At 51.8% G+C, this 69,307-nt stretch overlaps 1 protein-coding gene and 3 long non-coding RNA genes across 5 annotated transcripts; all 4 read left to right on the top strand.

Moving 5' to 3' along the window:
- Nucleotides 1–10,775: 10,775 nt before the first annotated feature.
- LOC130266313 (uncharacterized) lies at nt 10,776–12,065 on the top strand. Its single transcript, XR_008842819.1, has 3 exons — nt 10,776–11,018; nt 11,112–11,247; nt 11,850–12,065. It is a non-coding gene; the product is annotated as an uncharacterized LOC130266313 (long non-coding RNA).
- Nucleotides 12,066–17,195: 5,130 nt separating this feature from the next.
- Nucleotides 17,196–19,942, top strand: LOC130266314 (uncharacterized). The gene is made up of 4 exons (XR_008842820.1): nt 17,196–17,291; nt 17,955–18,087; nt 18,991–19,126; nt 19,727–19,942. It is a non-coding gene; the product is annotated as an uncharacterized LOC130266314 (long non-coding RNA).
- A 4,692-nt stretch (nt 19,943–24,634) lies between these two features.
- Nucleotides 24,635–42,002, top strand: LOC130266312 (E3 ubiquitin-protein ligase NEDD4-like). The gene is made up of 6 exons (XM_056515625.1): nt 24,635–24,670; nt 38,286–38,356; nt 38,460–38,555; nt 41,016–41,075; nt 41,513–41,599; nt 41,862–42,002. Exons 2-6 carry the CDS (start codon nt 38,312–38,314, stop codon nt 42,000–42,002), a joined length of 429 nt encoding a protein of 142 aa, XP_056371600.1. The 5' UTR covers nt 24,635–24,670; nt 38,286–38,311.
- A 16,510-nt stretch (nt 42,003–58,512) lies between these two features.
- LOC130266315 (uncharacterized) lies at nt 58,513–61,588 on the top strand. 2 transcript variants are annotated; one of them, XR_008842822.1, is made up of 4 exons: nt 58,513–58,779; nt 59,912–60,029; nt 60,371–60,496; nt 61,132–61,588. It is a non-coding gene; the product is annotated as an uncharacterized LOC130266315 (long non-coding RNA). The 2 variants fall into 2 exon arrangements; XR_008842821.1 differs by lacking the exon at nt 58,513–58,779 and having other exon boundaries at nt 59,826–60,029.
- Nucleotides 61,589–69,307: the final 7,719 nt, after the last annotated feature.

Below are 69,307 nucleotides of genomic sequence, written 5' to 3'. Positions count from 1 at the left end.
TGTCCATGGAGTGTATCTGTAATTAAATTGGTACCTGTACTTGCCTTTGTACACCTTGCTGTCTTTTGCTGTGAATAAAAACATTCATTCAATAAAGTTAAGTCGCCCCTAGTCAAGATACCCCACGTCTTCCCCTTGGCTCCTGTCTTTCTTTTTCATATTTGCTGTAGCATTAACTCTATTTCTTTTTCTCTCTATTTCTTTTCTTTTTCTCTGGATTTCTTTTTCTCTCTATTTCTGTCTGACTCTATTTCTCTTTCCCTGTTTCTAGTAGTCTCTAACTCTGGTTTTTTTCTTTTTCACTCTTTCTTTTTTTTTTCTCTCTAACCTTTTTCTAACTTTCTTTTCCTTTCTAGCTGTACAATTTAAAAAACAGCAATACAAATTTTCAGGCTCCTTGCAAGTAAAAAAAAAAAAAACAAAACACCAAAAAACCTTATGTTATTATTTAAATAAAATTATTTACACCTCAGGAGCCTGAAATTTTCTACTGCTGCACCAGACATACATATTTTTTCTCCTTTTTCATATATGCCAGGTAGGGCCCCTCATTAATACTCCAGATGGCAGTGACTAATAATTACCTTGATTGAACATTACATGCCTACTCTGGAGTACTAATGAAAGTAGTTATTAGTTAGTTGGGCAGTTAATTCAATATTTAGCTAACTAGCCAATTTCTCGGTGCACCACCACGCCTGTCACTCACCCAAGCCCAGCCCGTCACAACCCCAGCCCCGGTCCCTCGACACGTGGGGGCCCCAGGGTGTCACCTGCACATCACGGCATCTCCTGTGCCCGAGCGCCTCCGGAGGGACCCTGAGGCCATCCCCAGCGCTGATCCCGTCCCTCCCGAGGGACCCTGAGGGCCATCCCCAGCGCTGATCCTGTCCTTCCCGAGGGACCCTGAGGCCATCCCCAGCGCTGATCCCGTCCCTCCCGAGGGACCCTGAGGCCATCCCCAGCGCTGACCCGTCCTTCCCGAGGGACCCTGAGGCCATCCCCAGCGCTGACCCTGTCCCTCCCGTGTCCGTCCCCCTGGGACGCTCCCCCAGCCCCGCCCCTGCCCCGCGCCCCAGCCCCGCCCCTGCCCCGCGCCCCAGCCCTGGCTGCGCACCCGCCGCTAACGCCGCCTTGTGGGCACAGCGCGGTACTGCAGCCGCTGCCGAGCACTGCCAGAGCGCCGGCTCGGGGGTGGCTGCAGTACCGCGCTCTGCCCACAAGGCGGCAGCACTGCCGCCCTTCCCACGCTCGCAGCCGCGGCCGCTCTCGCAGCCCGAACTCGGCGTCACCCTCCCCTCTATTCACACACACCCCCCGCTCCCCGCTCCATCCGGGCAGCGCCGGCGGGGACGCCGCTGCAATCCGGATCTCCGGCGAGGAGAACAGCATTGCTGCCCTGCCGGGTTGAGAAATCCGATTCCTTGCAGAGATTGAGGGGACAGGGAGCTGATCCTCAGGCTGGCTTTTGGCAGCGGCAATTGGGTGAGATGGGGAGAGGGGATATTCCCCCGGATCCGTTAAAGCCAGCTCTGCTGGGTTTGGGTATCTCTCTCCAAAAACTGATCCCGCTGAAGGGGGCTTGAGGAAGCAGCGGGATGCCCTGGGGGCTGTGCTGGAACCCCCAGCCCCGGTGAGGAATGCTGGGCAGTGCCGGCTCCGAGGGGACCCGGAACAGGGAGCAGCCCCGCTTCGGCCCCGGGAGAGGGGGCGGGCCGCGAGCGATGGCCCCGCCCCAGCCCGGGCAGGACGAGGCGCCGGGGAGGGAGCGGGCGGGGCCGGGCGGGGATTGAGGGGCGGGGCCGGGCCCGACTCAGGTGCGCGGGGCCCCAGTGCGGCTGCGCGGGCCGGGGCCTATTTCTATGCGGCCGATCCGCTGCCGGCCCGTTCCATTCGGGAACACTCGTGCTGGGATGCGGCGGGATCCTCGTCGGAGCGCTGTGCCAGGGACAGCTCCCGGTTCTGCGCGAATCCTGGGGCGCTCAGGTAGGACCAGGGTCGGGTCTAGGTTTTGGCGGTATTGGCTGGGGGTTCCAGGCGGTGCCGCCTCTCCCCGGGCAGGCAGGGTGCGGGTAGCGGGGCCGGGATCGGGATCGCCGCAGGCAGCAGCAGCAGCCGCCCCGGACGGGCGCTGGGGCTGAGCCCGGCGCTGCCGCTCCCATTCCGTTCCGGCGGCCGCGGCACTCTGGACACGGTCCCGCTGTGGCCGCGGGGAGCCGGGGCTCTGCCGGTAACCGCGCCCGGAAGAACGGCGGCGGGATCTCCCCGTGCAGACGCTGCATCGCGGCTGGAGCCGGCCGGGGCGCGGGGAGCGCCGTGCCAGCCCTGGGAGCCCCAAATCCCGGCGCTCCCGGTGCCCCCGTCCCGCAGAGGCCCCGTAGCCCTGAGCGCGGAGCAGCGCCCGGCTCCCCGTTCCCGTGCGCGCACAGCCCCGGGGCTGCTGCCCGCGCACCCCTGCGGAACGAGCGGGGCTGGGGCGCGGGACGAGCCGCTCGGCGGGGCCGGGCACGGTTCTGCTCGGGCTGTTTCTCATTCACCTGCCAGATGGGATGCTCCCCCTCTCCCTTGCTTTGCAACTCCAAGAAGCTCTGCAATGGCAAAGCCTCTTTTATTAAAATTCGGCTGCGGCTTTTCCTCTTTGCTTCCAGGACACAGGATATACTGGGATTGAGAGGGTTCCTAAAATCCGACTCTCGAGGACACGGCCCGTGGGAGAATTGAACTTACAACCTTGGCACTACCTGGACTGTGCTCCGACTGACTGAGCCCTCTGCATCACAGGTATGAAACTCCCAAGGATGGGAATCCTTGGCTCCAGCAAGCTGCACAGAGGCCTCAGTGCCTCCCACTCACTGCCAGCAATACTCCTTGGTGTTTCTGTGTGTCCCAGCTGCGAGGGGCAGGAGGAGGCCAGGAGTCCCCGAAAGGCGTCCGGCACCTCTTGTCCATGGGCCCTCGGGGCAGGGGCTGTGCCTGCAGCGTCCTGCCCGTGCCGAGCGCACGGCCCGGGATGGGCGCTGGGTACCCAGCCGGCGCTGGCACGGACACGGCTCAAGGGCTGCCCATGGCTCCCGGGCCAGGGGCTGCTCTGAGCAGGCTCCTGGAGACGCTGCAGCCTGGATACAGGCCACTGACAGCCCAAAAGCAGCCCAAGGAGCAGCTGGCGTGTCCTGGTGATGGTGGCACTGGCTGCGTGCAGAGGGGCTCAGACAGCAATTCCTGGTTCCAGCCTCCCAGAGCTCCCAGGCAGCTGCCAGGTATGTCCTGTCCACCCCAATTGCCTTCCCTTCCCTTCCCTTCCTGCCTGAGGCCTCGTTCAGCAGCAGCAGCACTAAAGCCAAGGCAATCTTGCCTCACAGCTATTAAATGCCAACCGACAGCCTGCAGAGATGCCTTCAAATCAAAGGTTCAGGTGGGATGAAGTTTTGTTTGGACGAAGGTGGGAGTTTCCAGGGAGCCAGCTGGAAGTGCAGAAGGGATGGAAAGCTTTCCCAGGTGGGTCCCACTGGAGGTGTGCTGGAGGCAGGGATGTGCACCCTTTGCTGAAGGAAAAGAACTTGCAGAGGCCACTGCTGAGGCCCTGAAAGGAGCTGAGCTGCTGCAGGGAGAGATGTCCTCCCGTGGGCACGGGGAGCTGCCTTGGCACGGGACGGGAGTGCCCCTGGCCCTGCCTTCTCCTGCTTGAAAATATCACCTGGAGCCCCGGCTCAGGGGGGCTAAATCAGCTGGACTCCGGGCAGCTCTGTCAGCTGCCCCCCAGGGACATGGGTGGGGCTGGGGGATGAGGGCTTTAAATAGCCAATTCTTTGGAACAGATGCCTGTCCCTGTCCCGATGCTGCTGAGCTTCCTTGGACGCTCTGCCCGTTCCTGGCACAGCTGGCGTTCAAGGGGCAGCTCTGCACGGGAATATCCACCCTCCGTGAGGCACTGTGAGGGTATGGCAGCAGGAACTGAGCAGGGAATTGGGGGCTGTGGGATAATTCACGGGAACTAGAAAGCTGACAGTGGGCCCTGAGTCTGGGCGCTGCACAGAGAACAATCTTTGTGCTGCCCTGTCACCATTTTCTTCTCGTTCTTTTTTTTTTTTTTTTTTTTTTTTTTTTTCTTTCAGGTGCTGGACTTGCCTCTGTGGATGTGCGCTGAGCTCTCACTGCAGGGGACTGTGAGGCCTGACTGGCTGTGAGTTTGTGTTCTTCTCACAGGAGAATCAGAAATGATCATTAATTAGACCACAGAAATCTTTTCTGAAACCTTTCCCCTTTCCTGCCCTTTGCTGGTAAGTCTTTTCTTTCTGCCTTTAACTCTACAGCTGTTCCCTGATGTCATTGCCCCGGTCTCACTTCTGTGCAGCTCCTAGCTGGGGAAAACTGGGATAACTTAGAGGGGACAGAGGTGAAACTTTTAGCTGGATTTTTCTAAAATTTTCTAATGATACTGAAATTATTTCCAATTGCCCCAGTGAGGAGAACACCAACTTGCAGGCATCAAAAGCTCCAAACTCGTTTAATTGAGGTAGGTCCAAGGAAAAATCCAGCCATGCCAGGCTGAGGCTGGAGCCTGCTCATAATTCATTATTGGTGTCTGCTGCAGTCTAGGAATAGCTCTCTCATTTGTCACTTGCTTGATCTGCTTTTATATCCCTGATTCAAATGGAGTTAGGCAAACTTCATGTTTGCTATTAGGCTATGAAGAAGCCTATTGTAACCAGCAAATGCTTTTCTTAGATGGAAATGTGCATGCAAAATACAAAGAGCTTTGATACTGAGATTTTTTTTCCCCCCCCCCCGAGGTTCAAGTATTTTATCATTTTAATAGCATTCCATTTTCCTGTTGCACTCATTTTTAGAGTGCATCTTTTGTATTAGCTCTGAGTAGCATAATTCCTTCCAAATTCCTGTGGCACTATTACCATAACTATGCAATTAGCTACAGCTGGATGTAGCAGAGGTGAACACTAAATAGTTTTGTTGGCAGGAGGCCCAGTGTCTTTTAACCCAGACACCTTCTTTACTGATGCCTGGTTTGTTACTCTGCTTTAGGGAGTATGGGGAACTTCAGATACAAAGAAGAGAATTTAAAAGTTATAATTGTACAAGTTTGTTATGCAAAAAGGTGCTGAAGGTGCTGTGGATCTGTTTTGGATTGTTATTTGTGTTTTGTTAGGTTTTTTGTTTTGTTCTGTGGTTTTTTGTTTTTTTGTTTTTTTTTTTTTTTTTTTTTTTTTTTTTTGTGTGTGTGTGTGTTGGGTTTTTTTTTTTTTCCCACCTATCTTTTCCCTAGCTTGAAGAAACTTGAAGAAGGAATTTGGATATATAAAAACAAGCTGAGAAGAGCATCAGTGTGTTCACTGGCAGCACGGGCTGGGATGAGGGCTGAGCAGGACCCAAGCTGCAGCACATCATCCATTCAGCTTTCACCTCATGTTTTATCACGGCCTTTATGAGACAGATGTGAATCGATGAGTCCCAGGCCGAGCCGTGCCCGTGCCCCGTTCTGTTGGAGCTGGTGCTTTCCTGACACATTCACCAGCCACACTCTGTAATAAATACTCCTGGGTCTGCTGCTGTTCCTCTTCCTGCTTTATATTCAATTTTCCACCCCTTCTCTCCTCTCTGTCCGCTGTGTCTTTTGTGTTCCTTTCTTGGCCTGTGTGCTCCCCATCCCATTCCCTTTCACTGCTTCACTCTCTCTTGTTCTTCTTTTTCTTTTTTGAAATGAATACTCAATATTTATGTAATATCTCTTACTCAATCCCTCTCCCTGTTCTGTCCTACTTTTTGCCTCTGTCTCACTTGCTGCCTGCATCTTTATTTCTCCTTCTTCCTCTCCTTGTCCCTCTGTCCTGCACCGTGACTGTGTTTCTTTGTCCCTGTCACTGTCCCTTTGCCTGTACCTGTGTGCACCTGCTGCCCAGTGCTCCTCCCTGACCGTCCCCTCTCTTGGTGAGCCTCTGTCCTGCTGGCCGTGCCTCTCTGTCTCCGTCCCTGTGCTGCTCCTTGGCCGCGTTTGCCCGCCCTGGCACGTGCCGCGGTCGATTCCTCTGCGGGTTCTTGTTTCCCTCTTTGTATCCCTCAGTCATTGCTGCGTGTTTGGCACCGTGTTTCATTCTGCGTCCTTCTCCGTGCCTCGCTCGTGTTCCTGTTTTACTCTGTGTGGCTCTGTGGAGCTCCCCGTGCCGGTGGTTCCCATGGGTGTGTCCCATTTGCTGTCCCTGTTCTTTTTTAATCCCTCTCTGTGTGCGGCCCATTCACCATCCCAGGTGTTTTTTGGTTTTTTTTCCATTTCATCCTGCGCCTTGATCTTAGTTTTCTTGCTGTGTCCTCTCTGCCGGCGCTCCCTCTTCTGCCCCTTGTTGCCTGTGTCTGCGGGGCTGAGAAGGAACTTCAGCCCTTCTGGGGGCTGTCCCCCACTTCCTTGCGTGAGCAGAGTCCCTTTTTGGGGGGATGGACCGTGGGAAGGGTTCGAATAAAGTGCCGTGCTCCTGCCCGAGGCAGTTGTAGTTGTTGTGTGCCTTCTTTGGGGGTGAGGAAAAAAGGCTGAGGGGGACAGGGGGTGGAGACTCGGGGGCTCCCGTGTCCTTTGGGGCACCCCAAGGTCCCGAGGAGAGGGAGCCACGCTGCGGTGAAGGGGCAGGGGAGTGGGGAATGGGGGGGTGGTGCCGGGTGCCGTCCCCCAGAGGGACCCAAGAGTGCCAGAACATTCACAGGGAGGGCTGGGTGTAGAAGGCAGGAAAATATAAATATAAAAAATACCTAACTACAGCTTAAATAAATGTTTTATTTGGTTAGAGAAGGGTTTTTTAATAGATAATCTAAATATAAAATAAAAATAATAGAAAAATAAAAATATATTTATATAAATATAAAATATATACAAATAGAAGTAACAACTTTATATTAAATATATAAATAATGCAAATATATAGTGTATGAATATAAATTATATATATGAGATTAGAAATACGCAAATAATATAGTTTAAAATAAATGGTCTTTTTTGTTTTATTTGGTAAAGGCAGGTTTTTTTATAATTAATACAAGCAAAATAAATACACAAATATACAATAAGTTTATAAAGACATAAAAGTAGAAGTATTTGTGCATACATGAATATATGGAAGTAAATACATAACTATATAGATCAATATAAATGTAGGATATAAATAATATATACTTCTGGTATAATATATTTATAATATAGATACATTGATTGCAGACATAAAAATGAAAAATATAAATAGAAACATTTAAATATAGTTTAAAATAAAGGGGTTTTTTGTTTGTATTTGGGTAAAGGTGGGGCTTTTAAATAAAATTAGAAACATACACATATATAATATATAAAGATATATGCATAAAATAGAAATGAATTTTAACAATATAAATATTATGTGTACAATAAATAATAAAAATAATATTGTGTATATGTTATAATGCAACCTTAATTGAAAATATAAAATGTGTATAGATTGTGAATGTGAATATAAATTAAATATTAATAGATTTTTATTTAAAGGGGTTTTTTTATTATTTGCTTTTAGTTTTGGTCGGGGTGTTTTGGGGGCATTCTTTTCGGAGGATTTTTTGAAGGGATGGGACTCGTTGCTTTTTGCCTTCGCTTCTCTCTCTGTCCCCAAAGCGCCGCAGCCCCGGGCTGAGCTCGGCGCAGTGCTGCCGCCTTGTGGGCACAGCGCGGTACTGCAGCCAGCCCAGAGCCGGCAATGGCAGTGCTGCCGCCTTGTGGACACAGCGCGGTACTGCAGCCAGCCCCGAGCCGGCCCCTGGCAGTGCTGCCGCCTTGTGGGCACAGCGCGGTACTGCAGCCAGCCCCGAGGCGGCAATGGTAGTGCTGCCGCCTTGTGGGCACAGCGCGGTACTGCTGCCAGCCCCGAGCCGGCCCCTGGCAGCGCTGCCGCCTTGTGGGCACAGCGCGGTACTGCAGCCGCCGCCGCTCCGGCGCCCTGGCAGCGCTGCCGTCCTGTGGGCACAGCGCGGTGCTGCGCCGGGACGCTGCCCTGTAGGACTGCCGCCACGCTGCGGAAGTGGCCTCTGCCAGTACTAGAGATGGCGGCCGAGAAGGGCGGAAGTGACGTCTTGCCACTCTCAAGATGGCGGTTTGGCCGGCACTCGTTTGACCTTCTATATATGGCGGCAGTTCCGGGTACCACAACAAAGATGGCAGCCGGGCCGGAAGTGGCCTCTGCCAGTACTAGAGATGGCGGCCGAGAAGGGCGGAAGTGACGTCTTGCCACTCTCAAGATGGCGGCTCGGCCGGCACTCGCCTGACCTTCTACATATGGCGGCAGAAAGGGCGGGAAAATCAAGGACCCCAGTCTGTTTTGTGGGCTGCCTGCCCGCGACGCCGACACCGATCCCCGCGGCGCGATTTTCTGCCGCGTTTCCGAGAGTGCGGACACGGGCTGTGGGCTCAGCGGCGCCGCGGGCGCGCGGGAAACGGGCAGGCGCAGACAGGCGGCTGCGGGCAGACGCCTTTCTCTGCCGGGGTCCTGTACTGCCGGGGGCGGTACCGAAGGCGGTCCCGGGGGCGGTACCAAGGGCGGAACCAGGGGCGGTACCAAGGGCGGCACCGACGGCGGCAGCGACGGCGGTACCGGGGGCGGTACCCACGGCGGTACCGGGGGCGGTACCGGGCGGGGATCCAGGTGCCGGGCCGTGAGGTGATCCAGGGGCGGGGCCGGGCCCGGCACAGGTGCGCGGGGTCTCGGTGCGGCTGCGCGGGGCGTGGCCGAGGTGATTGAACTCTAGGTAATTGGCTCGGCCGCCATTTGCTCAGGCTGAGCTTGCTTCGGACGGTGGCTGCGTTGGAGCTCCGCGCACAGGGACAGGTTGGATTTCTGCTTTCCCTCCTCTCAAACCCTCTCCCCCTCCTCCTCGTGTTCCCCTTCTTTTTCTCCCTTTCCCGCCTTTCTCTCTCCTCCTCAAACCGACTCTTTCCCTCCCCTTTCGGCCTCTCCTCCTGTTTCTCTCTCTACCTTTCCTCCCTCCTCCCCGTGTTCCTTTTCTTTTCTTTCTCCCCCCAACCTGTCCCCCCCATTCTCCCTCTCCTGTCCCTACCCCGCTCCCCTCTCCTGGGTCCCCTCCTGGGTCCCCCGGCCTTTCCCTCCCCGTCCCGCTTCCCTCCGCAGCCCGAGTCCTCCCTGTCCCTCTCATCCCTGTGTCCCTGCTCTCCGTCCCTTCTCCCCTGGCTGTTTCTCGCTGTTCCCTCCCTCTGCCCCCGGCGGGGTTCCCCCCATCCGCCCCCCATACCTATACACACCCTACCCTACCCTGTTCTATTCCTTTCTCCTCCTGCTCCTGCTTCTACCCTTCCTTCCCCCCAACCCTGGGCCCCCCGTTCCCTCTCCCTGCTCCCGTTCCCCTCATTCAATCCTCCCCTCCTTCCTCCACCCTCCCATTCCCTTCCCACCACGCCTGTCCCTGTTCCCTCTCCCTGCTCCCGTTTCCCCCCCCCCCCCCCCCCCCCCCCAATTCCTCCTCCCCTCCTTCCTCCACTCTCCCATTCCCCCCCCCCAGCGCCCCTTCCCCTGTCCCCGCTGCCCCGCACACCCCGGCACCCCCCGCCCTCGGTCCTTGGTCACCCACCCCGACCGCCTCGTCTGCCCCCCATTCCCATCCTCCGTGCCCGCTTTTCCTCTTTCCCCCGCCCCGCGTGGTTCGGGGCTCTGCCGCATAATAAAGGCCGGAGAGCCCGAGCGGCTGGACCCGGCCGGGCGCGGGGGCCGCCGTGCCAGCCCTGGAGCCCCAAATCCCGGCGCTCCCGGTGCCCCCGTCCCGCGGAGGCCCCGCAGCCCTGAGCGCGGAGCAGCGCCCGGCTCCCCGTTCCCGTGCGCGCACAGCCCCGGGGCTGCTGCCCGCGCACCCCTGCGGAACGAGCGGGGCTGGGGCGCTCGCCGGGCACGGTTCTGCTCGGGCTGCTTCTCCATCACCTGCCGGCTGGCATGCTCCCCCTCTCCCTTGCTTTGCAAACTCCAAAAAGCTCTGCAATGGCAAAACCTCTTTTATTAAAACTCGGCTGCGGCTTTTCCTCTTTGCTTCCAGGTCACAGGATATACTGGGATTGAGAGGGTTCCTGAAATCCGACTCTCGAGGACACGGACTCTCGAGGACACGGCCCGTGGGAGAATTGAACTCACAACCTTGGTACTACCTGGGCTGTGCTCCGACTGACTGAGCCCTCTGCATCTCAGGTATGAAACTCCCAAGGATGGGAATCCTTGGCTCCAGCAAGGAAACTGCAGCTCGTTCTATTCTGCTAAAGCTGCTTTACACACCAGCCCCTGCCACGGCCTGTAGGGTAGAACTGGCTGGCAGCTGGCATGACAGCACCGCATCTTCCCATCCCCTGATTTTCCTGCCCTTTCCAGGATTTACCCAGCAGCTGTACATTTGCTCTTGCCATGTCTCTTTGTAGGGAGAAGTGAGCAGGACAGGTTCTGAGGCTTCCCTTGCTGCGTGACCTGAGTTCCTCTGGAGAGTGGCAGGTGGCATTTCCTGCAGGTGAGTGTTGCCCAAATGAAGCAGCTGCTGAAGCTGGGGCTGGTTTTGTGGCCCAGAGCTGCACAGAGGCCTCAGTGCCTCCCACTCACTGCCAGCAATGCTCCTTGTTGTTTCTGTGTGTCCCAGCTGCGGGGAACGGGGGGCAGGAGGAGGCCAGGAGTCCCCGAAAGGCATCCAGCACCTCTTGTCCTTGGGCCTTCGGGGCAAGGGCTGTGCCTGCAGTGTGCTGCCCGTGCCAAGCACACGGCCCGGGATGGGCGCTGGGTGCCCGGCCGGCGCTGGCACGGACACGGCTCAAGGGCTGCCCGTGGCTCCCGGGCCAGGGGCTGCTCTGAGCAGGCTCCTGGAGACGCTTCAGCCTGGATACAGGCCACTGACAGCCCAAAAGCAGCCCAAGGAGCAGCTGGCGTGTCCTGGTGATGGTGGCACTGGCTGCGTGCAGAGGGGCTCAGACAGCAATTCCTGGTTCCAGCCTCCCAGAGCTCCCAGGCAGCTGCCAGGTATGTCCTGTCCACCCCAATTCCCTTCCCTTCCTGCCTGAGGCCTTCGTTCAGCAGCAGCAGCACTAAAGCCAAGGCAATCTTGCCTCACAGCTATTAAATGCCAACCGACAGCCTGCAGAGATGCCTTCAAATCAAAGGTTCAGGTGGGATGAAGTTTTGTTTGGACGAAGGTGGGAGTTTCCAGGGAGCCAGCTGGAAGTGCAGAAGGGATGGAAAGCTTTCCCAGGTGGGTCCCACTGGAGGTGTGCTGGAGGCAGGGATGTGCACCCTTTGCTGAGGGAAAAGAACTTGCAGAGGCCACTGCTGAGGCCCTGAAAGGAGCTGAGCTGCTGCAGGGAGAGATGTCCTCCCGTGGGCACGGGGAGCTGCCTTGGCACGGGACGGGAGTGCCCCTGGCCCTGCCTTCTCCTGCTTGAAAATATCACCTGGAGCCCCGGCTCAGGGGGGCTAAATCAGCTGGACTCCGGGCAGCTCTGTCAGCTGCCCCCCAGGGACATGGGTGGGGCTGGGGGATGAGGGCTTTAAATAGCCAATTCTTTGGAACAGATGCCTGTCCCTGTCCCGATGCTGCTGAGCTTCCTTGGACGCTCTGCCCGTTCCTGGCACAGCTGGCGTTCAAGGGGCAGCTCTGCACGGGAATATCCACCCTCCGTGAGGCACTGTGAGGGTATGGCAGCAGGAACTGAGCAGGGAATTGGGGGCTGTGGGATAATTCACGGGAACTAGAAAGCTGACAGTGGGCCCCGAGTCTGGGCGCTGCACAGAGAACAATCTTTGTGCTGCCCTGTCACCTTTTCTTCTTTTTTTTTTTTTTTTTTTTTCTTTCAGGTGCTGGACTTGCCTCTGTGGATGTGTGCTGAGCTCTCACTACAGGGGACTGTGAGGCCTGACTGGCTGTGAGTTTGTGTTCTTCTCACAGGAGAATCAGAAATGATCATTAATTAGACCACAGAAATCTTTTCTGAAACCTTTCCCCTTTCCTGCCCTTTGCTGGTAAGTCTTTTCTTTCTGCCTTTAACTCTACAGCTGTTCCCTGATGTCATTGCCCCAGTCTCACTTCTGTGCAGCTCCTAGCTGGGGAAAGCTCATAATAGAGCTGGTAACAAGTAAGCACTTGTTTCTACACTTCTTTTTCCAAAACTTTCACCAGAACTTAATTTCACTAGTTAGGAAGCGTGGTGAGGGGTGCAGGAGGAGCAGGAATAGGGGAGGGAAGCCTTGAGCACTGCAGGCTACAAAGATCTGCGTTTATCAATTTGATTTAGTCCTGCTGTGTTAAGGATACATAAATAGGCAAAATCCAAGGCACAGGGTGAAGTTCCTGTGACAATGCTACTAGTGTGTTTATCTTGAATTACTCAGTGTGCCCCATTTCCCTTTAATAAGTGCTCTGATACCCCTGTAGAAACAAACACAACATGGGTGGGACAGTGCACCTCACAACTCCACAAAGAGTGGCACCTCTACCTCGTATGGCAATGCCATTTTAGTACAGCCCAACTGTCTCACAGCAGAGGGCTGAAGGCCCCTGGGAAAACAATTCTGGCACGCCCCTGAGCCCTTCCCCGGCTCTGTGGGGTGCCCCTGAGCCCTTCCCCGGCTCTGTGTGCCCCAGCTGCCCTGTCACCTCACCCCATGGGCACACTGCTCCCTGCAGCACACACACACTGCTGCCTTCCTGGCAGCTCCCAGGCACCTACCAGCCACGTGTTGGACGGGATCAGGAGGGAAAACAGCCCTTCTGCAGCCATTTTCTGGGCAGCTGGCAGTGATTCACGCACAAGGGGCATGGATACCATCAGTGGGTTCCCCTCAAAGTCTGTCCACATCCAGCAGCACATGGTAGGTATTCACCATCTGCATCAGTGACACGCACAGGGAGTTAGGGAGGAGAACTCCTTAGTTCAGCAGGAAGCAGCAGGGCAGGAGAGGGGAGAGGGGCTCGCTGGGATGGGATGGATGGGAAGTCACAGTGAGCCTGGCAAATGGCCCCTGCAGTGTGCAGGGAGAGGCTGTGCAAGGAGAATGGCAAAGTGTAACTCAGAATGGCAATTATTAGTAGAGTTTTGGTTGGAAAGGGCATGAAAAATACCCTCACCTGGACAAGAGTTATTTCACTCTGTGATGTATTGACAGGAGTGCCCAAATCCCAGCTGGAGTAACCCTTGTGATGCCATCAGCATTGGGAATGTCTGGCTCTGAGAGTTCTCTATGTGGCAGGAGGTCCCAACTTCAGGGAAATAGTGGGGCCCTTGGAAAGGCAGGAGAGGGAATCCTCAAAGGCCTGAGAGCCTGGTTTCTGACAGAGAACTGTAGTGGTGGGAAGACTCAAAGTTCTGAAACTTTTGAAGGTGTTGAGACTTTTGAAAATACTCTTCAAAAAGAATGAATTTGTTATCCATGTGCACTTGGGATCAGGCAGAGAATCCTGAGCTGCAGTTCCAGGTGGAGTGGTTCATGCCAGACCCTTGTAGCCCTGGAACAGCATTTTTGATGTGAAGTCCCTGTAAGACTCTGAGAAGAAACTTAGACTGAGATTTGTTGGTGTCGCTGCACGCTCTGAGGGTAGAGAGGGCCAAGAGCTGACACACTGTCAGTCATTTCCAGCTGTGTTACCTGTGATTTCACACAGAACTGGCACTGTGATTTGTGGCTGCTGGTGTCAAGGTGACCAAGAAGTCTGTAGAAGGGGATTCCAGTGGAGGGGTTGGAAAGGCAAAGGGCTGTGCTGGGTGCCCCCACCTTGGCAGCAGCTCTGGGGTCTCAGGCTGGCAGCCCTCCTCAGCTTTTCCAAAAGGGATAAATCACTTTAATGTGTGAAGGGAAATAAAGTAGTATTTTACTGTTAAATTAACTTATAGATCAAATGTCTTGCAATGTGCTCGCAGTCCTTCAGAATTTTCTCCAGGTAACATTTGCTGAAGGACACCTTTCAGATCCCAGTCCCCCTTAAAGCAGCTTGGGATGCTCAAACTTAGAGGGCTTTTCCAGTTGTAGGAACAAGGAAAATGCAGTCTGACTGCTGCTGCCCAGCTCCTGACGCAGAGGAGTGTCCTGTAGCAGCAGAGGGTGGCAGCCCAGGGTGACCAGCACCTTGCCATTGCAGGTGGCACCCGGGTGGGTCTGGAGCGTTGTCTTCTGGTTGCAACCCCGTTGTTTTGTTGTGATCTCGCGTTCAGGATCCTGGGAGGAGCAGCTGTCTGGAGGCAGGGAAGGGCAGTCCCAGCATGGTCCTGTAGAAGCTTTCCTTGTCATCCTCCTGGTGCTCCTCAGAGCTGTAGATGGAAAGAAGTGGGCTGTGCTGTGCCACTGCCAGCATCTCCACTGCCCCTTGCTGGGTGATTCTCTTGCACCAAAGCAGGACAGTTCTGCCCCCTTCACCTTCTCATTAAATCAGAGTCTAGGAAAAATGTTACTCCCTCCAGATTTAGAAGTGTGATACCTCAGCTGTCTGTGCAGAATTTCCAAACAGTAACTTGGGGTGTCATTGCCAAAAACTTTGGGTTCCTTTACCCACCAGGCCGTGTCTCCAATCCCAGCCCACGTTCCAATGAACGTGTCACTCACTCCTGCAGACGTTGCCATCAAAGCAGTGCAGATTCCCTGGGTTCTGGGGTGCTTCTGTGTTTTTGAGTGGATGTTTTCAGCTTAACAGTGTGTTGGGGCTGGGGAGGGTGGAGAGACACAAGCCTTTGCTAACCCTGACAGAGCTGAGCAGTGCTAGGGAGAGAAAAACCAAGAGAAATTCACGGTGTGGTAGCAGAGAAGCCGTGGGATCATTTCTTTTGTTATTTGCAGATAAGAAAATGACCCAGTGGGAAGAGCCCAGGCTGCAGAACCCAGCCATCATCACAGGCCCAGTAAGTAGAGCTGCGGGATCCTGCAGGAAATGCCTGACTGGGGCACAGCTGAAGGAGCAGCAGCCCCTGCCTGCTCCTGGGCTCAGGGGTGGGCAGCCTGGGAAGCAGGAGCTCTCTGCCCACATCTAAGGCAGAGGAAGCTGGGGATGTCACAGCAGGCTCTGGGCAGCCTCCCTGCTTGCTCAGGGTTTGGGGATGCCTAAGGGGAAGTGCCCCTGTTTGCCTTACCTGGGTCATTCCTGGCAGTAGCGTTTCACTGGGCTGGCACATTGTTCTATTTATTTGAGGATCTCTGGACCATAAAGAGCTGTTTGCACTTGGGAGGAGAGAGGTGGGCCCATGTGGATTCAAAGTGGGGAAAAAAAGGCTCTGTGTGTAAATTCACCTTTAGCAGCGTGTCCATGGAGTGTATCTGTAATTAAATTGGTACCTGTACTTGCCTTTGTACACCTTGCTGTCTTTTGCTGTGAATAAAAACATTCATTCAATAAAGTTAAGTCGCCCCTAGTCAAGATACCCCACGTCTTCCCCTTGGCTCCTGTCTTTCTTTTTCATATTTGCTGTAGCATTAACTCTATTTCTTTTTCTCTCTATTTCTTTTCTTTTCTCTGGATTTCTTTTTCTCTCTATTTCTGTCTGACTCTATTTCTCTTTCCCTGTTTCTAGTAGTCTCTAACTCTGGTTTTTTTTCTTTTTCACTCTTTCTTTTTTTTTTCTCTCTAACCTTTTTCTAACTTTCTTTTCCTTTCTAGCTGTACAATTTAAAAAACAGCAGTACAAATTTTCAGGCTCCTTGCAAGTAAAAAACAAAAAAACCAAAACACCAAAAAAACCTTATGTTATTATTTAAATAAAATTATTTACACCTCAGGAGCCTGAAATTTTCTACTGCTGCACCAGACATACATATTTTTTCTCCTTTTTCATATATGCCAGGTAGGGCCCCTCATTAATACTCCAGATGGCAGTGACTAATAATTACCTTGATTGAACATTACATGCCTACTCTGGAGTACTAATGAAAGTAGTTATTAGTTAGTTGGGCAGTTAATTCAATATTTAGCTAACTAGCCAATTTCTCGGTGCACCACCACGCCTGTCACTCACCCAAAGATCCACTTCTCACACAAGCCCAGCCCGTCACAACCCCAGCCCCGGTCCCTCGACACGTGGGGGCCCCAGGGTGTCACCTGCACATCACGGCATCTCCTGTGCCCGAGCGCCTCCGGAGGGACCCTGAGGCCATCCCCAGCGCTGATCCCGTCCCTCCCGAGGGACCCTGAGGCCATCCCCAGCGCTGAGCCCGTCCCTCCCGAGGGACCCTGAGGCCATCCCCAGCGCTGACCCGTCCTTCCCGAGGGACCCTGAGGCCATCCCCAGCGCTGATCCTGTCCCTCCCGAGGGACCCTGAGGCCATCCCCAGCGCTGACCCGTCCTTCCCGAGGGACCCTGAGGCCATCCCCAGTGCTGATCCTGTCCCTCCCGTGTCCGTCCCCCTGGGACGCTCCCCCAGCCCCGCCCCAGCCCCGCGCCCCAGCCCTGGCTGCGCACCCGCCTCTAACGCCGCCTTGTGGGCACAGCGCGGTACTGCAGCCGCTGCCGAGCACTGCCGGAGCGCCGGCTCGGGGGTGGCTGCAGTACCGCGCTCTGCCCACAAGGCGGCAGCACTGCCGCCCTTCCCACGCTCGCAGCCGCGGCCGCTCTCGCAGCCCGAACTCGGCGTCACCCTCCCCTCTATTCACACACACCCCCCGCTCCCCGCTCCATCCGGGCAGCGCCGGCGGGGACGCCGCTGCAATCCGGATCTCCGGCGAGGAGAACAGCATTGCTGCCCTGCCGGATTGAGAAATCCGATTCCTTGCAGAGATTGAGGGGACAGGGAGCTGATCCTCAGGCTGGCTTTTGGCAGCGGCAATTGGGTGAGATGGGGAGAGGGGATATTCCCCCGGATCCGTTAAAGCCAGCTCTGCTGGGTTTGGGTATCTCTCTCCAAAAACTGATCCCGCTGAAGGGGGCTTGAGGAAGCAGCGGGATGCCCTGGGGGCTGTGCTGGAACCCCCAGCCCCGGTGAGGAATGCTGGGCAGTGCGGGCTCCGAGGGGACCCGGAACAGGGAACAGCCCCGCTTCGGCCCCGGGAGAGGGGGCGGGCCGCGAGCGATGGCCCCGCCCCAGCCCGGGCAGGACGAGGCGCCGGGGAGGGAGCGGGCGGGGATTGAGGGGCGGGGCCGGGCCCGACTCAGGTGCGCGGGGCCCCAGTGCGGCTGCGCGGGCCGGGGCCTATTTCTATGCGGCCGATCCGCTGCCGGCCCGTTCCATTCGGGAACACTCGTGCTGGGATGCGGCGGGATCCTCGTCGGAGCGCTGTGCCAGGGACAGCTCCCGGTTCTGCGCGAATCCTGGGGCGCTCAGGTAGGACCAGGGTCGGGTCTAGGTTTTGGCGGTATTGGCTGGGGGTTCCAGGCGGTGCCGCCTCTCGCCGGGCAGGCAGGGTGCGGGTAGCGGGGCCGGGATCGGGATCGCCGCAGGCAGCAGCAGCAGCCGCCCCGGACGGGCGCTGGGGCTGAGCCCGGCGCTGCCGCTCCCATTCCGTTCCGGCGGCCGCGGCACTCTGGACACGGTCCCGCTGTGGGCGCGGGGAGCCGGGGCTCTGCCGGTAACCGCGCCCGGAAGAACGGCGGCGGGATCTCCCCGTGCAGACGCTGCATCGCGGCTGGAGCCGGCCGGGGCGCGGGGAGCGCCGTGCCAGCCCTGGGAGCCCCAAATCCCGCCGCTCCCGGTGCCCCCGTCCCGCAGAGGCCCCGTAGCCCTGAGCGCGGAGCAGCGCCCGGCTCCCCGTTCCCGTGCGCGCACAGCCCCGGGGCTGCTGCCCGCGCACCCCTGCGGAACGAGCGGGGCTGGGGCGCGGGACGAGCCGCTCGGCGGGGCCGGGCACGGTTCTGCTCGGGCTGCTTCTCCATCACCTGCCGGCTGGCATGCTCCCCCTCTCCCTTGCTTTGCAAACTCCAAAAAGCTCTGCAATGGCAAAACCTCTTTTATTAAAATTCGGCTGCGGCTTTTCCTCTTTGCTTCCAGGTCACAGGATATACTGGGATTGAGAGGGTTCCTGAAATCCGACTCTCGAGGACACGGCCCGTGGGAGAATTGAACTCACAACCTTGGTACTACCTGGGCTGTGCTCCGACTGACTGAGCCCTCTGCATCTCAGGTATGAAACTCCCAAGGATGGGAATCCTTGGCTCCAGCAAGGAAACTGCAGCTCGTTCTATTCTGCTAAAGCTGCTTTACACACCAGCCCCTGCCACGGCTGTAGGGTAGAACTGGCTGGCAGCTGGCATGACAGCACCGCATCTTCCCATCCCCTGATTTTCCTGCCCTTTCCAGGATTTACCCGGCAGCTGTACATTTGCTCTTGCCATGTCTCTTTGTAGGGAGAAGTGAGCAGGACAGGTTCTGAGGCTTCCCTTGCTGCGTGACCTGAGTTCCTCTGGAGAGTGGCAGGTGGCATTTCCTGCAGGTGAGCCCAAATGAAGCAGCTGCTGAAGCTGGGGCTGGTTTTGTGGCCCAGAGCTGCACAGAGGCCTCAGTGCCTCCCACTCACTGCCAGCAATGCTCCTTGTTGTTTCTGTGTGTCCCAGCTGCGGGGAACGGGGGGCAGGAGGAGGCCAGGAGTCCCCGAAAGGCATCCAGCACCTCTTGTCCATGGGCCCTCGGGGCAGGGGCTGTGCCTGCAGCGTCCTGCCCGTGCCGAGCGCACGGCCCGGGATGGGCGCTGGGTGCCCGGCCGGCGCTGGCACGGACACGGCTCAAGGGCTGCCCGTGGCTCCCGGGCCAGGGGCTGCTCTGAGCAGGCTCCTGGAGACGCTTCAGCCTGGATACAGGCCACTGACAGCCCAAAAGCAGCCCAAGGAGCAGCTGGCGTGTCCTGGTGATGGTGGCACTGGCTGCGTGCAGAGGGGCTCAGACAGCAATTCCTGGTTCCAGCCTCCCAGAGCTCCCAGGCAGCTGCCAGGTATGTCCTGTCCACCCCAATTCCTTCCCTTCCCTTCCTGCCTGAGGCCTCGTTCAGCAGCAGCAGCAGCACTAAAGCCAAGGCAATCTTGCCTCACAGCTATTAAATGCCAACCGACAGCCTGCAGAGATGCCTTCAAATCAAAGGTTCAGGTGGGATGAAGTTTTGTTTGGACGAAGGTGGGAGTTTCCAGGGAGCCAGCTGGAAGTGCAGAAGGGATGGAAAGCTTTCCCAGGTGGGTCCCACTGGAGGTGTGCTGGAGGCAGGGATGTGCACCCTTTGCTGAGGGAAAAGAACTTGCAGAGGCCACTGCTGAGGCCCTGAAAGGAGCTGAGCTGCTGCAGGGAGAGATGTCCTCCCGTGGGCACGGGGAGCTGCCTTGGCACGGGACGGGAGTGCCCCTGGCCCTGCCTTCTCCTGCTTGAAAATATCACCTGGAGCCCCGGCTCAGGGGGGCTAAATCAGCTGGACTCCGGGCAGCTCTGTCAGCTGCCCCCCAGGGACATGGGTGGGGCTGGGGGATGAGGGCTTTAAATAGCCAATTCTTTGGAACAGATGCCTGTCCCTGTCCCGATGCTGCTGAGCTTCCTTGGACGCTCTGCCCGTTCCTGGCACAGCTGGCGTTCAAGGGGCAGCTCTGCACGGGAATATCCACCCTCCGTGAGGCACTGTGAGGGTATGGCAGCAGGAACTGAGCAGGGAATTGGGGGCTGTGGGATAATTCACGGGAACTAGAAAGCTGACAGTGGGCCCCGAGTCTGGGCGCTGCACAGAGAACAATCTTTGTGCTGCCCTGTCACCTTTTCTTCTGTTTTTTTTTTTTTTTTTCTTTCAGGTGCTGGACTTGCCTCTGTGGATGTGTGCTGAGCTCTCACTACAGGGGACTGTGAGGCCTGACTGGCTGTGAGTTTGTGTTCTTCTCACAGGAGAATCAGAAATGATCATTAATTAGACCACAGAAATCTTTTCTGAAACCTTTCCCCTTTCCTGCCCTTTGCTGGTAAGTCTTTTCTTTCTGCCTTTAACTCTACAGCTGTTCCCTGATGTCATTGCCCCAGTCTCACTTCTGTGCAGCTCCTAGCTGGGGAAAGCTCATAATAGAGCTGGTAACAAGTAAGCACTTGTTTCTACACTTCTTTTTCCAAAACTTTCACCAGAACTTAATTTCACTAGTTAGGAAGCATGGTGAGGGGTGCAGGAGGAGCAGGAATAGGGGAGGGAAGCCTTGAGCACTGCAGGCTACAAAGATCTGCGTTTATCAATTTGATTTAGTCCTGCTGTGTTAAGGATACATAAATAGGCAAAATCCAAGGCACAGGGTGAAGTTCCTGTGACAATGCTACTAGTGTGTTTATCGTGAATTACTCAGTGTGCCCCATTTCCCTTTAATAAGTGCTCTGATACCCCTGTAGAAACAAACACAACATGGGTGGGACAGTGCACCTCACAACTCCACAAAGAGTGGCACCTCTACCTCGTATGGCAATGCCATTTTAGTACAGCCCAACTGTCTCACAGCAGAGGGCTGAAGGCCCCTGGGAAAACAATTCTGGCACGCCCCTGAGCCCTTCCCCGGCTCTGTGGGGTGCCCCTGAGCCCTTCCCCGGCTCTGTGTGCCCCAGCTGCCCTGTCACCTCACCCCATGGGCACACTGCTCCCTGCAGCACACACACACTGCTGCCTTCCTGGCAGCTCCCAGGCACCTACCAGCCACGTGTTGGACGGGATCAGGAGGGAAAACAGCCCTTCTGCAGCCATTTTCTGGGCAGCTGGCAGTGATTCACGCACAAGGGGCATGGATACCATCAGTGGGTTCCCCTCAAAGTCTGTCCACATCCAGCAGCACATGGTAGTATTCACCATCTGCATCAGTGACACGCACAGGGAGTTAGGGAGGAGAACTCCTTAGTTCAGCAGGAAGCAGCAGGGCAGGAGAGGGGAGAGGGGCTCGCTGGGATGGGATGGGAAGTCACAGTGAGCCTGGCAAATGGCCCCTGCAGTGTGCAGGGAGAGGCTGTGCAAGGAGAATGGCAAAGTGTAACTCAGAATGGCAATTATTAGTAGAGTTTTGGTTGGAAAGGGCATGAAAAATACCCTCACCTGGACAAGAGTTATTTCACTCTGTGATGTATTGACAGGAGTGCCCAAATCCCAGCTGGAGTAACCCTTGTGATGCCATCAGCATTGGGAATGTCTGGCTCTGAGAGTTCTCTATGTGGCAGGAGGTCCCAACTTCAGGGAAATAGTGGGGCCCTTGGAAAGGCAGGAGAGGGAATCCTCAAAGGCCTGAGAGCCTGGTTTCTGACAGAGAACTGTAGTGGTGGGAAGACTCAAAGTTCTGAAACTTTTGAAGGTGTTGAGACTTTTGAAAATACTCTTCAAAAAGAATGAATTTGTTATCCATGTGCACTTGGGATCAGGCAGAGAATCCTGAGCTGCAGTTCCCGGTGGAGTGGTTCATGCCAGACCCTTGTAGCCCTGGAACAGCATTTTTGATGTGAAGTCCCTGTAAGACTCTGAGAAGAAACTTAGACTGAGATTTGTTGGTGTCGCTGCACGCTCTGAGGGTAGAGAGGGCCAAGAGCTGACACACTGTCAGTCATTTCCAGCTGTGTTACCTGTGATTTCACACAGAACTGGCACTGTGGTTTGTGGCTGCTGGTGTCAAGGTGACCAAGAAGTCTGTAGAAGGGGATTCCAGTGGAGGGGTTGGAAAGGCAAAGGGCTGTGCTGGGTGCCCCCACCTTGGCAGCAGCTCTGGGGTCTCAGGCTGGCAGCCCTCCTCAGCTTTTCCAAAAGGGATAAATCACTTTAATGTGTGAAGGGAAATAAAGTAGTATTTTACTGTTAAATTAACTTATAGATCAAATGTCTTGCAATGTGCTCGCAGTCCTTCAGAATTTTCTCCAGGTAACATTTGCTGAAGGACACCTTTCAGATCCCAGTCCCCCTTAAAGCAGCTTGGGATGCTCAAACTTAGAGGGCTTTTCCAGTTGTAGGAACAAGGAAAATGCAGTCTGACTGCTGCTGCCCAGCTCCTGACGCAGAGGAGTGTCTGTAGCAGCAGAGGGTGGCAGCCCAGGGTGACCAGCACCTTGCCATTGCAGGTGGCACCCGGGTGGGTCTGGAGCGTTGTCTTCTGGTTGCAACCCCATTGTTTTGTTGTGATCTCGCGTTCAGGATCCTGGGAGGAGCAGCTGTCTGGAGGCAGGGAAGGGCAGTCCCAGCATGGTCCTGTAGAAGCTTTCCTTGTCATCCTCCTGGTGCTCCTCAGAGCTGTAGATGGAAAGAAGTGGGCTGTGCTGTGCCACTGCCAGCATCTCCACTGCCCCTTGCTGGGTGATTCTCTTGCACCAAAGCAGGACAGTTCTGCCCCCTTCACCTTCTCATTAAATCAGAGTCTAGGAAAAATGTTACTCCCTCCAGATTTAGAAGTGTGATACCTCAGCTGTCTGTGCAGAATTTCCAAACAGTAACTTGGGGTGTCATTGCCAAAAACTTTGGGTTCCTTTACCCACCAGGCCGTGTCTCCAATCCCAGCCCACGTTCCAATGAACGTGTCACTCACTCCTGCAGATGTTGCCATCAAAGCAGTGCAGATTCCCTGGGTTCTGGGGTGCTTCTGTGTTTTTGAGTGGATGTTTTCAGCTTAACAGTGTGTTGGGGCTGGGGAGGGTGGAGAGACACAAGCCTTTGCTAACCCTGACAGAGCTGAGCAGTGCTAGGGAGAGAAAAACCAAGAGAAATTCACGGTGTGGTAGCAGAGAAGCCGTGGGATCATTTCTTTTGTTATTTGCAGATAAGAAAATGACCCAGTGGGAAGAGCCCAGGCTGCAGAACCCAGCCATCATCACAGGCCCAGTAAGTAGAGCTGCGGGATCCTGCAGGAAATGCCTGACTGGGGCACAGCTGAAGGAGCAGCAGCCCCTGCCTGCTCCTGGGCTCAGGGGTGGGCAGCCTGGGAAGCAGGAGCTCTCTGCCCACATCTAAGGCAGAGGAAGCTGGGGATGTCACAGCAGGCTCTGGGCAGCCTCCCTGCTTGCTCAGGGTTTGGGGATGCCTAAGGGGAAGTGCCCCTGTTTGCCTTACCTGGGTCATTCCTGGCAGTAGCGTTTCACTGGGCTGGCACATTGTTCTATTTATTTGAGGATCTCTGGACCATAAAGAGCTGTTTGCACTTGGGAGGAGAGAGGTGGGCCCATGTGGATTCAAAGTGGGGAAAAAAAGGCTCTGTGTGTAAATTCACCTTTAGCAGCGTGTCCATGGAGTGTATCTGTAATTAAATTGGTACCTGTACTTGCCTTTGTACACCTTGCTGTCTTTTGCTGTGAATAAAAACATTCATTCAATAAAGTTAAGTCGCCCCTAGTCAAGATACCCCACGTCTTCCCCTTGGCTCCTGTCTTTCTTTTTCATATTTGCTGTAGCATTAACTCTATTTCTTTTTCTCTCTATTTCTTTTCTTTTTCTCTGGATTTCTTTTTCTCTCTATTTCTGTCTGACTCTATTTCTCTTTCCCTGTTTCTAGTAGTCTCTAACTCTGGTTTTTTTCTTTTTCACTCTTTCTTTTTTTTTTCTCTCTAACCTTTTTCTAACTTTCTTTTCCTTTCTAGCTGTACAATTTAAAAAACAGCAGTACAAATTTTCAGGCTCCTTGCAAGTAAAAAACAAAAAAACCAAAACACCAAAAAACCTTATGTTATTATTTAAATAAAATTATTTACACCTCAGGAGCCTGAAATTTTCTACTGCTGCACCAGACATACATATTTTTTCTCCTTTTTCATATATGCCAGGTAGGGCCCCTCATTAATACTCCAGATGGCAGTGACTAATAATTACCTTGATTGAACATTACATGCCTACTCTGGAGTACTAATGAAAGTAGTTATTAGTTAGTTGGGCAGTTAATTCAATATTTAGCTAACTAGCCAATTTCTCGGTGCACCACCACGCCTGTCACTCACCCAAAGATCCACTTCTCACACAAGCCCAGCCCGTCACAACCCCAGCCCCGGTCCCTCGACACGTGGGGGCCCCAGGGTGTCACCTGCACATCACGGCATCTCCTGTGCCCGAGCGCCTCCGGAGGGACCCTGAGGCCATCCCCAGCGCTGATCCCGTCCCTCCCGAGGGACCCTGAGGCCATCCCCAGCGCTGAGCCCGTCCCTCCCGAGGGACCCTGAGGCCATCCCCAGCGCTGACCCGTCCTTCCCGAGGGACCCTGAGGCCATCCCCAGCGCTGATCCTGTCCCTCCCGAGGGACCCTGAGGCCATCCCCAGCGCTGACCCGTCCTTCCCGAGGGACCCTGAGGCCATCCCCAGTGCTGATCCTGTCCCTCCCGTGTCCGTCCCCCTGGGACGCTCCCCCAGCCCCGCCCCAGCCCCGCGCCCCAGCCCTGGCTGCGCACCCGCCTCTAACGCCGCCTTGTGGGCACAGCGCGGTACTGCAGCCGCTGCCGAGCACTGCCGGAGCGCCGGCTCGGGGGTGGCTGCAGTACCGCGCTCTGCCCACAAGGCGGCAGCACTGCCGCCCTTCCCACGCTCGCAGCCGCGGCCGCTCTCGCAGCCCGAACTCGGCGTCACCCTCCCCTCTATTCACACACACCCCCCGCTCCCCGCTCCATCCGGGCAGCGCCGGCGGGGACGCCGCTGCAATCCGGATCTCCGGCGAGGAGAACAGCATTGCTGCCCTGCCGGATTGAGAAATCCGATTCCTTGCAGAGATTGAGGGGACAGGGAGCTGATCCTCAGGCTGGCTTTTGGCAGCGGCAATTGGGTGAGATGGGGAGAGGGGATATTCCCCCGGATCCGTTAAAGCCAGCTTCTGCTGGGTTTGGGTATCTCTCTCCAAAAACTGATCCCGCTGAAGGGGGCTTGAGGAAGCAGCGGGATGCCCTGGGGGCTGTGCTGGAACCCCCAGCCCCGGTGAGGAATGCTGGGCAGTGCCGGCTCCGAGGGGACCCGGAACAGGGAACAGGCCCGGCCCCGGGAGAGGGGGCGGGCCACGAGCGATGGCCCCGCCCCAGCCCGGGCAGGACGAGGCGCCGGGGAGGGAGCGGGCGGGGATTGAGGGGCGGGGCCGGGCCCGACTCAGGTGCGCGGGGCCCCAGTGCGGCTGCGCGGGCCGGGGCCTATTTCTATGCGGCCGATCCGCTGCCCGGCCCGTTCCATTCGGGAACACTCGTGCTGGGATGCGGCGGGATCCTCGTCGGAGCGCTGTGCCAGGGACAGCTCCCGGTTCTGCGCGAATCCTGGGGCGCTCAGGTAGGACCAGGGTCGGGTCTAGGTTTTGGCGGTATTGGCTGGGGGTTCCAGGCGGTGCCGCCTCTCCCCGGGCAGGCAGGGTGCGGGTAGCGGGGCCGGGATCGGGATCGCCGCAGGCAGCAGCAGCAGCCGCCCCGGACGGGCGCTGGGGCTGAGCCCGGCGCTGCCGCTCCCATTCCGTTCCGGCGGCCGCGGCACTCTGGACACGGTCCCGCTGTGGCCGCGGGGAGCCGGGGCTCTGCCGGTAACCGCGCCCGGAAGAACGGCGGCGGGATCTCCCCGTGTAGACGCTGCATCGCGGCTGGACCCGGCCGGGGCGCGGGGAGCGCCGTGCCAGCCCTGGAGCCCCAAATCCCGGCGCTCCCGGTGCCCCCGTCCCGCAGAGGCCCCGCAGCCCTGAGCGCGGAGCAGCGCCCGGCTCCCCGTTCCCGTGCGCGCACAGCCCCGGGGCTGCTGCCCGCGCACCCCTGCGGAACGAGCGGGGCTGGGGCGCGGGAGGAGCCGCTCGGCGGGGCCGGGCACGGTTCTGCTCGGGCTGCTTTCTCCATTCACCTGCCAGATGGCATGCTCCCCCTCTCCCTTGCTTTGCAAACTCCAAGAAGCTCTGCAATGGCAAAGCCTCTTTTATTAAAATTCGGCTGCGGCTTTTCCTCTTTGCTTCCAGGTCACAGGATATACTGGGATTGAGAGGGTTCCTGAAAATCCGACTCTCGAGGACACGGCCCGTGGGAGAATTGAACTTCACAACCTTGGTGCTACCTGGGCTGTGCTCCGACTGACTGAGCCCTCTGCATCTCAGGTATGAAACTCCCAAGGATGGGAATCCTTGGCTCCAGCAAGGAAACTGCAGCTCGTTCTATTCTGCTAAAGCTGCTTTACACACCAGCCCCTGCCACGGCTGTAGGGTAGAACTGGCTGGCAGCTGGCATGACAGCACCGCATCTTCCCATCCCCTGATTTTCCTGCCCTTTCCAGGATTTACCCAGCAGCTGTACATTTGCTCTTGCCATGTCTCTTTGTAGGGAGAAGTGAGCAGGACAGGTTCTGAGGCTTCCCTTGCTGCGTGACCTGAGTTCCTCTGGAGAGTGGCAGGTGGCATTTCCTGCAGGTGAGTGTTGCCCAAATGAAGCAGCTGCTGAAGCTGGGGCTGGTTTTGTGGCCCAGAGCTGCACAGAGGCCTCAGTGCCTCCCACTCACTGCTCCTTGTTGTTTCTGTGTGTCCCAGCTGCGGGGAACGGGGGGCAGGAGTCCCCGAAAGGCATCCAGCACCTCTTGTCCTTGGGCCTTCGGGGCAAGGGCTGTGCCTGCAGTGTGCTGCCCGTGCCAAGCACACGGCCCGGGATGGGCGCTGGGTGCCCGGCCGGCGCTGGCACGGACACGGCTCAAGGGCTGCCCGTGGCTCCCGGGCCAGGGGCTGCTCTGAGCAGGCTCCTGGAGACGCTTCAGCCTGGATACAGGCCACTGACAGCCCAAAAGCAGCCCAAGGAGCAGCTGGCGTGTCCTGGTGATGGTGGCACTGGCTGCGTGCAGAGGGGCTCAGACAGCAATTCCTGGTTCCAGCCTCCCAGAGCTCCCAGGCAGCTGCCAGGTATGTCCTGTCCACCCCAATTGCCTTCCCTTCCCTTCCTGCCTGAGGCCTCGTTCAGCAGCAGCAGCACTAAAGCCAAGGCAGTCTTCCCTCACAGCTATTAAATGCCAACCGACAGCCTGCAGAGATGCCTTCAAATCAAAGGTTCAGGTGGGATGAAGTTTTGTTTGGACGAAGGTGGGAGTTTCCAGGGAGCCAGCTGGAAGTGCAGAAGGGATGGAAAGCTTTCCCAGGTGGGTCCCACTGGAGGTGTGCTGGAGGCAGGGATGTGCACCCTTTGCTGAGGGAAAAGAACTTGCAGAGGCTCTGAAAGGAGCTGAGCTGCTGCAGGGAGAGATGTCCTCCCGTGGGCACGGGGAGCTGCCTTGGCACGGGACGGGAGTGCCCCTGGCCCTGCCTTCTCCTGCTTGAAAATATCACCTGGAGCCCCGGCTCAGGGGGGCTAAATCAGCTGGACTCCGGGCAGCTCTGTCAGCTGCCCCCCAGGGACATGGGTGGGGCTGGGGGATGAGGGCTTTAAATAGCCAATTCTTTGGAACAGATGCCTGTCCCGATGCTGCTGAGCTTCCTTGGACGCTCTGCCCGTTCCTGGCACAGCTGGCGTTCAAGGGGCAGCTCTGCACGGGAATATCCACCCTCCGTGAGGCACTGTGAGGGTATGGCAGCAGGAACTGAGCAGGGAATTGGGGGCTGTGGGATAATTCACGGGAACTAGCAAAGCTGACAGTGGGCCCCGAGTCTGGGCGCTGCACAGAGAACAATCTTTGTGCTGCCCTGTCACCATTTTCTTCTGGTTCTTTTTTTTTTTTTTTTCTTTCAGGTGCTGGACTTGCCTCTGTGGATGTGTGCTGAGCTCTCACTTCAGGGGACTGTGAGGCCTGACTGGCTGTGAGTTTGTGTTCTTCTCACAGGAGAATCAGAAATGATCATTAATTAGACCACAGAAATCTTTTCTGAAACCTTTCCCCTTTCCTGCCCTTTGCTGGTAAGTCTTTTCTTTCTGCCTTTAACTCTACAGCTGTTCCCTGATGTCATTGCCCCAGTCTCACTTCTGTGCAGCTCCTAGCTGGGGAAAGCTCATAATAGAGCTGGTAACAAGTAAGCACTTGTTTCTATACTTCTTTTTCCAAAACTTTCACCAGAACTTAATTTCACTAGTTAGGAAGCGTGGTGAGGGGTGCAGGAGGAGCAGGAATAGGGGAGGGAAGCCTTGAGCACTGCAGGCTACAAAGATCTGCGTTTATCAATTTGATTTAGTCCTGCTGTGTTAAGGATACATAAATAGGCAAAATCCAAGGCACAGGCTGGAGTTCCTGTGACAATGCTACTAAGTGTTTATCTTTAATTACTCGGTGTGCCCCATTTCCCTTTAATAAGTGCTCTGATACCCCTGTAGAAACAAACACAACATGGGTGGGACAGTGCACCTCACAACTCCACAAAGAGTGGCACCTCTACCTCGTATGGCAATGCCATTTTAGTACAGCCCAACTGTCTCACAGCAGAGGGCTGAAGGCCCCTGGGAAAACAATTCTGGCACGCCCCTGAGCCCTTCCCCGGCTCTGTGGGGTGCCCCTGAGCCCTTCCCCGGCTCTGTGTGCCCCAGCTGCCCTGTCACCTCACCCCATGGGCACACTGCTCCCTGCAGCACACACACACTGCTGCCTTCCTGGCAGCTCCCAGGCACCTACCAGCCACGTGTTGGACGGGATCAGGAGGGAAAACAGCCCTTCTGCAGCCATTTTCTGGGCAGCTGGCAGTGATTCACGCACAAGGGGCATGGATACCATCAGTGGGTTCCCCTCAAAGTCTGTCCACGTTCAGCAGCACATGGTGGTATTCACCATCTGCATCAGTGACACGCACAGGGAGTTAGGGAGGAGAACTCCTTAGTTCAGCAGGAAGCAGCAGGGCAGGAGAGGGGAGAGGGGCTCACTGGGATGGGATGGGATGGGAAGTCACAGTGAGCCTGGCAAATGGCCCCTGCAGTGTGCAGGGAGAGGCTGTGCAAGGAGAATGGCAAAGTGTAACTCAGAATGGCAATTATTAGTAGAGTTTTGGTTGGAAAGGGCATGAAAAATACCCTCACCTGGACAAGAGTTATTTCACTCTGTGCTGTATTGACAGGAGTGCCCAAATCCCAGCTGGAGTAACCCTTGTGATGCCATCAGCATTGGGAATGTCTGGCTCTGTGAGTTCTCTATGTGGCAGGGGGTCCCAACTTCAGGGAAATAGTGGGGCCCTTGGAAAGGCAGGAGAGGGAATCCTCAAAGGCCTGAGAGCCTGGTTTCTGACAGAGAACTGTAGTGATGGGAAGACTCAAAGTTCTGAAACTTTTGAAGGTGTTGAGACTTTTGAAAATACTCTTCAAAAAGAATGAATTTGTTATCCATGTGCACTTGGGATCAGGCAGAGAATCCTGAGCTGCAGTTCCAGGTGGAGTGGTTCATGCCAGACCCTTGTAGCCCTGGAACAGCATTTTTGACGTGAAGTCCCTGTAAGACTCTGAGAAGAAACTTAGACTGAGATTTGTTGGTGTCGCTGCACGCTCTGAGGGTAGAGAGGGCCAAGAGCTGACACACTGTCAGTCATTTCCAGCTGTGTTACCTGTGATTTCACACAGAACTGGCGCTGTGATTTGTGGCTGCTGGTGTCAAGGTGACCAAGAAGTCTGTAGAAGGGGATTCCAGTGGAGGGGTTGGAAAGGCAAAGGGCTGTGCTGGGTGCCCCACCTTGGCAGCAGCTCTGGGGTCTCAGGCTGGCAGCCCTCCTCAGCTTTTCCAAAAGGGATAAATCACTTTAATGTGTGAAGGGAAATAAAGTAGTATTTTACTGTTAAATTAACTTATAGATCAAATGTCTTGCAATGTGCTCGCAGTCCTTCAGAATTTTCTCCAGGTAACATTTGCTGAAGGACACCTTTCAGATCCCAGTCCCCCTTAAAGCAGCTTGGGATGCTCAAACTTAGAGGGCTTTTCCAGTTGTAGGAACAAGGAAAATGCAGTCTGACTGCTGCTGCCCAGCTCCTGACGCAGAGGAGTGTCCTGTAGCAGCAGAGGGTGGCAGCCCAGGGTGACCAGCACCTTGCCATTGCAGGTGGCACCCGGGTGGGTCTGGAGCGTTGTCTTCTGGTTGCAACCCCGTTGTTTTGTTGTGATCCCGCGTTCAGGATCCTGGGAGGAGCAGCTGTCTGGAGGCAGGGAAGGGCAGTCCCAGCATGGTCCTGTAGAAGCTTTCCTGTCATCCTCCTGGTGCTCCTCAGAGCTGTAGATGGAAAGAAGTGGGCTGTGCTGTGCCACTGCCAGCATCTCCACTGCCCTTGCTGGGTGATTCTCTTGCACCAAAGCAGGACAGTTCTGCCCCCTTCACCTTCTCATTAAATCAGAGTCTAGGAAAAATGTTACTCCCTCCAGATTTAGAAGTGTGATACCTCAGCTGTCTGTGCAGAATTTCCAAACAGTAACTTGGGGTGTCATTGCCAAAAACTTTGGGTTCCTTTACCCACCAGGCCGTGTCTCCAATCCCAGCCCACGTTCCAATGAACGTGTCACTCACTCCTGCAGACGTTGCCATCAAAGCAGTGCAGATTCCCTGGGTTCTGGGGTGCTTCTGTGTTTTTGAGTGGATGTTTTCAGCTTAACAGTGTGTTGGGGCTGGGGAGGGTGGGGAGACACAAGCCTTTGCTAACCCTGACAGAGCTGAGCAGTGCTAGGGAGAGAAAAACCAAGAGAAATTCACGGTGTGGTAGCAGAGAAAGCCGTGGGATCATTTCTTTTGTTATTTGCAGATAAGAAAATGACCCAGTGGGAAGAGCCCAGGCTGCAGAACCCAGCCATCACCACAGGCCCAGTAAGTAGAGCTGCGGGATCCTGCAGGAAATGCCTGACTGGGGCACAGCTGAAGGAGCAGCAGCCCCTGCCTGCTCCTGGGCTCAGGGGTGGGCAGCCTGGGAAGCAGGAGCTCTCTGCCCACATCTAAGGCAGAGGAAGCTGGGGATGTCACAGCAGGCTCTGGGCAGCCTCCCTGCTTGCTCAGGGTTTGGGGATGCCTAAGGGGAAGTGCCCCTGTTTGCCTTACCTGGGTCATTCCTGGCAGTAGCGTTTCACTGGGCTGGCACATTGTTCTATTTATTTGAGGATCTCTGGACCATAAAGAGCTGTTTGCACTTGGGAGGAGAGAGGTGGGCCCATGTGGATTCAAAGTGGGGAAAAAAAGGCTCTGTGTGTAAATTCACCTTTAGCAGCGTGTCCATGGAGTGTATCTGTAATTAAATTGGTACCTGTACTTGCCTTTGTACACCTTGCTGTCTTTTGCTGTGAATAAAAACATTCATTCAATAAAGTTAAGTCGCCCCTAGTCAAGATACCCCACGTCTTCCCCTTGGCTCCTGTCTTTCTTTTTCATATTTGCTGTAGCATTAACTCTATTTCTTTTTCTCTCTATTTCTTTTCTTTTTCTCTGGATTTCTTTTTCTCTCTATTTCTGTCTGACTCTATTTCTCTTTCCCTGTTTCTAGTAGTCTCTAACTCTGGTTTTTTTCTTTTTCACTCTTTCTTTTCTTTTTTTTCTCTCTAACCTTTTTCTAACTTTCTTTTCCTTTCTAGCTGTACAATTTAAAAAACAGCAATACAAATTTTCAGGCTCCTTGCAAGTAAAAAAAACAAACCAAAACACCAAAAAAAATTATGTTATTATTTAAATAAAATTATTTACACCTCAGGAGCCTGAAATTTTCTACTGCTGCACCAGACACACATATTTTTTTCTCCTTTTTCATATATGCCAGGTTAGGGCCCCTCATTAATACTCCAGATGGCAGTGACTAATAATTACCTTGATTGAACATTACATGCCTACTCTGGAGTACTAATGAAAGTAGTTATTAGTTAGTTGGGCAGTTAATTCAATATTTAGCTAACTAGCCAATTTCTCGGTGCACCACCACGCCTGTCACTCACCCAAAGATCCACTTCTCACACAAGCCCAGCCCGTCACAACCCCAGCCCCGGTCCCTCGACACGTGGGGGCCCCAGGGTGTCACCTGCACATCACGGCATCTCCTGTGCCCGAGCGCCTCCGGAGGGACTCCTGAGGCCATCCCCAGCGCTGATCCCGTCCCTCCCGAGGGACCCTGAGGCCCATCCCCAGCGCTGATCCCGTCCCTCCCGAGGGACCCTGAGGCCATCCCCAGCGCTGATCCCTGTCCCTTCCCGAGGGACCCTGAGGCCATCCCCAGCGCTGATCCCGTCCTTCCCGAGGGACCCTGAGGCCATCCCCAGCGCTGATCCCGTCCCTCCCGTAGAGACCCTGAGGCCATCCCCAGCGCTGATCCCGTCCCTCCCAGTGGGACCCTGAGGCCATCCCCAGCGCTGATCCGTCCCTCCCAAGAGCCCTGAGGCCATCCCCCTAGGATCCGTCCCCGTGTCCGTCCCCTAGGACGCTCCCCCAGCCCCGCCCCTGCCCCGCGCCCCAGCCCCGCCCCTGCCCCGCGTCCCAGCCCTGGCTGCGCACCCGCCGCTAACGCCGCCTTGTGGGCACAGCGCGGTACTGCAGCCGCCGCCGCTCCGGCGCCCTGGCAGCGCTGCCGTCCTGTGGGCACAGCGCGGTGCTGCGCGTGTGCCCTTCTGATGATGGGAGCGAGCGCGTGCCGGGACGCTGCCCTGTAGGACTGCCGCCACGCTGCGGATGCCGCTTGCGGCAGGAGCCCGGCCGAGACAAGCATCCCCGCCCGTGCCTGCCGCCGCTCGAGCGTCGGCCGGAGCTCTTTTCGGCGTCGTTGCCGGATTCAGGCAGGCGACTTAGAAATTGACATGGTGAGGGGCGTTAAGGGTACCACAACAAAGATGGCAGCCGGGCCGGAAGTGGCCTCTGCCAGTACTAAAGATGGCAGCAGAAAAGCAGAAGTGACGTCTTGCCACTCTCAAGATGGCGGCTCGGCCGGTACTCGCCTGACCTTCTATATCTGGCGGCAGAAAGGGCGGGAAAATCAAGGACCCCAGTCTGTTTTTTTGGGCTGCCTGCCCGCGACGCCGACACCGATCCCCGCGGCGCGATTTTCTGCGGGGTTTCCGAGAGTGCGGACACGGGCTGTGGGCTCAGCGGCGCCGCGGGCGCGCGGGAAACGGGCAGGCGCCTTTCTCTGTCGGGGTCCTGTACTGCCGGGGGCGGTACCGGGGGTGGGGCCGAGGGCGTTACTTGGGGCGGTACCGGGGACGATACCGGAGGCGGCACCGAAGGCGGTACCGGGGGCGGTACCAAGGGCGGTACCGACGGCGGTACCGCGGGCGGTACCGGGCGGGGATTGAGGGGCGGGGCCGGGCGGGGATTCAGGGGCGGGGCCGGGCCCGGCACAGGTGCGCGGGGTCCTCAGTGCGGCTGCGCGGGCCGGGGCCTATTTCTATGCGGCCGATCCGCTGCCCGGCCCGTTCCATTCGGGAACACTCGTGCTGGGATGCGGCGGGATCCTCGTCGGAGCGCTGTGCCAGGGACAGCTCCCGGTTCTGCGCGAATCCTGGGGCGCTCAGGTAGGACCAGGGTCGGGTCTAGGTTTTGGCGGTATTGGCTGGGGGTTCCAGGCGGTGCCGCCTCTCCCCGGGCAGGCAGGGTGCGGGTAGCGGGGCCGGGATCGGGATCGCCGCAGGCAGCAGCAGCAGCCGCCCCGGACGGGCGCTGGGGCTGAGCCCGGCGCTGCCGCTCCCATTCCGTTCCGGCGGCCGCGGCACTCTGGACACGGTCCCGCTGTGGCCGCGGGGAGCCGGGGCTCTGCCGGTAACCGCGCCCGGAAGAACGGCGGCGGGATCTCCCCGTGTAGACGCTGCATCGCGGCTGGACCCGGCCGGGGCGCGGGGAGCGCCGTGCCAGCCCTGGGAGCCCCAAATCCCGGCGCTCCCGGTGCCCCCGTCCCGCAGAGGCCCCGCAGCCCTGAGCGCGGAGCAGCGCCCGGCTCCCCGTTCCCGTGCGCGCACAGCCCCGGGGCTGCTGCCCGCGCACCCCTGCGGAACGAGCGGGGCTGGGGCGCGGGACGAGCCGCTCGGCGGGGCCGGGCACGGTTCCGCTCGGGCTGCTTCTCCATCACCTGCTAGGTGCGACGCTCCCCCTCTCCCTTGTTTTGCAACTCCAAGAAGCTCTGCAATGGCAAAGCCTCTTTTATTAAAATTCGGCTGCGGCTTTTCCTCTTTACTTCCAGGTCACAGGATATACTGGGATTGAGAGGGTTTCTAAAATCCGACTCTCGAGGACACGGCCCGTGGGAGAATTGAACTCACAACCTTGGCGCTACCTGGACTGCTCCGACTGACTGAGCCCTCTGCATCACAGGTATGAAACTCCCAAGGATGGGAATCCTTGGCTCCAGCAAGCTGCACAGAGGTCTCAGTGCTTCCCACTCACTGCCAGCAATGCTCCTTGTTGTTTCTGTGTGTCCCAGCTGCGGGGAACAGAGGGCAGGAGGAGGCCAGGAGTCCCCGAAAGGCATCCAGCACCTCTTGTCCATGGGCCCTCGGGGCAGGGGCTGTGCCTGCAGCGTCCTGCCCGTGCCGAGCACACGGCCCGGGATGGGCGCTGGGTGCCCGACCGGCGCTGGCACGGACACGGCTCAAGGGCTGCCCGTGGCTCCCGGGCCAGGGGCTGCTCTGAGCAGGCTCCTGGAGATGCTTCAGCCTGGATACAGGCCACTGACAGCCCAAAAGCAGCCCAAGGAGCAGCTGGCGTGTCCTGGTGATGGTGGCACGGGCTGCGTGCAGAGGGGCTCAGACAGCAATTCCTGGTTCCAGCCTCCCAGAGCTCCCAGGCAGCTGCCAGGTATGTCCTGTCCCACCCCAATTGCCTTCCCTTCCCTTCCCTTCCCGCCTGAGGCCTCGTTCAGCAGCAGCAGCAGCACTAAAGCCAAGGCAGTCTTCCCTCACAGCTATTAAATGCCAACCGACAGCCTGCAGAGATGCCTTCAAATCAAAGGTTCAGGTGGGATGAAGTTTTGTTTGGGACGAAGGTGGGAGTTTCCAGGGAGCCAGCTGGAAGTGCAGAAGGGATGGAAAGCTTTCCCAGGTGGGTCCCACTGGAGGTGTGCTGAAGGCAGGGATGTGCAGCCCTTTGCTGAGGGAAAAGAACTTGCAGAGGCTCTGAAAGGAGCTGAGCTGCTGCAGGGAGAGATGTCCTCCCGTGGGCACGGGGAGCTGCCTTGGCACGGGACGGGAGCGCCCCCGGCCCTGCCTTCTCCTGCTTGAAAATATCACCTGGAGCCCCGGCTCAGGGGGGCTAAATCAGCTGGACTCCAGGCAGCTCTGTCAAGTGCCCCCCGGGACATGGGCGGGGCTGGGGGATGAGGGCTTTAAATAGCCAATTCTTTGGAACAGATGCCTGTCCCTGTCCCGATGCTGCTGAGCTTCCTTGGACGCTCTGCCCGTTCCTGGCACAGCTGGCGTTCAAGGGGCAGCTCTGCACGGGAATATCCACCCTCCGTGAGGCACTGTGAGGTTATGGCAGCAGGAACTGAGCAGATAATTGGGGGCTGTGGGATAATTCACGGGAACTAGCAAAGCTGAGAGCGAGCCCCGAGTCTGGGCGCTGCACAGAGAACAATCTTTGTGCTGCCCTGTCACCATTTTCTTCTGGTTATTTTTTCTTTTTTTTTTTTTTTTTTTTTTTGTTTCAGGTGCTGGACTTGCCTTTGTGGATGTGTGCTGAGCTCTCACTTCAGGGGACTGTGAGGCCTGACTGGCTGTGAGTTTGTGTTCTTCTCACAGGAGAATCAGAAATGATCATTAATTAGACCACCAAAATCTTTTCTGAAACCTTTCTCCTTTCCTGCCCTTTGCTGGTAAGTCTTTTCTTTCTGCCTTTAACTCTACAGCTGTTCCCTGATGTCATTGCCCCAGTCTCACTTCTGTGCTGCTCCTAGCTGGGGAAAACTCATAGTAGGGCTTGTAACAAGTAAGCACTTGTTTCTACGCTTCTTTTTCCAAAACTTTCACCAGAACTTAATTTCACTAGTTAGGAAGCGTGGTGAGGGGTGCAGGAGGAGCAGGAATAGGGGAGGGAAGCCTTGAGCACTGCAGGCTACAAAGATATGCATTTATCAATTGATTTAGTCCTGCTGTGTTAAGGATACATAAATAGGCAAAATCTAAGGCACAGGGTGATGTTCCTGTGACAATGCTACTGTGTGTTTATCTTGAATTACTCAGTGTGCCCCATTTCCCTTTAATAAGTGCTCTGATACCCCTGTAGAAACAAACACAACATGGGTGGGACAATGCACCTCACAGCTCCACAAAGAGTGGCACCTCCACCTCGTATGGCAGTGCCATTTTAGTACAGCCCAACTGTCTCACAGCAGAGGGCCAAAGGCCCCTGGGAAAACAATTCTGGCACGCCCCTGAGCCCTTCCCCGGCTCTGTGGGGTGCCCCTGAGCCCTTCCCTGGCTCTGTGTGCCCCAGCTGCCCTGTCACCTCACCCCATGGGCACACTGCTCCCTGCAGCACACACACACTGCTGCCTTCCTGGCAGCTCCCAGGCACCTACCAGCCACGTGTTGGACGGGATCAGGAGGGAAAACAGCCCTTCTGCAGCCATTTTCTGGGCAGCTGGCAGTGATTCACGCACAAGGGGCGTGGATACCATCAGTGGGTTCCCCTCAAAGTCTGTCCACATCCAGCAGCACACGGTGCTATTCATCTGCATCAGTGACACGCACAGGGAGTTAGGGAGGAGAACTCCTTAGTTCAGCAGGAAGCAGCAGGGCAGGAGAGGGCAGAGGGGCTCACTGAGCCTGGCAAATGGCCCCTGCAGTGTGCAGGGAGAGGCTGTGCAAGGAGAATGGCCAAGTGTAACTCCGAATGGCAGTTATTAGTAGAGTTTTGGTTGGAAAGGGCATGAAAAATACCCTCACCTGGACAAGAGGTATTTCACTCTGTGCTGTATTGACAGGAGTGCCCAAATCCCAGCTGGAGTAACCCTTGTGATGCCATCAGCATTGGGAATGTCTGGCTCTGAGAGTTCTCTGTGTGGCAGGGGGTCCCAACTTCAGGGAAATAGTGGGGCCCTTGGAAAGGCAGGAGAGGGAATCCTCAAAGGCCTGAGAGCCTGGTTTCTGGCAGAGAACTGTAGTGGTGGGAAGACTCAAAGTTCTGAAACTTTGAAGGTGTTGAGACTTTTGAAAATACTCTTCAAAAAGAATGAACTTGTTATCCATGTGCACTTGGGATCAGGCAGAGAATCCTGAGCTGCAGTTCCAGGTGGAGTGGTTCATGCCAGACCCTTGTAGCCCTGGAACAGCATTTTTGACGTGAAGTCCCTGTAAGACTCTGAGAAGAAACTCAGACTGAGATTTGTTGGTGTCGCTGCACACTCTGAGGTAGAGAGGGCCAAGAGCTGACCCACTGTCAGTCATTTCCAGCTGTGTTACCTGTGATTTCACACAGAACTGGCGCTGTGATTTGTGGCTGCTGGTGTCAAGGTGACCAAGAAGTCTGTAGAAGGGGATTCCAGTGGAGGGGTTGGAAAGGCAAAGGGCTGTGCTGGGTGCCCCACCTTGGCAGCAGCTCTGGGGTCTCAGGCTGGCAGCCCTCCTCAGCTTTCCACAAGGGATAAATCACTTTAATGTGTGAAGGGGAATAAAGTAGTATTTTACCGTTAAATTAACTAATAGATCAAATGTCTTGCAATGTGCTCGCAGTCCTTCAGAATTTTCTCCAGGTAACATTTGCTGAAGGACACCTTTCAGATCCCAGTCCCCCTTAAAGCAGCTTGGGATGCTCAAACTTAGAGGGCTTTTCCAGTTGTAGGAACAAGGAAAATGCAGTCTGATGCTGCTGCTGCCCAGTCCTGACCCAGAGGAGTGTCCGTAGCAGCAGAGGGTGGCAGCCCAGGGTGACCAGCACCTTGCCATTGCAGGTGGCACCGGGTGGGTCTGGAGCGTTGTCTTCTGGTTGCAACCCCGTTGTTTTGTTGTGATCCCGTGTTCAGGATCCTGGGAGGAGCAGCTGTCTGGAGGCAGGGAAGGGCAGTCCCAGCATGGTCCTGTAGAAGCTTTCCTGTCATCCTCCTGGTGCTCCTCAGAGCTGTAGATGGAAAGAAGTGGGCTGTGCTGTGCCACTGCCAGCATCTCCACTGCTCCTTGCTGGGTGGTTCTCTTGCACCAAAACAGGACAGTTCTGCCCCCTTCACCTTCTCATTAAATCAGAGTCCTGAGCAGAGGAAGGTCACTAGCCTGATTTTTAGGCAACTCCTTGGAGAGGGAAGTAGTGATTTTAAATGGGATAGAGTACCCTGGGCTTAATTCCCCAGCTTTTGTCTCTCTCTGCCATTAATGTTAGGGTGGTCAGTGGAGTATGGCAGGTAGTGGATAATTGTTGAAACTGAAAAATTGGACTTTCTGTGCCATAATAAAATAAAGCTGAGCTGCTCTGATGCCGTTGCAGCTGCAGGACTGTTACAGTCAGGAGGTAACAGGAAATGCCAGGGGTGGTGCCCTCAAGCATTCCACCTTTCTGGAATGTGCAGGTGCAGGGCAGGGCAGGTAATCTGTCCTCTCTCTCCCAGGCTTCTTCATCAGACCTTTCTACAAGATGATGCTGGGGAAGCCCATAACCCTGAAGGACATGGAGTCAGTGGTAAGAGCCCATTGAACCTGTGCCAGTGCTCACAGGCCCCTGGCTTTCCACAGCTCTGCACTAATTGCCCATTTTCAAACTGCCTAACTGTGATCTGCCCTAGGATAGTGAATACTACAACTCTCTGAAGTGGATCCTGGAAAATGACCCCACCGAGCTGGATCTCACGTTTTGCATAGATGAGGAAAACTTTGGGCAGGTACGTAAAGGTTACTTGCATCTTAGGACTGGTGGTTGCCGACAAGTAGCTCAGTGCTGACAGTCTGGTGGTGGTGAAAGCAGCTGGGAGCTCAGCTGGCCGTGTTCCCAGCTGGGAGCGGGGCTGCCAGCTCCTGTCAGGGAGCTGTGGCACCTCTGGGACAAGCTGGAGATGCAGCTGAGTAAAATACTTGCAGTGAGGAGGGATGAAGGTGTCCCACAGTCCAGCTGGGACATGCTCAGGGACTCTCTGATTCCTGAAGCTGAAGGTGCTGTCAGGGGAGAGCAGCAGAAGGACACCAGGTCCTCTCTGTAGTGCCTGTCACAGCTGGTGCGCCAGGGGGAAGCTGCCAGGTTGAAAAGGGTCACAGCCTATGGGGCTCTTTCTCCATGACAAATGAAAGTGTTGTAGACATTAAATTAAATTAGTTTGCTTAGAGGTTTTTATGACCTTTTTTTGCATTTTCCCTTTGTTTACTTCTGAGCCCTAGATCCTGGCTCCAGATAGAACTGGAGCTGGGGACTGTAGGGCCTTTTATAAAAACTGACTTCAGCATTTCAAACCATGCATTCAGTGTCCTGTCAAAAATATTCTGATCCACTTTCCAGTGCTGCCTTTTTCCTGAAGCACCATAAGGTTATGGATTTCATGGAGAACTAGGAGCCACAGAATAGAGCGATTTTGTAACACACTGGTTGGATTTGGGCAGTTCCAGTATGTGATTTATCTTCTTGTATTACAAATAATAGCTATTATAATTTTGTGTATATAAAGTACCTATTTTGTGGTTCTATTTTATATAAATATATAATTTCATTATTATAAATAATAATTGTAATAAAATGATCAGTAAATAGCCAGCCCCTCTCTGCCAGTTTTCCCTTCTGTCAGTGCAGGTTTGTTCAAAAGTGTAAATCAATTTGCTCATGATTGCCTTATCCTGCTTGTGAAACACTGCTCAGGGAGAGTGGGTTCTGGGAGAAAGATGTCCTCAAATAACAGCCTTTGGTCTTTTGAAATGCAGACATATCAAGTGGACCTGAAGCCCAATGGGTCCGAAATCATGGCAACAAATGAAAACAAGCGGGAATACATTGATTAAGTACCGTGATGGAATGTGCCTGGGGGGAAGAAAGAGCAGCTGGGTTAGAATTGACCCTGCTGCAATCCCTGGAGCTTGTACTGCACAAGAGCATCAGGGATCATTGGGGAAAAACCTTACTGTTAACATTGGTTATATCCCGTCAGGTACAAGAACAAGGAGTAAATTAAATGACGTGCTTTGATCTCCTGAAATTCCCCCCATGGAAACGTCCTTCTCCAACACCTGGCTCAAGCCGAGATGAGCCAGAAGGTGCTCTCCAGCCTGGCCCTCATCCCAGTGTCCTCCTCTGCCAGTCACAGACCAGAGCCAGGAGTCCAGTGCCAGCAATCCTACCAAAACTGGCCAGATCTGAAATTAGGTTTCATTTTCAGATTTCTCAGTTCTTCTACCTACCAGGATGTAAAATGCTGAATTCATTAATACCTGCTGGCATTTTAAATCAGGGCCTTTTCCAAAGTGAGAGATGTTACAATTGCTACATTCATGCAAACTGGGAATTCATTTCCAGTGCCTGGACCTGGAGCAATTCCATGCCTGGAATTGACTTTTGATGCCTGCACCTGTGAGGTGTTTGTGCTGCGGGTGGCTGGTGCTGAAAGCAAGGTGTCCCTTTGATGCTGCAGTTTATTTCTTTATTTATAGGCGAGGTGCTGTGTCCTGACAGCTCTCCTCAGAGCTTGCAGACTTTGCTGGGAATTTTTAATTGCTCATTGCTCTGGAAGAATAAAATGTCTGCTCATGTAGGTACCTACAGGAGTGAAAAAATTCCCACTGTAATTTGGTCAAAGTCACTGGGCTTTTTGGTTTGTCTCTTCAAAATTCCATCAGTCACCAGCCAATAAATTGGAGTAGCTGGTGGAAGCTGCTTAGTTACCTGAACTTGCTGAAGTTGTAAATGACAAACTTGAAAGCATTTGGGGTTGCTGAAACCTTTGAGCCCTTGGCTGAGACCTGCTAATGAGTTTGTTTTTCTGGTGGGGTTTTGTTTCTTTCTGCAGCCTGGTCATCCAGTGGCGATTTGTCAACAGAGTGCAGAAAGAAATGAATGCCTTTCTGGAGGCGAGGCTCTTTAGCTCCTTTCTTTCCCAAAACCAGGGATTGTTTTTAACACAGATTTCTTACCCACTGGTGTCTGTGTAAAGGGAGTGGGGAGCTTGGCAGGGAATGCAAATAGAATACATGATGTTTTGTGATTTGACAGTTTTATCTTGTGTGAGAATATATCATCTTTCCCTTATGGGAATAAGGTCATTCTCGTTCAAGTTTAATTATTTGAGCTTGAAGTAATTTGGTCATTGATTTTTTTAATTAGGATTTATGTGGGATGAGAGTTTTAACTTTGCTCTTCTTTTTAGGGATTCACAGAACTGCTTCCTATCGACCCAATTAAAATTTTTGATGAAAATGAGCTGGAGGTGAGTCAATTTGGTGCCCCAAGCTGGCAGCTCTCTGACAGATGTGCCACGTTCTGGGCTTTTCAGTCATCTGTCTCTCTCCCTGGGGGAACGTGCGGACACGGCTGGAAATCAGATGTTTCTTCCTAATTAATAAATCTGTTCATGACATGAGAAGAGCTGCACTCAGGAGGGTGGTGGGGGGTGTGCCTCTGAAAGCCTGGAAGCAGCCTAGTGGATCAGTGCCACCCTCTGCCAGTCCCATCTGAGCCAAAGACGTGGAAGTTGTGTCACACTGTGGCAGTGTGCAGCCCTTCTGCAACAGCTGGGATACTCTGGGGATGCTCGGACTCTCCCCTGGGTGTGCATAAGTGCCTGAAGGTCAGAGCCCTGAGGGGCAGTGGCACCTTGTACCCTGTGAGGTCAGGGACACATCCCACCCTTCTGCTTGCCTGCAGTTACTGATGTGTGGCCTTGGTGACGTGGATGTCAGCGGCTGGAGACAACACACCATCTACAAAAATGGTTACTGCCCAAATCACCCTGTTATCCGTGGTTCTGGAAGGTAAGACTGGGCACCAGCCCTCGCTGGTCCTGTAGGTGAAAGTCCCTGCCCTTTTTTGCAATCATTTTTCTGTATGAGAACTGCTCAGGGTGGGTGGTTGTGCTGGGGCCAGAGCTGCTCCCTCCTGGCTCAGGTGAGGGCAGGTGCAGCTCCTGCTCAGATGGAGCAGAGGCAGCCCATAGTGCCCTGAGGCTGCTGGCACAGAGGGGCTCCTGCAGTGCTGAGGGTGTCTCTGCCCCCAGGCTGTGCTGCTGATGGACGCTGAGAAGTGGATCCGGCTGCTGCAGTTTGTGACCGGGACGTCCCGCGTGCCCATGAACGGGGCAGGACAGGGGCGGGACCGGGCAGTCCCAGAAGGCAGAGCCCGGGAGGAACCGGGATGAAGCGGGGTGGGCCCGGGGCTGGGGCCGAGGTGATTTAACGCCTGGAAACCACCCGGCCACCGTTTGCTGACGCCAAGCGGGGTGAGAGGAGGAGCTGCTTGTTCAGGCTCCCAGGTGAGCTGTGGGGCTTTGGCTTCTACCCCTCTCCCCCGCTCTAGCCCTCCTTCCTTCTCTGCGTATTCCTCTTCTTTCCCCCCTTGTGCCTCCCAAAACCTCCCCTCCTCTCCCCCCTGCCCCTCCTTCCTTCTCCCTGAACTCCTTTACTTTTTCCCCTTTCTCTCCCCATCTCAAGGGATACAGCCCAGGATATCTCAGGGCCCAGATGATTTCTGTTCCTTCTGCTTGTTTCACTTGCAGGTGTTTCCCAGTCCAGCTCGCTGAGCCTCCAGCTCTGACTGTGGCACGTTCTTCATTCCAGCTCTGGCTCTGAGATGCTGCACTTGATGGCTGCTCCAGTTCCTTCCAGCTCTGGGTAAATAACTGGTGTCTCTTGTGTAATCTGTGTCCTTGTTCTGTCCTTTGTGTCCATCTGTGTTACCTTTGTCACATCTCCATGCTTTATCAGCATCCTTCCAAGCCATGGTAGCCAGACTCTACTCGTGTACTTTCCTGCATTGTGCTTATTCCAGCACATTTACCTTTTTGCTTTTTGAGACGGAAAGAAGTACACAAGATCTTCTCATCCATCTTCCTTCTCAGCTTTGGTAGTGCCTGCTTTTCACGTGCCATTCTCTTGGCCTTCTGTAGGGAGTGTGTTAGACCCTCCTTATGTGCCCTCACTAGTTCCATAGGTTCTATCTTGGGCTTGAGACTTAATCCTCCAGAGAGTTATCTCCAGTCCTCATCCATGGTGTACGTACCTACCTTGGCTTATACTGTATGTAGCTGTCTTGGTTTATGTTGCATGTACCTTTACTGTGTGCATCTCTACTGTATGGGCCTTTATTGTGCCCCTTAGCTCGGAGCTTGCCCTGCCCTGGCACCCGCTTGGGTAGAATAGTTACAGAACTTTATTGTTCCTCTCTTTTCTGTGGGGTTTTGGGTAGGAAATGTGTGGGGATAACCTCTACCTGACCAGCTCCTGCTGTCTCTCAGGTCCCTGAGGTGGATTCCCATCTCTGCAGTCACCAATTATGCCGATTTCCCTGGAATCTCCCGTTGGGTGTTGAAGAGCAGCAGCCGGGGGGGATGTGTTGAAGCATCCTCTTCATGCAGCGTTCCAAGTGAGGGTTGCAGTCAGCCTGTCAGCTGCAGAGTGTGACAGGGGGGAGCGTGTGTCTGTCTGGGAGAGTCTGTGTCTGTCTGGAGAGTCTGTGTCTGTCTGCTTATGTTTGCCTGTGCCAGTGTGTGTGCTGACTGCTTCTAACCTTGTGCATATGGTTTTTACCTTTTACCTTTCTCAACTCATTTTTAAATTTAGAATAAAGAGTCCCCAGCCAAGAGTTTGGGTTTTTTTCCCCCCAGCTGGATTTTTTTCCTTGGTCCCAGCCAACAAGATGACGTTCATCCACAGAGGTTGGGCATGAACAGTCCCAGTACCAGGGTTTTGTCAGCAGGATGGTTTTTGGGGCATGGACAGTCCCAGTACCACGGTTTACTCAGCACGATGGTTTTTGAGGCATGGACAGTCCCAGTACCAGGGTTTTGTCAGCAGGATGGGTTTTGAGGCATGGACAGTCCCAGTACCAGGGTTTTGTCCGCATGGATGCCCGTGACTCCTGGGCCAGGGGCTGCTCTGAACAGGCTCCTGGAGATGCTTCAGCCTGGATACAGGCCACTGACAGCCCAAAAGCAGCCCAAGGAGCAGCTGGCGTGTCCTGGTGATGGTGGCACGGGCTGCGTGCAGAGGGGCTCAGACAGCAATTCCTGGTTCCAGCCTCCCAGAGCTCCCAGGCAGCTGCCAGGTATGTCCTGTCCACCCCAATTCCCTTCCCTTCCCGCCTGAGGCCTCATTCAGCAGCAGCAGCACTAAAGCCAAGGCAATCTTGCCTCACAGCTATTAAATGACAACCGACGGCCTGCAGAGATGCCTTCAAATCAAAGGTTCAGGTGGGATGAAGTTTTGTTTGGACGAAGGTGGGAGTTTCCAGGGAGCCAGCTGGAAGTGCAGAAGGGATGGAAAGCTTTCCCAGGTGGGTCCCACTGGAGGTGTGCTGAAGGCAGGGATGTGCAGCCTTTGCTGAGGGAAAAGAACTTGCAGAGGCCACTGCTGAGGCCCTGAAAGGAGCTGAGCTGCTGCAGGGAGAGATGTCCTCCCGTGGGCACGGGGAGCTGCCTTGGCACGGGACGGGAGCACCCCCGGCCCTGCCTTCTCCTGCTTGAAAATATCACCTGGAGCCCCAGCTCAGGGGGGCTAATCAGCTGAACTCCAGGCAGCTCTGTCAAGTGCCCCCAGGGGACATGGGTGGGGCTGGGGGATGAGGGCTTTAAATAGCCAATTCTTTGGAACAGATGCCTGTCCCTGTCCCGATGCTGCTGAGCTTCCTTGGACGCTCTGCCCGTTCCTGGCACAGCTGGCGTTCAAGGGGCAGCTCTGCACGGGAATATCCACCCTCCATGAGGCACTGTGAGGTTATGGCAGCAGGAACTGAGCAGGGAATTGGGGGCTGTGGGATAATTCACGGGAACTAGCAAAGCTGACAGCGAGCCCCGAGTCTGGGCGCTGCACAGAGAACAATCTTTGTGCTGCCCTGTCACCTTTTTCTTCTGGTTATTTATTCTTTTTTTTTTGTTTTTTTTTTTTCTTCTTTCAGGTGCTGGACTTGCCTCTGTGGATGTGCGCTGAGCTCTCACTGCAGGGGACTGTGAGGCCTGACTGGCTGTGAGTTTGTGTTCTTCTCACTGGCGAATCAGAAATGATCATTAATTAGACCACAGAAATCTTTTCTGAAACCTTTCTCCTTTCCTGCCCTTTGCTGGTAAGTCTTCTCTTTCTGCCTTTAACTTTACAGCTGTTCCCTGATGTGATTTCCCCTGTCTCACTTCTGTGCAGCTCCTAGCTGGGGAAAACTGGGATAACTTAGAGGGGACAGAGGTGAAACTTTTAGCTGGATTTTTCTAAAATTTTCTAATGATACTGAAATTATTTCCAATTGCCCCAGTGAGAAGAACACCAACTTGCAGGCATCAAAAGCTTAAAACTCGTTTAATTGAGGCAGGTCCAAGGAAAAACCCAGCCATGCCAGGCTGAGGCTGGAACCCGCTCGTAATTCATTGTTGGTGTCTGCTGCAGTCTAGGAATAACTCTCTCATTTTTCACTTGCTTGATCTGCTTTTATATCCCTGATTCAAATGGAGTTAGGCAAACTTCATGTTTGCTATTAGGCTATGAAGAAGCCTATTGTAACCAGCAAATGCTTTTCTTAGATGGAAATGTGCATGCAAAATACAAAGAGCTTTGATACTGAGATTTTTTTTTTTCCCCCTGAGGTTCAAGTATTTTATCATTTTAATAGCATTACATTTTCCTGTTGCACTCATTTTTAGAGTGCATCATTTGTATTAGCTCTGAGTAGCATAATTCCTTCCAAATTCCTGTGGCGGGCACTATAATCATAAGTATACAATTAGCTACAGCTGGATGTAGCAGAGGTGAACACTAAATAGTTTTGTTGGCAGGAGGCTCAGTGTCTTTTAACCCAGACAGCTTCTTTACAGATGCCTGGTTTGTTACTCTGCTTTAGGGAATATGGGGAACTTCAGATACAAAGAAGAGAATTTAAAAGTTATAATTGTACAAGTTTATTATGCAATAAGGTGCTGAAGGTGCTGCGGATTTGTTTTGGATTGTTATTTGTGGTTTTTTGTTTGTTTGTTTTCTTTTGGGATTTTTTTGTTGTTGTTTTGGTGTGTGTTTTTTTTTTTTTTTTTTTGTTTTTTTTTTTTTTTTTTTTTGTTTGTTTGTTTTTCCTTCCCCTAGCTTGAAGAAACTTGAAGAAGGAATTTGGATGCTGAGAAGAGCATCAGTGTGTTCACTGGCAGCACGGGCTGGGATGAGGGCTGAGCAGGACCCAAGCTGCAGCACATCAACCATTCAGCTTTCACCTCATGTTTTATCACGGCCTTTATGAGACAGATGTGAATCGATGAGTCCCAGGCCGAGCTGTGCCCGTGCCCTGTTCTGTCGGAGCTGGTGCTTTCCTGACAGGTTCAGCAGCCACACTCTGTAATAAATACTCCTGGGTCTGCTGCTGTTCCTCTTCCTGCTTTATATTCAATTTTCCACCCCTTCTCTCCTCTCTGTCCGCTGTGTCTTTGGTGTTCCTTTCTTGGCCTGTGTGCTCCCCATCCCATTCCCTTTCACTGCTTCTCTCTCTCTTGTTCTTCTTTTTCTTTTTTGAAATGAATACTCAATATTTATGTAATATCTCTTATTCAATCCCTCTCCCTGTTCTGTCCTACTTTTTGCCTCTCTCTCTGTCTCACTTGCTGCCTGCATCTTTATTTCTCCTTTCTTCCTCTCCTTGTCCCTCAGTCCTGCACCGTGACTGTGTTTCTTTGTCCCTGTCACTGTCCCTTTGCCTGTACCTGTGTGCACTGCTGCCCAGTGCTCCTCCCTGACCGTCCCCTCTCTTGGTGAGCCTCTGTCCTGCTGGCCATGCCTCTCTGTCTCCGTGCTCTCTCTCTGTGCTGCTCCTTGGCCGCGTTTGCCCGCCCCGGCACGTGCCGCGGTCGATTCCTCTGCGGGTTCTTGTTTCCCTCTTTGTATCCCTCAGTCCTTGCTGCGTATTTGGCACCGTGTTTCATTCTGCGTCCTTCTCCATGCCTCGCTCGTGTTCCTGTTTTATTCTGTGTGGCTCTGTGGAGCTCCCCGTGCCGGTGGTTCCCATGGGTGTGTCCCATTTGCTGTCCCTGTTCTTTTTTAATCCCTCTCTGTGTGCGGCCCATTCACCATCCCAGGTGTTTTTGGATTTTTTTGTTTTTTTCCATTTCATCCTGCGCCTTGATCTTAGTTTTCTTGCTGTGTCCTCTCTGCTGGTCGTCTTCTTCTTCTGCCCCTTGTTGCCTGTGTCTGCGGGGCTGAGAAGGAACTTCAGCCCTTCTGGGGGCTGTCCCCCACTTCCTTGCGTGAGCAGAGTCCCTTTTTGGGGGATGGACCATGGGAAGGGTTCGAATAAAGTGCCGTGCTCCTGCCCGAGGCAGTTGTAGTCGTTCTGTGCCTTCTTTGGAGGGTGAGGAAAAAAGGCTGAGGGGGACAGGGGTGGAGATTCGGGGCCTCCCGTGTCCTTTGGGGCACCCCAAGGTCCCAAGGAGAGGGAGCCATGCTGCGGTGAAGGAGCAGGTGAGTGGGGAATGGGGGGGTGGTGCTGGGTGCCATCCTTCACAGGTAGGACAGGAAATATAAATATAAAAACTACCTAACTATAGCTTAAATAAATGTTTTATGTGTTTTATTTGGTTAGAGAAGTTTTTTTTAATACATAATCTAAATATAAAATAAGTATAATAGAAAAATAAAACGATATAAATATAAAATATGAACAAGTAACAAATTTATATTAAATGTATAATATTAATAATGCAAATATAATGTATAATGTATGAATATAAATTATAAATATGAGAATAGAAATACAAAAATATTTTGTATGGGTGAAATATATTATTGGTTTTATTTGCTAAAGGCAGGGGTTTTTTTTTTGAATAATATAAGTAAAATAAATATCCAAATATACAATAAGCATACAAAGACATATAAAATTAGAAGTATATCTGCATATATAAATACATGTAAGGATATGTATAAATAAATAGATAAATATATAGGATATCAATAAAATATATTCTTATATTCTTATATATCAATAAAATATTCTTATATAGGTATATGAATTATAGATATAAATATGAAAAATAGAAATAAAAACATATATTTAAATATCGTTTAAAATAAAGGGTTTTGTGTTTGTATTTCCTTAGAGGTGGAGCTTTTAAATAAATAATACTAAATTTAAAAAATACAAATATATATAAAGATTTAGATGTGCATTGAATAGAAATAGATGTTACCAACATAAAGATTATGTATATAATTAATAAAAATAATATTGTAGATGTGTTATAGTGCAACATTAATTGAATTAATAAAAATACGTATAGATTATAAATACGAATAGGGTTTGGGGCACTCATTTAGGGGGTTTTTGGAAGGGATGGGATTCGTTGCTTTGTGCTTTCGCGTCCCTGTCCCCAACGCCCAGTCGCCCCGGGCTGCGTTCTGCGGCAGTGCTGCCGTCTTGTCCTGGAGCACAGCCCGGTGCTGCAGCCGTTCCTCGGGGCAGCGCAGCTGTCGGGTCGTGGGGCGCTCTGCGGCTACAGAGCGGCGCGGTGTCCGTACCTAGAGGGCAGGGGAGAAGGGCAGTTCGCGGTGCAAAGGGAGCGATGGATGAGAGGGATGACAGCGGGGGGCCGGTTTCGGCGCGGGGATGGAGGCGCGATCGCACCGGGGCAGGGGACAGCGGGTGGGCGAGCGGGGTGGAAACAAGCAGGCGTCCCGGTCGCTGCCTGCCGCCACTCCCGCGGCAGCAAAGACGGCGGCGGACCGAAAGCGGCTTCGGCCACAACAAAAACGGCGACGAGGAAGGGGGGAAGTCACTTCATGCCACTCCCATGATGGCACCTCGGTCGTTCTTCGACTGACCTTCCAAAGAGGGCGGCAGAAAGGGCGGGAAATGAAGAACCCCGGGCCGTTTTTTGGGCTGCCTGCCCCCCGCCAGGCACCGCCCCTCCCCTGCTCCGACCGGACCCCGCCCCCGCCGTGCTGTGCCGGGCTGTGCCCCTCAGGAGCCCTAGCTGGGAGCACTCAGGGTGATGAGAGGGACCAGAGCAGCCCCAGATGTGACTACTTAGGGTGAGCAGTCCCAGGTGTTTGCAGTGAGCATGACGAGGGGGCAGGTCCTGCTGGGGGCTGTTTTTAGGGGGAGGGTTTTCCCTGCTCTCTTTGATATAAAGCTGCTGGAGGAGAGGAGCTTACGGTGGGCTCCCGGGGGTACCTCCCAGAACAGAGGTGAGAGCACCTCACAGGATCTGGTGGAGCGCTGGCATGCAGAGCATGGCTTCAGGAAGGTGCCGAGGAACAAATCTTTCTGAGAGGAAGCAGCTTCTGAACAGGTGAGCCCATGTGACTTTTTAGTGGGAACTAGTGTATTTTCCCTTTTCAGTTTCATCTTGCCGACCCTCCCTGGTGCCCCCAGAAAAAATTGGGGGCTATGAGGACAAAAAAAATTTTAATTGAGGAAAGTAACTGCTCTTCTGTTATTGTGTGTGTTTAAACTGCGGGGAATGCCCCTCCACCTGTGATTTTAAGGGGACTGGCAGAGTCGTGTGGGTGCAAACGGTGCAGAGCCTCAGAGGGTGGCCGAAGCATGCGCCCTGAGTACCCGGGCATTCTTGGGCGGTGGTGAATAGGGGAATTATCCGGTTTTGGCCGATGTGCTGCTAAGAGCATGTACTGATGTTTGGTTTTCTTTATTGCAGCTGACTAAGAGAAAACGGCCAGGTGATGGCAGCAGTTTCCCAGTTGACAAGGTGGCATTCTCTGCACCCCGATGTCTGACAGGTAAGTGAAGGATTCCAACCCACAGAGGGATGAGAATGGGATGCTGGGTCTGGATTTGTAAGGAGGGATTTTTGAGGCAGCTTTGACAGGGCTCCAATGTATTTAGCATGACAGGGGTCCTATGTGTGCTTACCTGGGCAGACTCCTATGTGTGCTTACCTGGGCAGACTCCTATGTGTGCTTAGTTTGACAGGACTCTGTGCTTACTTGGACAGGGCTGCTATATGTGCTAACTTGGTCAGGGCTTATATGTGTTTACTTTACAGGGCCTGAATATGTGCCTAATTTGAGAGAGCTCCTATGTGTTTTTTCATTGACAGGGCTTCTATGTGTGCTTACCTGGGCAGGCTCCTATGCGTGCCTAGTTTTCAGGGCCTGAGTATGTGCTTAGTTTTCAGGGCCTGAGTATGTGCTTAGTTTTCAGGGCCTGAGTATGTGCTTAGTTTCAGGGCCTGAATATGTGCTTAGTTTACAGGGCCTGAATATGTGCTTAGTTTACAGGGCCTGAATATGTGCTTAGTTTACAGGGCCTGAATATGTGCTTACATGGGCAGGCTCCTGTGTGTATTTAGTTTACAGGGCCTGAATATGTGCTTAGTTTACAGGGCCTGAATATGTGCTTAGTTTACAGGGCCTGAATATGTGCTTACATGGGCAGGCTCCTGTGTGTATTTAGTTTACAGGGCCTGAATATGTGCTTAGTTTACAGGGCCTGAATATGTGCTTACATGGGCAGGCTCCTGTGTGTATTTAGTTTACAGGGCCTGAATATGTGCTTAGTTTACAGGGCCTGAATATGTGCTTACATGGGCAGGCTCCTGTGTGTATTTAGTTTACAGGGCCTGAATATGTGCTTAGTTTACAGGGCCTGAATATGTGCTTACATGGGCAGGCTCCTGTGTGTATTTAGTTTACAGGGCCTGAATAGGGCCTGAATATGTGCTTAGTTTACAGGGCCTGAATATGTGCTTAGTTTACAGGGCCTGAATATGTGCTTACATGGGCAGGCTCCTGTGTGTATTTAGTTTACAGGGCCTGAATATGTGCTTAGTTTACAGGGCCTGAATATGTGCTTACATGGGCAGGCTCCTGTGTGTATTTAGTTTACAGGGCCTGAATATGTGCTTAGTTTACAGGGCCTGAATATGTGCTTAAATGGGCAGGCTCCTGTGTGTATTTAGTTTACAGGGCCTGAATATGTGCTTAGTTTACAGGGCCTGAATATGTGCTTACATGGGCAGGCTCCTGTGTGTATTTAGTTTACAGGGCCTGAATATGTGCTTAGTTTACAGGGCCTGAATATGTGCTTACATGGGCAGGCTCCTGTGTGTATTTAGTTTACAGGGCCTGAATATGTGCTTACATGGGCAGGATCCTGTGTGTATTTAGTTTACAGGGCCTGAATATGTGCTTACATGGGCAGGCTCCTGTGTGTATTTAGTTTACAGGGCCTGAATATGTGCTTAGGTTACAGGGCCTGAATATGTGCTTAGGTTACAGGGCCTGGAGATGTGCTTAGGTTACAGGGCCTGAATATGTGCTTAGGTTACAGGGCCTGAATATGTGCTTACATGGGCAGGCTCCTGTGTGTATTTAGTTTACAGGGCCTGAATATGTGCTTAGTTTACAGGGCCTGAATATGTGCTTAGTTTACAGGGCCTGAATATGTGCTTACATGGGCAGGCTCCTGTGTGTATTTAGTTTACAGGGCCTGAATATGTGCATAGTTTACAGGGCCTGAATATGTGCTTACATGGGCAGGCTCCTGTGTGTATTTAGTTTACAGGGCCTGAATATGTGCTTAGTTTACAGGGCCTGAATATGTGCTTAGTTTACAGGGCCTGAATATGTGCTTAGTTTACAGGGCCTGAATATGTGCTTACATGGGTAGGCTCCTGTGTGTATTTAGTTTACAGGGCCTGAATATGTGCTTAGTTTACAGGGCCTGAATATGTGCTTACATGGGCAGGCTCCTGTGTGTATTTAGTTTACAGGGCCTGAATATGTGCTTAGTTTACAGGGCCTGAATATGTGCTTAGTTTACAGGGCCTGAATATGTGCTTACATGAGCAGGCTCCTGTGTGTATTTAGTTTACAGGGCCTGGATATGTGCTTACATGGGCAGGCTCCTGTGTGTATTTAGTTTACAGGGCCTGAATATGTGCTTGGTTTACAGGGCCTGAATATGTGCTTGGTTTACAGGGCCTGAATATGTGCTTAGTTTACAGGGCCTGAATATGTGCTTAGTTTACAGGGCCTGAATATGTGCTTACATGGGCAGGCTCCTGTGTGTATTTAGTTTACAGGGCCTGAATATGTGCTTAGTTTACAGGGCCTGAATACGTGCTTAGTTTACAGGGCCTGAATATGTGCTTACATGGGCAGGCTGCTGTGTGTATTTAGTTTACAGGGCCTGAATATGTGCTTAGTTTACAGGGCCTGAATATGTGCTTACATGGGCAGGCTCCTGTGTGTATTTAGTTTACAGGGCCTACATGGGCAGGCTCCTGTGTGTATTTAGTTTGCAGGGCCTGAATATGTGCTTAGGTTACAGGGCCTGAATATGTGCTTAGGTTACAGGGCCTGAATATGTGCTTAGGTTACAGGGCCTGAATATGTGCTTAGGTTACAGGGCCTGAATATGTGCTTAGGTTACAGGGCCTGAATATGTGCTTACATGGGTAGGCTCCTGTGTGTATTTAGTTTACAGGGCCTGAATATGTGCTTAGTTTACAGGGCCTGAATATGTGCTTAGTTTACAGGGCCTGAATATGTGCTTAGTTTACTGGGCCTGAATATGTGCTTAGGTTACAGGGCCTGAATATGTGCTTAGGTTACAGGGCCTGAATATGTGCTTACATGGGCAGGCTCCTGTGTGTATTTAGTTTACAGGGCCTGAATATGTGCATTTAGTTTACAGGGCCTGAATATGTGCTTAGTTTACAGGGCCTGAATATGTGCTTACATGGGCAGGCTCCTGTGTATATTTAGTTTCCTGGGCCTGAATATGTGCTTAGTTTACTGGGCCTGAATATGTGCTTAGTTTACAGGGCCTGAATATGTGCTTACATGGGCAGGCTCCTGTGTGTGTTTAGTTTACAGGGCCTGAATATGTGCTTAGTTTACAGGGCCTGAATATGTGCTTACATGGGCAGGCTCCTGTGTGTATTTAGTTTACAGGGCCTGAATATGTGCTTAGTTTACAGGGCCTGAATATGTGCTTAGTTTACTGGGCCTGAATATGTGCTTAGTTTACTGGGCCTGAATATGTGCTTAGTTTACAGGGCCTGAATATGTCCTTACATGGGCAGGCTCCTGTGTGTATTTAGTTTACAGGGCCTGAATATGTGCTTAGTTTACAGGGCCTGAATATGTGCTTAGTTTACAGGGCCTGAATATGTGCTTACATGGGCAGGCTCCTGTGTGTATTTAGTTTACAGGGCCTGAATATGTCCTTAGTTTACAGGGCCTGAATATGTGCTTACATGGGCAGGCTCCTGTGTGTATTTAGTTTACAGGGCCTGAATATGTGCTTAAATGGGCAGGCTCCTGTGTGTATTTAATTTACAGGGCCTGAATATGTGCTTAGTTTACAGGGCCTGAATATGTGCTTAGTTTACAGGGCCTGAATATGTGCTTACATGGGTAGGCTCCTGTGTATTTAGTTTACAGGGCCTGAATATGTGCTTAGTTTACAGGGCCTGAATATGTGCTTACATGGGCAGGCTCCTGTATGTATTTAGTTTACAGGGCCTGAATATGTGCTTAGTTTACAGGGCCTGAATATGTGCCTAGTTTACAGGGCCTGAATATGTGCTTAGTTTACAGGGTCTCAATATGTGCTTACATGGCAGGGTCCTGTGTGTATTTAGTTTACAGGGCCTGAATATGTGCTTAGTTTATAGGGCCTGAATATGTGCTTTCATGGGCAGGCTCCTGTGTGTATTTAGTTTACAGGGCCTGGATATGTGCTTACATGGGCAGGCTCCTGTGTGTATTTAGCTTACAGGGCCTGAATATGTGCTTAGTTTACAGGGCCTGAATATGTGCTTAGTTTACAGGGCCTGATTATGTGCTTAGTTTACAGGGTCTGAATATGTGCTTACATGGGCAGGCTGCTGTGTGTATTTAGTTTACAGGGCCTGAATATGTGCTTAGTTTACAGGGCCTGAATATGTGCTTAGTTTACAGGGCCTGAATATGTGCTTAGTTTACAGGGCCTGAATATGTGCTTCCATGGGCAGGCTCCTGTGTGTATTTAGTTTACAGGGCCTGAATATGTGCTTACATGGGCAGGCTCCTGTGTGTATTTAGTTTACAGGGCCTGAATATGTGCTTGGTTTACAGGGCCTGAATATGTGCTGGTTTACAGGGCCTGAATATGTGCTTAGTTTACAGGGCCTGAAAATGTGCTTACATGGGCAGGATCCTGTGTGTATTTAGTTTACAGGGCCTGAAAATGTGCTTACATGGGCAGGATCCTGTGTGTATTTAGTTTACAGGGCCTGAATATGTGCTTACATGGGCAGGATCCTGTGTGTATTTAGTTTACAGGGCCTGAATATGTGCTTAGTTTACAGGGCCTGAATATGTGCTTACATGGGCAGGCTCCTGTGTGTATTTAGTTTACAGGGCCTGAATATGTGCTTAGTTTACAGGGCCTGAATATGTGCTTACATGGGCAGGCTCCTGTGTGTATTTAGTTTACAGGGCCTGAATATGTGCTTAGTTTACAGGGCCTGAATATGTGCTTACATGGGCAGGCTCCTGTGTGTATTTAGTTTACAGGGCCTGAATATGTGCTTAGTTTACAGGGCCTGAATATGTGCTTAGTTTACAGGGCCTGAATATGTGCTTACATGGGCAGGCTCCTGTGTGTATTTAGTTTACAGGGCCTGAATATGTGCTTAGTTTACAGGGCCTGAATATGTGCTTACATGGGCAGGCTCCTGTGTGTATTTAGTTTACAGGGCCTGAATATGTGCTTAGTTTACAGGGCCTGAATATGTGCTTAGTTTACAGGGCCTGAATATGTGCTTACATGGGCAGGCTCCTGTGTGTATTTAGTTTACAGGGCCTGAATATGTGCTTAGTTTACAGGGCCTGAATATGTGCTTACATGGGCAGGCTCCTGTGTGTATTTAGTTTACAGGGCCTGAATATGTGCTTAGTTTACAGGGCCTGAATATGTGCTTACATGGGCAGGCTCCTGTATGTATTTAGTTTACAGGGCCTGAATATGTGCTTTCATGGGCAGGCTCCTGTGTGTATTTAGTTTACAGGGCCTGGATATGTGCTTACATGGGCAGGCTCCTGTGTGTATTTAGCTTACAGGGCCTGAATATGTGCTTAGTTTACAGGGCCTGAATATGTGCTTAGTTTACAGGGCCTGATTATGTGCTTAGTTTACAGGGTCTGAATATGTGCTTCCATGGGCAGGCTCCTGTGTGTATTTAGTTTACAGGGCCTGGATATGTGCTTACATGGGCAGGCTCCTGTGTGTATTTAGTTTACAGGGCCTGAATATGTGCTTGGTTTACAGGGCCTGAATATGTGCTTAGTTTACAGGGCCTGAATATGTGCTTACATGGGCAGGATCCTGTGTGTATTTAGTTTACAGGGCCTGAATATGTGCTTACATGGGCAGGATCCTGTGTGTATTTAGTTTACAGGGCCTGAATATGTGCTTACATGGGCAGGATCCTGTGTGTATTTAGTTTACAGGGCCTGAATATGTGCTTAGTTTACAGGGCCTGAATATGTGCTTAGTTTACAGGGCCTGGAGATGTGCTTACATGGGCAGGCTCCTGTGTGTATTTAGTTTACAGGGCCTGAATATGTGCTTAGTTTACAGGGCCTGAATATGTGCTTAGTTTACAGGGCCTGAATATGTGCTTAGTTTACAGGGCCTGAATATGTGCTTACATGGGCAGGCTCCTGTGTGTATTTAGTTTACAGGGCCTGAATATGTGCTTAGTTTACAGGGCCTGAATATGTGCTTACATGGGCAGGCTCCTGTGTGTATTTAGTTTACAGGGCCTGAATATGTGCTTAGTTTACAGGGCCTGAATATGTGCTTAGTTTACAGGGCCTGAATATGTGCTTACATGGGCAGGCTCCTGTGTGTATTTAGGTTACAGGGCCTGAATATGTGCTTAGGTTACAGGGCCTGAATATGTGCTTAGTTTACAGGGCCTGAATATGTGCTTACATGGGCAGGCTCCTGTGTGTATTTAGTTTACAGGGCCTGAATATGTGCTTAGTTTACAGGGCCTGAATATGTGCTTACATGGGCAGGCTCCTGTGTGTATTTAGGTTACAGGGCCTGAATATGTGCTTAGGTTACAGGGCCTGAATATGTGCTTAGTTTACAGGGCCTGAATATGTGCTTACATGGGCAGGCTCCTGTGTGTATTTAGTTTACAGGGCCTGAATATGTGCTTAGTTTACAGGGCCTGAATATGTGCTTACATGGGTAGGCTCCTGTGTGTATTTAGTTTACAGGGCCTGAATATGTGCTTACATGGGCAGGCTCCTGTGTGTATTTAGTTTACAGGGCCTGAATATGTGCTTAGTTTACAGGGCCTGAATATGTGCTTAGTTTACAGGGCCTGAATATGTGCTTATATGGGCAGGCTCCTGTGTATATTTAGTTTACAGGGCCTGAATATGTGCTTAGTTTACAGGCCTGAATATGTGCTTACATGGGCAGGCTCCTGTGTGTATTTAGTTTACAGGGCCTGAATATGTGCTTAGTTTACAGGGCCTGAATATGTGCTTAGTTTACAGGGCCTGAATATGTGCTTACATGGGCAGGCTCCTGTGTGTATTTAGTTTACAGGGCCTGAATATGTGCATAGTTTACAGGGCCTGAATATGTGCTTAGTTTACAGGGCCTGAATATGTGCTTAGTTTACAGGGCCTGAATATGTGCTTAGTTTACAGGGCCTGAATATGTGCTTACATGGGCAGGCTCCTGTGTGTATTTAGTTTACAGGGCCTGAATATGTGCTTAGTTTACAGGCCTGAATATGTGCTTACATGGGCAGGCTCCTGCGTGTATTTAGTTTACAGGGCCTGAATATGTGCTTAGTTTACAGGGCCTGAATATGTGCTTACATGGGCAGGCTCCTGTGTTATTTAGTTTTCAGGGCCTGGAGATGTGCTTACATGGGCAGGCTCCTGGTGTATTTAGTTTACAGGGCCTGAATATGTGCTTACATGGGCAGGCTTTTGTGTGTATTTAGTTTTCAGGGCCTGGAGATGTGCTTACATGGGCAGGCTCCTGTGTGTATTTAGTTTACAGGGCCTGAATATGTGCTTAGTTTACAGGGCCTGAATATGTGCTTAGTTTACAGGGCCTGAATATGTGCTTAGTTTACAGGGTCTGAATGTGTGCTTAGTTTACAGGGTCTGAATGTGTGCTTACATGGGCAGGCTCCTGTGTGTATTTAGTTTACAGGGCCTGAATATGTGCTTAGTTTACAGGGCCTGAATATGTGCTTACATGGGCAGGCTCCTGTGTGTATTTAGTTTACAGGGCCTGAATATGTGCTTAGTTTACAGGGCCTGAATATGTGCTTACATGGGCAGGCTCCTGTGTGTATTTGGTTTACAGGGCCTGAATATGTGCTTAGTTTAGAGGGCCTGAATATGTGCTTACATGGGCAGGCTCCTGTGTGTATTTAGTTTACAGGGCCTGAATATGTGCTTAGTTTACAGGGCCTGAATATGTGCTTACATGGGCAGGCTCTTGTGTGTATTTAGTTTATAGGGCCTGGATATGTGCTTACATGGGCAGGCTCCTGTGTGTATTTAGTTTACAGGGCCTGAATATGTGCTTAGTTTACAGGGCCTGAATATGTGCTTAGTTTACAGGGCCTGAATATGTGCTTACATGGGTAGGCTCCTGTGTGTATTTAGTTTACAGGGCCTGAATATGTGCGTAGTTTACAGGGTCTGAATATGTGCTTACATGGGCAGGCTCCTGTGTGTATTTAGTTTACAGGGCCTGAATATATGCTTACTTGGGCAGGCTCCTGTGTGTGCTGAGTTCTCAGGGCCTGAGTGTGTGCTCAGTTCTCAGGGCCTCAGTGTGTGCTGAGTTCTCAGGGCCTGAGTGTGTGCTTAATTTGACAGGGCTTCTATGTGTGCTAACTTGGAGAGGGTCTGAATATGTGCTTAGTTTACAGGGCCTGAATATGTGCTTATTTTACAGGGTCTGAATATGTGCTTACATGGGTAGGCTCCTGTGTGTATTTAGTTTACAGGGCCTGAATATGTGCTTAGTTTACAGGGTCTGAATATGTGCTTAGTTTACAGGGCTGAATGTGTGCTTAGTTTAGCGGGCCTGAATATGTGCTTACTTGTGCAGGCTCCTATGTGCGCTAACTTGGACCGGGCTCGCATGTGCTTGCTTTACAGGGCTTGAATATATGCTTACTTTGACAGGGCTCCTATGTGCTAACTTAGACATAGCTTTTATATGGGCTTAGTTTGGCAGGGCTTTTATGTGTTCTTCTTTGGTCAGGGCTCCTATGTGTGCTTAGTTTGACAGGACTCTGTGTTTACTTGGACAGGGCTTGTATGTGTTCACTTTACAGGGCCTGAATATGTGCTTAATTTGACAGGGCTCTTCTGTGTGTGTCCTTTGACAGGGCTCCAATGTGTGCTTCGTTTCACAGGACTCCTATACGTGCTTCCTTATACAGGTCTCCCATCCGTGCTTATTTTGACAGGGCTCGTATGTGTTTACAGAGCCTGAATATGCGCTTAATTTGATAGGGCTTCTGTGTGTGCTTACTTTACAGGGCTTGTATATGGTTGCTTGGGCAGGGTTTCTATGTGTTCTTACTTTGACAGGGTTCTCATGTGTGCTTAGTTTGACAGAATTCCTACGTGTGCTTACTTGGACAGGCCTCCTACGTGCTTACCGGTGGAGGTGCCCTGCCCTGGCACATAATCAGGTTTAGGTAGAACAGCTGTAAACTTTGTGTTTGATCTCTTTTCCGTGGGATTTTGGGTATTGATGTGTGGGGATATCTCCTAGCTCTCTAGTAAACACTTGTCGATGTCCTCCCATTGTGTCATAAGTCCCTGAGGCCGATATCCGTCTCTGCAGCCACAGATGCTACTGCTTTTTCCGGAATCCACTGTTCGAAGTTGAAGACCAACGGCTGCAAGACTTGTTCAAGCATCCTCTTTTGTATAGTGTTTCAAGTAAGGTTTGCCGTCAGCCAGAGAGCGTGTGACTGTTTGTCTGTCTGTCAGAGTTTGCATCCATCGCCCGCGGCTTGCATCAATCTGCGCGAGTGCGTGTGCTGACTGTTTCTAACCTTGTGTGTATGACTGTTGCCTTTCAGGTTTTCCAATTCATTTTTACATTTAGAATTAAAAATCCCCAGCCAGGGCTTTTGTTTTCCCCCTCCCGGCTGGGCTTTTTTTCCCCTCTGTCCCGGCCGGTCTGCGATTTAGGGCGCAGACTGTCCAGGGCCCGGGCTTTTCGTCAGGCAGGAGGATTTTTTCGAGGCTCTCAGGAACCGCGTTCCTGAGCAGCCCCGAGACCTGTGGCGTAAGGAAGCGGTCAAAGCGACGGTGAGTCGTTTACAAGGTGTAAGAATTGCACATGGCGGATGAGTGTTACGCCTTGGCTTCACCTTACTTGAAAAAAGTCACGAACCCCTGGGAAGGGTTCAAATAAAGTGTCGTGCTCCTGCTCGGGGCAGTTGGAGTCATTCTGTGCCTTCTTTGGGGGTGAGGAAAAAGGCTGAGGGGGGAGGGGATGGGGACTCGGGGGCTCCCATGTCATTTGGGGCACCCCAAGGTCCCGAGGAGAGGGAGCCACGCTGCGGTGAAGGAGCAGATGAGTGGGGAATTGGGGGGTCTTGCCGAGTGCCCTCCCCCAGAGGACACAAGGGTGCCAGATCCTTCACAGGGATGGCTGGGTGTAGAAGACAGGTATTTTTTTATATTTATACGTTTCCTAACTATAGCTTAAATAAATGTTGTATTGGTTTTATTTGGTTAGAGAAGGGTTTTTTAATAAACTAAATATAAAATAAGTGTAATAAAAAAATAAAATTATATAAATATTAAGTATAAACAAATACAAGTAATAAATTCATATTAAATGTATAATATTAATAATGCAAATATAATGTATAATGTATGAATATAAATTATAAATATGGGAATAGAAATATTAAAATATTTTTTATAGTTTAACTATTTTATTGGTTTTATTTGGTAAAGGCAGTGATGTTACTAAATCTGTCCAGAAGTTCTGATTATTATTATTACTCATTTTCTGACAGAAAACATTCTCATTTTGCCTTTCCCACATTGTTTTCAGGTGCTGCCCCAGATGGACATCTGTAATCTCAGACAGCGATTCCCTAGGACGAAGGAGAGCCTTTGCCTCACCTGGACAGCTCAGGTTGATGCGACAGAATTGGAGCGGCCTAACAAACGTACGATCGGCCGCGTTCCGGAGCACCTCGAAACCTTTCCGTATCACGCGTTGGGCGTCCCTCTGTGCAAAGTCAAGCGGTAAAGGATTGAATAACTGACAAGCGGTGTCTGGGATTCAAATGGTTCTGTTAAAATTAAGCAAAGAACGCAATAAGAAAAATTATCATCCTTTTAATGTCTGAAATAGTTTGGAATAAAAATGCTGGGAAAAGGCATTTTTGTATTTGAATTGGTGTCACCTGGATATAACCCCACAGCGAGCAATCAGAGCAGAAATGCGAAAGCCGGGATTCTGCGACTCCTGCAGAGGACTTAATTTTCTTTTCCTCCTCTCTTTTAGGACAGGAAAAATCATTACAGTCCTCTCATCTTTGCCAAAAGACGTGGCGTTTCAGCAGCCAAAGCCAAGAGGCTTCAGCACCAGGGGTCTGCGCTGGAGGGCTCCTGGTCCTGCCCGTACTGTGGGGTAAGTCAGAGAGATGCTGGGTTCCTCTTTTCCTCCCTGCTGGGAGTGGCCGCCTAGGGAATCTGGGATCCGGGTGAAACGCCAGCTCTCCTGGCGTTCAGGGACGCAAGGTCCGAAGGACTACGTTTACCCGTGGCCTTGCAGGTCAGCAGGAGCAAGAGGAAACGGGGCACCAGAGCCGCGTCCTCCCTCGGAGGACAGAGAGTCCGGGCCAAGGCGAGACCGCCACGAGCGCTCGGACGAGCATTCCAGGGAACGGGGTGCTCGGAATTGCAGGCGCTGCCGGAACCATTGCTTTAGGTCTGCTCCGTCTGTGTCCGCGACCAGCGGGATTTGTGCTGGAGAGAGAGGTGCCGTCAAGAACAAAAGGCGGAGTAAATGCTCTCCGGGGATGCGCAGTAAAGGACCGAATAGCACGGAAGGAGAGTATTTATCAACTCTATCGCTATTTCTTCCAAAATTAGGACGGAGCAACGATGGGGGTGGTTAGGTTTGGCGCAGGCCTGTTATTCTTTGTGCAATTTTTAATTGTTGTACAATTCACCGTCCAGTATCTTTCTAAAAAAAGCCATGGGAGTCGGGTTGTTGTACGGTTGCTGGACAGACTTACGAGCTTACTATTTTCTGTTCTTCAGGTTTGCAGTTTATTATGAGGGTGTGGGTGTAAGAAAGAGTGTGGAGCATGGAGAGTAAGAGATAAGGGGGTGAGAGAGAGAGATTAGAAATCGGAGGTAAGAGGTAAGAGAGAGCAATTTTCCATTCACAATACAATAAGTATTCTTCTATAATGAATATTCTAATTTTCCAATAACCAATCTAATACAATATACTAATTTCCTCATATTTGCACGCAATCTATAGAAACTACCAAATTACTATGTTTTATGGCTTTCTTATCTGTAACCCTTATCTTTAGACCTTTGCTGCCAGGCTTAGGACAAAATGTCTGTTAGTTCTTTGGTATTTGTGGCATTTAGTATTGTCTAAACAAAGAAGGCTCAAACCTCAACCTGACTGTTTTCAGCATCTATATAAAAATAGGCTAACATCTCAATTTCATCTGTTGTTTCAGAACTACTTGCTAGGCACTTAGAAAATTTCTCTATTCCCTCCCCAAGAAAAGCCGTCAGAAATTTGGATCCAAGTTCTAACTCTTAACCTATTCACTGCAAAAATTTGCCAAAGGCGGAGGACCGGGGCGACGACTGGCCCCAGGAAAGGTTACTTATTAATACCGCGTCAGATTTCCCTCAGCGACCGTCAGCCCTGAGCGGCCGTGAGTTTGCGTTCTTCTCACCGGACAACCGGAAATAATTTCAGTATCATTAGAAATTTTAGAAAAATCCAGCTAAAATTGTCAAGTCTTCCCCCCTTTAAGTTAACCCAGTTTTGCCCAGTTAGGAGCTACACAGAAGTGAGGCAGGGGAAAGCATCAGGGAACAGCTGTAAGTTCAAAGGCAAAAAGAGAAGACATATCGGCAAAGGGAAGCAAAGGGGAAAGGCTTCAGAAAGCATTTCTGTGGTCTAATTAATAATTATTTCTGATTGCCCAGTGAGAATACGGAATCACAGTCATTCAGGCCTGACGGTCCCCTGCACGCAGCGAGAGCTCAGCACGCATCTGCAGAGGCGAGGCCAGTGCCTGAAAGAAGAAAAAAACAGAAGAAAAAGGTGACTTATTTTACTTTAAAGTTCTTTCAGGGTCTTAAAGCCCAAGAAACATTTCCTCTCGATTTCGGTCGGGTGAATATATCTGTTCCGTATCGTTGGTAATTTTAAAAACTGCTGTTGTTTCTGCTTGTTCGGTTAGATATATTAGTAAAAGGGCTGTTATTCCTACCCCCATATCTCTGCCTCAGAGTCCTTGACTCAAACGTTTATAATACTTGGGGGGAGTGGAATTCAGGTCTCTGTATCAAAGGAAAACTTCTGCCTTGATTGGCAGACACCCGTCCTTCAAACCAGGACACAAGCGATGTGGGTTTCATTTCAGAGAGAAATAGAGCCCTGTTTGTGTCCAGGGCCCTGTGCCTGAAAATTGGCTTATTTGAGTTAAAATTCCAAACAGTGCAGGCTCTCTCGCAGATGCATACTGGCACCACGTAGAATCCTGGCTGTTCTTTGAGTGCCAAAAGCCTCCTCTAAATAGACATTACCATACAGGTTAAGTGAGTTTCATTTCACAGAGAGAGCTAGAGCCCTGTTTGCGTGCAGGGCCCGGTGCCTGAGACCGGGCTCTGTCTGCTTAAAGTACAAACAAATCAGGACTACTCCAAAACTCCAGCTGCCACCATTTAGAACACTGGCTACCTTTGCATTGACAAATACTTCCCCCTAACTGCTATTAGGACTCTGGGAGGGTGAATGTTTTTGTCAAAAGGAAAAGGACCAATGTTTGCGTCCATGGCCCTGGGCCTGAGACTCTGCTTCTACCAGCTAAAATTCCAAACATTCAAGAATATCTCGCAAATGCAGACTGGCACCACTTGGGACCCGGGCTGTTCTTTGGGTGCCAAAAGCCTCCTCTAAATAGACATTACCGTACGGGTTAAGTGAGTTTCATTTCAGAGAGAGCTAGAGCCCTGTTTGAGTGCAGTGCCCTGTGCCTGAGAATGGGCTGTGTATGCTTAAAGTAGGAACAAATCAGGATTTCTCCAAAACCCCAGCTGCCACCGCTTGGAATGCTGGCTACCTTTGGAGTGAAAAATACTTCCCCCTAACTGCTATTAGGAAACTGGGAGGGTGAGAGTTTTTTTCAAAAGAAAAAGGGCCAATGTTCGTATCCGTGGCCCCTTGCCTGAGAATTGGCTTATTTGAGCTAAAATTCCAAACAGTGCAAGATCTCTCTCTGATGCAGACTGGCACCACTTAGAGCCCTGGCTGTTCTTTGAGTGCCATTCGCCTCCTCTAAATAGACATTACCATACAGGTTAAGTGAGTTTCATTTCAGAGAGAGCTAGAGCCCTGTTTGTGTGCAGGGCCTGGTGTCTGAGATTGGGCTCTGTCTGCTTTAAGTAGGAACAAATCAGGACTGCTCCAAAACCCCAGCTCCCACCACTTTGATCACTGGCTACCTTTGCAGTGACAAATACTTTCTCCTAACTGCTATTAGGAAACTGGGAGGGTGGGTGTTTTTTTCCAAAAGGAAAAGGGGAAATGTTCGTATTCATTGCTTTGTGTCTGGGATTCTGCTTCTGCCAGCTGCAATTACAAACTGTGCAGGATATCTTGCAGATGCCAACTGGCACCACTACAAGCCCTGGCTGTTCTTTGATTGACAAAAGCCTCCTCTAAATAGACATTACCATACAGGTTAAGTGAGTTTCATTTCAGAGAGAGCTAGAGCCCTGTTTGTGTCCAGGGCTCTGTGCCTGCTAATGGGCTCTGCCTTCTTAGAGCAGGAACAATTCAGAAGTTCTCCAAAGCTCCAGCCTCCTTGACTTAGAACGCTGGCTGACATTGGGGTGACAGATACTTCCTCTAAGCTGCTATTAGGAAACTGGGAGGATGGGTGTTTTTTTCAAAAGGAAAAGGGCCAATGTTCATGTCCATGGCCCTGTGCCTGAGAATTGGCTTATTGGAGCTAAAATTCCAAAGAGTGCAAGATATCTCTCTGATGCAGACTGGCACCACTTAGAGCTCTGGATGTTCTTTGAGTACCATTAGCCTCCTCTAAATAGACATTACAGTACATGTGAAGTGAGTTTCATTTCAGAGGGAAATAGAGCCCTGTTTGTGTCCAGGGCCATGTGCCTGAAATTTGGCTTCTTTGAACTAGAATTCCAAAGAGTGCAGGATATTTTGCAGATGCATACTGGCACCACATAGAATCCTGGCTGTTCCTTGAGTGCCAAAAGCCTCCTCTAAATAGACATTACCATCCGGGTTAAGTGAGTTTCATTTCAGAGAGAGCTAGAGCCCTGTTTGTGTGCAGGCCCTGTGCCTGAGAATGGGCTGTGTCTGCTTAAAGTAGGAACAAATCAGGATTTTTCCAAAACCCCAGCTGCCACCACTTTGATCGCTGGCTACCCTTGCAGTGACAAATACTTTCTCCTAACTGCTATTAGGAAACTGGGAGGGTGGGTGTTTTTTCAAAAGGAAAAGGGCAAATGTTCTTGTTCACGGCCCTGTGCCTGAGACTTGGCTTCTGCCAGCTAAAATTCCAAACAGTGCTGGATATTTAGCAGATGCATACTGGCATCACAAAGAACCCTGGCTGTCCTTTGTGTGCCAAAAGCCTCCTCTAAATAGACATTACAGTACATGTGAAGCGAGTTTCATTTCAGAGAGAAATAGAACCCTGTTTCAGTGCAGGGCCCTGTGCCTGAGAATGGGCTCTGTCTGCTTAAAGGAGGAACAAATCAGGACCACTCCAAAATTTCAGCTGCCGCCATTTAGAACACTGGCTACCTTTGCATTGACAAATACTTCCCCCTAACTGCTATTAGGACTCTGGGAGGGTGAATGTTTTTGTCAAAAGGAAAAGGGCCAATGTTTGCGTCCATGGCCCTGTGCCTGAGACTCTGCTTCTACCAGCTAAAATTCCAAACATTCAAGAATGTGTCGCAAATGCAAACTGGCACCACTTAGAGCCCTGACTGTTCTTTGAGTGCCAAAAGCCTCCTCTAAATAGACATTACAGTACATGTGAAGCGAGTTTCATTTCAGAGGGAAATAGAGCCCTGTTTGTGTCCAGGGCCATGTGCCTGAAATTTGGCTTCTTTGAGCTAGAATTCCAAAGAGTGCAGGATATCTTGCAGATGCATACTGGCACCACATAGAATCCTGGCTGTTCCTTGAGTGCCAAAAGCCTCCTCTAAATAGACATTACCATACAGGTTAAGTGAGTTTCATTTCAGAGAGAGCTAGAGCCCTGTTTGTGTGCAGGGCCTGGTGTCTGAGATTGGGCGCTGTCTGCTTTAAGTAGGAACAAATCAGGATTTCTCCAAAACCCCAGCTGCCACCACTTGGAACGCTGGCTACCTTTGGAGTGACAAATACTTCTTCTAAACTGCTATTAGCAAACTAGGAGGGTGAGTGTTTTTTCCAAAAGGAAAAGGGGCAAATGTTCGTATTCATTGCTTTGTGTCTGGGATTCTGCTTCTGCCAGCTGCAATTACAAACTGTGCAGGATATCTTGCAGATGCCAACTGGCACCACTACAAGCCCTGGCTGTTCTTTGATTGACAAAAGCCTCCTCTAAATAGACATTACCATACAGGTTAAGTGAGTTTCATTTCAGAGAGAGCTAGAGCCCTGTTTGTGTCCAGGGCTCTGTGCCTGCTAATGGGCTCTGCCTTCTTAGAGCAGGAACAATTCAGAAGTTCTCCAAAGCTCCAGCCTCCTTGACTTAGAACGCTGGCTGACATTGTGGTGACAGATACTTCCTCTAAGCTGCTATTAGGAAATTGGGAGGATGGGTGTTTTTTTTCAAAAGGAAAAGGGCCAATGTTCATGTCCATGGCCCTGTGCCTGAGAATTGGCTTATTGGAGCTAAAATTCCAAAGAGTGCAAGATATCTCTCTGATGCAGACTGGCACCACTTAGAGCCCTGGATGTTCTTTGAGTACCATTAGCCTCCTCTAAATAGACATTACAGTACATGTGAAGTGAGTTTCATTTCAGAGGGAAATAGAGCCCTGTTTGTGTCCAGGGCCATGTGCCTGAGAATGGGCTCTGTCTGCTTAAAGGAGGAACAAATCAGGACTGCTCCAAAACTCCAGCTGCCACCATTTAGAACACTGGCTACCCTTGCAGTGACAAATACTTCCCCCTAACTGCTATTAGGACTCTGGGAGGGTGAATGTTTTTGTCAAAAGGAAAAGGGCCAATGTTTGCGTCCATGGCCCTGTGCCTGAGACTCTGCTTCTACCAGCTAAAATTCCAAACATTCAAGAATATCTCTCAAATGCAAACTGGCACCACTTGGGACCCTTGCTGTTCATTGAGTGCGAAAAGCCACCTCGAAATAGACATTACTGTACAGGTTAAGGGTGTTTCATTTCAGAGAGAAATAGAGCCCTGTTTGCGTCCAGGGCCATGTGCCGGAATATTGGCTTAATTGATCTAAAATTACAGACAGTGCAGGATATCTGGCAGATGCATACTGGCACCACATAGAATCCTGGCTGTTCTTTAAGTGCCAAAAGCCTCCTCTAAATAGACATTACCATACAGGTTAAGTGAGTTTCATTTCAGCGAGGGCTAGAGCCCTGTTTGTTTGCAGGGCCCTGTGCCTGACAATGGGCTCTGTCTGCTTAAAGGAGGAACAAATCAGGACTGCTCCAAAACTCCAGCTGCCACCATTTAGAACACTGGCTACCTTTGCATTGACAAATACTTCCCCCTAACTGCTATTAGGACTCTGGGAGGGTGAATGTTTTTCAAAAGGAAAAGGGCCAATGTTTGCGTCCATGGCCCTGTGCCTGAGACTCTGCTTCTACCAGCTAAAATTCCAAACATTCAAGAATATCTCGCAAATGCGAACTGGCACCACTTGGGACCTTGGCTGTTCTTTGAGTGCCAAAAGCCTCCTCTACATAGACATTACAATCCAGGCTAAGTGATTCTCATTCCAGAAAGGAATAGAGCCCTGCTTTTGTCCAGGGCCCTGTGTCTGAGAATGGGCTGTGTCTGCTTAAAGTAGGAACAAATCAGGATTTCTCCAAAACCCCAGCTGCCACCACTTGGAACGCTGGCTACCCTTTGCAGTGACAAATACTTACCCCTAACTGCTATTAGGACTCTGGGAGGTTGAATGTTTTTGTCAAAAGGAAAAGGGCCAATGTTTGCGTCCATGGCCCTGGTCCTGAGACTCTGTTTCTACCAGCTAAAATTCCAAACATTCAAGAATATCTCGCAAATGGAGACTGGCACCACTTGGAGACCCGGCTGTTCTTTGAGTGCCAAAAGCCTCCTCTAAATAGACATTACCGTACGGGTTAAGTGAGTTTCATTTCAGAGAGAGCTAGAGCCCTGTTTGAGTGCAGTGCCCTGTGCCTGAGAATGGGCTGTGTCTGCTTAAAGTAGGAACAAATCAGGATTTCTCCAAAACCCCAGCTGCCACCACTTTGATCGCTGGCTACCCTTGCAGTGACAAATACTTTCTCCTAACTGCTATTAGGAAACTGGGAGGGTGGGTGTTTTTGTCAAAAGGAAAAGGGCAAATGTTCTTGTTCACGGCCCTGTGCCTGAGACTTGGCTTCTGCCAGCTAAAATTCCAAACAGTGCTGGATATTTAGCAGATGCATACTGGCACCACATAGAATCCTGGCTGTTCCTTGAGTGCCAAAAGCCTCCTCTAAATAGACATTACCATACAGGTTAAGTGAGTTTCATTTCAGAGAGAGATAGAGCCCTGTTTATGTGCAGGGCCCTGTGCCTGACAATGGGCTCTGTCTGCTTAAAGGAGGAACAAATCAGGACTGCTCCAAAACTCTAGCTGCCACCATTTAGAACACTGGCTACCTTTGCAGTGACAAATACTTCCCCCTAACTGCTATTAGGACTCTGGGAGGGTGAATGTTTTTGTCAAAAGGAAAGGGGCAATGTTTGCGTCCATGGCCCTGTTCCTGAGACTCTGCTTCTACCAGCTAAAATTCCAAACATTCAAGAATATCTCGCAAATGCGAACTGGCACCACTTGGGACCCTGGCTGTTCTTTGAGTGCCAAAAGCCTCCTCTAAATAGAAATTACAATCCAGGCGAAGTGATTCACATTTCAGAAAGGAATAGAGCCCTGTTTATGTCCAGGGCCATGTGCCTGAAATTTGGCTTCTTTGAGCTAGATTCCAGACATTGCAGGATATTGCAGATGCATACTGGCACCACATAGAATCCTGGCTGTTCCTTGAGTGCCAAAAGCCTCCTCTAAATAGACATTACCATACAGGTTAAGTGAGTTTCATTTCAGAGAGAGCTAGAGCCCTGTTTGTGTGCAGTGCCCTGTGCCTGATAATGGGCTGTGTCTGCTTATAGTACAAACAAATCAGGACTACTCCAAAACTCCAGCTGCCACCATTTAGAACACTGGTTACCTTTGCAGTGACAAATACTTCCCCCTAACTGCTATTAGGACTCTGGGAGGGTGAATGTTTTTGTCAAAAGGAAAAGGGCCAATGTTTGTGTCCATGGCCCTGTTCCTGAGACTCTGCTTCTACCAGCTAAAATTCCAAACATTCAAGAATATCTCGCAAATGCAGACTGGCACCACTTGGGACCCTGGCTGTTCTTTGAGTGCCAAAAGCCTCCTCTAAATAGACATTACAGTACATGTGAAGTGAGTTTCATTTCAGAGAGAAATAGAGCCCTGTTTGTGTGCAGGGCCCTGCGTCTAAGAATGGGATGTATCTGCTTTAAGTGGGAACAAATCAGGACTTTCCAAAACCCCAGCTGCCACCAGTTTGATTGCTGGCTACCTTTGCAGTGACAAATACTTCCTCTGAACTGCTATTAGGAAACTGGGAGGGTGCGTGTTTTATTTCAAAAGGAAAAGGGCCAATGTTCTTATTCACAGCCTGTGCCTAAGACTTGGCTTCTGCCAGCTAAAATTCCAAACAGTGCTGGATGTTTAGCAGATGCATAGTGGCATCACAAAGAACCCTGGCTGTCCTTTGTGTGCCAAAAGCCTCCTCTAAATAGACATTTCAGTACATGTGAAGTGAGTTTCATTTCAGAGAGAAATAGAACCCTGTTTGTGTGCAGGGCCCGGTGTCTGAGAATGGGCTCTGTCTGGTTTAAGTAGGAACAAATCAGGATTTTGGCAAAACTCCAGCTTCCAGCACTTAGAACGCTGGCTAACTTTGGAGTGAC

This window comes from Oenanthe melanoleuca, unplaced genomic scaffold, assembly GCF_029582105.1.
Source record: "Oenanthe melanoleuca isolate GR-GAL-2019-014 unplaced genomic scaffold, OMel1.0 S013, whole genome shotgun sequence".
Lineage (NCBI taxonomy): Eukaryota > Metazoa > Chordata > Aves > Passeriformes > Muscicapidae > Oenanthe > Oenanthe melanoleuca.
The sequence above is the reverse complement of the archived record's forward strand: the minus strand, read 5'-3'. Positions and strand labels throughout refer to the sequence as shown.

Bases quoted from the DNA above. Each gene is read 5' to 3' on its own strand.
- LOC130266312 (XM_056515625.1), top strand. From the start codon at position 38,312: ATGATGCTGGGGAAGCCCATAACCCTGAAGGACATGGAGTCAGTG. The intron at 41,076-41,512 runs GTGAGTCAATTT...GCTTGCCTGCAG, and splicing joins TTGATGAAAATGAGCTGGAG to TTACTGATGTGTGGCCTTGG. The intron at 41,600-41,861 runs GTTATCCGTGGT...CTCTGCCCCCAG, and splicing joins GTTACTGCCCAAATCACCCT to GCTGTGCTGCTGATGGACGC.